Source organism: Triticum aestivum, chromosome 1A (assembly GCF_018294505.1).
Source record: "Triticum aestivum cultivar Chinese Spring chromosome 1A, IWGSC CS RefSeq v2.1, whole genome shotgun sequence".
NCBI classification, from domain to species: Eukaryota; Viridiplantae; Streptophyta; class Magnoliopsida; order Poales; family Poaceae; genus Triticum; species Triticum aestivum.
The window spans coordinates 56,006,825-56,078,913 of NC_057794.1; the positions used below are offsets into that span (position 1 = coordinate 56,006,825).

General features: G+C 43.1%; 1 protein-coding gene across 1 annotated transcript; it reads left to right on the plus strand.

Moving 5' to 3' along the window:
• The first annotated feature begins 19,479 nt into the window (after window positions 1-19,479).
• Window positions 19,480-21,963, plus strand: LOC123091848 (BTB/POZ and MATH domain-containing protein 2). The gene is made up of 2 exons (XM_044513471.1): window positions 19,480-19,718; window positions 20,087-21,963. The coding sequence occupies exon 2, from the start codon at window positions 20,758-20,760 to the stop codon at window positions 21,811-21,813; it is 1,056 nt and encodes a 351-aa protein (XP_044369406.1). The 5' UTR covers window positions 19,480-19,718; window positions 20,087-20,757; the 3' UTR covers window positions 21,814-21,963.
• Window positions 21,964-72,089: the final 50,126 nt, after the last annotated feature.

A 72,089-nucleotide genomic window follows, 5' to 3' on the forward strand; every position in this document is an offset into this window, starting at 1 on the left:
TACAACGCCTCTGAGAAATGAGAATGGGAGTTCACACACAAATTTGAAAGATATTGTAGATGACTTGAACAAGCATTTAGAGTAATGATGCATATTAAATCGAGAAGATATCTGCTGTAAAAAGTTGCATCCAAGAGTCATGGTACATAATAGCACAATCCTTTTGATGAATATTTACACAAAACATGGTAAGCGAAATGTTGCATTGGTCATAACATTTACTGCACGGACGTTGAGCTATGGCCTATGAATCATTAAAAAAACTATTCCTGATTTACCTCTAAAACTTAGACAGATCGCCATGGCTTGCCACGGTAGTACCGTACCCACAGAGCAGCCCACCTCCTGCGATAGTACCGTGGCTTGCCACGGTAGTACCATACCCCCAAGAAAGTGCAAGTTTCGCAAACAAGAGAGGAAAACGGCCTTTGCAACGCAACCTTCAAGCAACCGAACACACAAATGAAGCTAACACAAGAGGCAACTCAAACACCACTCGGCTCGAAGAAAAGAAAGGCAAAAGACAACAAGGACCAAACACGAGAGACAACCTCTCCAAAGAGAGGGCGGTGGCCAGAGCCACCTATGTCTGAGTCAGTTGGTATGGCACCGCGAATAATTATCCTTGGGCCCAAGACCAAAACTCGTCTTTGAAGCACAAGTACCATAAAAAATGGCTAATGTGAAAGAGTTGATCAATTTATGCATAATGGGGGAGGGAGAGTTCATTGAGAGAACAACACTCCCACTATGTCCATGCCTACACCTAAGCAAGATATCAAGATGAGTATGGTGGGGTGTGCAAGGGTTCAAGCCACATTGCTCGAATCAATGATATTTAGCTCATGCCTTAACTCGCGAAATCTTGCTTCATCTAAGGGCTTCGTGAAGATATGTGCAAGGTTATCATAAGTGTTGACATAGTTGAGCTCGATCTCCCCTCGCCTAATATGATCCCGGATGAAGTGATACCGAATCTCAATATGCTTCGTCTTGAAGTGTTGCACCGGGTTGAGATAAATCTTGATGGCACTTTCATTGTCACACCAAAGAGGCACTTTGTCACAAATGACAGCATAATACTTTAAAGTTTTCCTCATCCATAAAAGTTGTGCACAACAACTACCGGCGGCCACATACTCCACTTTGATGGACGAGAGAGACACAAAACTTTGCTTCTTAGAAGACCAACTCACCAAAGAGCAACTAAGGAATTAGCACCCTCCGAAAGTTGACTTTCTATCCACTTTGTCTCCCGCCCAATCAGAGTCTGAGTAGCCTACAAGGTTGAAGCTTTCTCCTCTAGGGCACCATAAGCCAAAGTTTGGGGTATGAGCCAAATATCAAAAGATTCGCTTGACCGTCACACAGTGGCTTTCCTTAGGTGCAGCTTGAAACCGTGCACAAATTCCCACACTCAACATGATATCCGGTCTAGATGCACAAAGGTAAAGCAAGGAGCCAATCATGGAGCGATATACCTTTTGATCCACCGCTTTACCATTGGGATCTATATCAAGTTGGCATTTGACGGGCATTGGAGTGGAAGCCGGCTTGACATCACTTAGCTTGAATCTCTTGAGCATGTCTTGAGTGTATTTGGCTTGGTTGATGAAGGTTCCTTCTCTTCTTTGCTTGATTTCGAACCCGAGAAAGAACTTCAACTCTCCCATCATGGACATATTGAACTTTGAGGTCATGAGAGCGGCAAACTCCTCATTGAAAGCTTTGTTAGGGGAACCAAAGATAATATCATCAACATATAGTTGGCATACAAACAACTCCCCTTTGACCTTCTTGGTAAAAAGAGTGGGGTTGATTTTCCCAATTTCAAACCCACGATCTTGTAACAACTCGGTAAGGTGCTCATACCACGCACGTGGGGCTTGTTTAAGGTCATATAGCGCCTTATCGAGTTGGTACACGCGATAGGGGAAATAGGGATCCTCGAACCCCGGGGGTTGTTTGACATATACCAACTCATTAATAGGACCATTAAGAAAATCACTCTTCACATCCATTTGTTCCAACTTAAAGTTATGATGAGAAGCACAAGCAATCAACAAACGAATGGATTCAAGGCGAGCAACAAGAGAGAAGATTTCACCGTAGTCGATACCCTCGACTTGGGAGTAGCCTTGTGCTACCAACCGAGCCTTGTTGCAAACGATAATCCCATGAGTATCTTGCTTGTTCTTGAATATCCACTTGGTTCCAATGACATTATGATTCCCCGTTGGCCTTGGCACCAATCTCCACACCTTGCTGTGCTCGAAGTTGTTGAGTTCTTCATGCATGGAATTAAGCCAATCAAGATCCTCGAGCGCCTCATAGACCTTTTGGGGTTCAACACAAGAAATAAACGCGTGATGTTCATAATAGTTTGCTAATTTTCTATGAGTGCTTACCTCCTTTCAAATGCTTCCAAGCACATTCATCATGAGATGACCATTGGTAGAGAGCTTGGATGCAATCTTGGCGGCACGACGCTCCAATTCCTCCTCGGGAGTGAGGTGAGGAGCGATAACTTGATCATCTTGAGCGTTGTCTTGAGCTTGTTCTTAATCTTGAGCTTGCTCTTGATCTTGAACTTGCTCGGAGGTAAGAACTTGACCTTGGGAATCACTTGGTGGTTCAACACCATCTTGAGGTTGATCTTGCCCTTGATCTTGTTCATGAAGTTGAGGGCCTTCACTTTGTTTTTCAGAAGCGTGTGGGTGTTGGGTTGGTGATGCTTCCACTTGAGTGGAGCATTGTCCTTCTCCTTCGGCCACAAGGGCTTCCTCAATGGGTAGGATAAAACCAACACCCATTCTTCTTATGGCTTGGGGAGGAATTTCATCACCTACATCACAAGTACCACTTTTCTGCACATGGGAGCCGTTATTCTCATCAAACTCCGCGTTACACGTATCCTCAATAAGTACCGTGGACTTATTGAGGACACGATAAGCATGAGAGTTTGTAGCATAACCAAAAAATATGCCATCATAAGCTCTAGCCTCAAATTTAGACAAACGAACACCTTTCTTGAGAATGAAACACTTACACCCGAACACCCGAAAGTACTTGAGGTTGGGCTTGTTCTCTTCTTGAGAATGAAACACTTACACCCGAACACCCGAAAGTACCCGAACACCCGAACACTTACACTTACACTCACTCACCGTCTACATCATCGTCATCATCCTCATTGTACTCTTCTTGTGCCACCAACCCCTTGGGAGGAGTCTTCTTGATGAAGTTGCTCTTGTTGGGGAAGGACTTGGCCTTGTCTTTTCGGATGAGCTTGCCACCATTGTATTCCCTCTTCTCATATGGGCACTCTGCAAAAAAAATGGCTCACATTCCCACAATTATAGCAAGTCCTCACACGTTGCTTGCCCTTCACGCCACTTGAGTTGTTCTTGTTGAAGTTGGGCCTTGTGTTCTTCTTGATCCAAAATTGCCTTGAAGCGAGAGCCATGTGCTCATGATAAGCATATTTCGTATCTTCGGGGTTGCTCTCCTCTTCTTCCTCTTCGTCCTCTTCTTCCACACTAGCCTTGGCATTCAAGGCAAGGTTGGGCTTCTTTGCTCTTTGAGAATGCAACACCGCATTGTCGGCGGTCTTGTCCAAGATCCTCATAGCCACAAACTCATCCAACACTTCACTTGAAGACAAGGTGTGGAAGTCCGACCTTTGACGAATGACGGAGGACATGGCCTTGTGGTAAGGCATCATGGCCTTGAGGAACTTGCGCTTGATCCAATTTTCATCCGTATCCTCGCTCCCATGATCTCGGAGTGAGACCGCGGCAGTGGTTAATCTCCGGTAAAGCTCTAGACGTTCTTCATCTTCATTCACTGCAAACTCATCGGCTTCATCTTGCACCACTTCATAGTTGGAGCGTTGAATGCCTGCGCTTCCCTTGTAAAGGGAAACAACATGGTGCCCTGCTTCCTTGGCCATGGTGAAAGGTCGAAGATGTGCAATATCTTCGGATGGAATTGCATCTTGGATGATGAAGAGAGCATTCTCGTTGAATTGATGATCCGCGGCTTCTCTAGGGGTGAAGTTGCTTGGGTCATGCGGATAGAAACCTTGCTCAATGATTCTCCAAAAATTAGTATTGACATTATTTAAATGACGTTTAAAGCAATAGATCCAAGAGTCAAAATCCTCATTTTTCACAATCTTAGGAGGAGAACCCACATGATTTAAATGAGTGGAGGGAACCGGTCCTCCATAAGTAAGAGGAGATTCAACATGGGCAAAGATGCCGTTTCCACTTTTACCACTAGACAAATAAACTTTATCACTAGTAGCTTCCCCCTTGTCAGAGTTAGCATCCGTCACCTTGTTAGTGGGATCGACCACTTCCAACGGTGCGGTGGACAATTTAAGACCATCAAGAAAGTTCTTAAGCATGCCTTTGACCTCGGCTGTCATGGAGGTTTTCAATGTGTCCAAGGCTACATTGAAATCCTCATGTGAGACCGAGGTTCCCCCATCGGTCGTAGACGAGGACGGAATCACACCGGGGTGCTCCTCCTCACCGTCTATGGTGTCAACCATACTCTTGGACGACAAAGTCCTTAATAAAGAGACGAGGCTCCGGTACCAATTGAAAGGATCGATATAGTTGACTAGAGGGGGGGGGGGTGAATAGGAAACTAACAATTTTTAGCTTTTCTTTACCAATTTAAACTTTGCATCAAAGTAGGTTGTCTAGATATGCAACTAGGTGAGCAACCTATATGATGCAACAAAAACAAGCACACAAGCAAGCAAGGGATGCAACACAATATAAGCTTGAACAAGTAAAGATACGAGATAACCAAGAGTGGAGCCGGTGAAGACGAGGATGTGTTACCGAAGTTCCTTCCTCTTCCTTCCCTTTGAGAGGAAGTATGTCTTCGTTGGAGCGGTGTGGAGGCACAATGCTCCCGAAGAAGCCACTAGGGCCACCGTATTCTCCTCACGCACTCACACAATGCAAGATACCGTGATTCCACTACTGGTGCCCTTGGAGGCAGCGACCAGACCTTTACAAACAAGGTTGGGGCAATCTCCACAACTTAATTGGAGGCTCCCAACGACACCATGAAGCTTCACCACAATGGAATTTGCCTCTGCAATGACCTTAACCGTCTATGGTGCTCAAACACCCAAGAGTAACAAGATCGCAAGGGATTAGGGGGGAGGGGATCAAATTTCTCTTCGTGGAAGTGTAGATCGGGGCCTTCTCAATCAATCCCTAGAAAATCAACAAGTTTGATTGGCTAGGGAGAGAGATCGGGTGAAAATGGAGCTTAGAGCAACAATGGAGCTTGGGGATGGAAGAGGTAGTCAACTCGGAGAAGAAGACTCTCCTTTTATAGTGATAGGACAAATCCAATCGTTATCCACTTACTCAGCCCGCGATGTGTGGTACTACCGCACCAGACATGCGGTACTACCGCAAGGGGTTGTGGTACTACCGCTGGGCACTGCGGTACTACTGCATGCACGACAGGAGCTAGACCAGCCCTGATGCGATGACGCAAAGAGCGGTAGAACCGCCGGAGCGGTACTACCGCTCCCACTTGCGGTACTACCGCAAGGCAGGGTTTGTCTGGGCTGGGAAGGCACGGATGAATAAAAATACATGAGTGGCTACTTCCGCTGAGAATTGATCTATGCAAAACTCCGACACGGTACTACCGCATACAGGGAGCGGTACTACCGCGCAGGGAGCGGTACTATCGCGCAGGGCGCGGAAGTAAAAAATTACTTTCGCCCCTACTTCCGCTCATGCTGCTGTGCCTGGCCAGAGGCTACGGTACTACCGCGCCCGGGGAGCAGTACTACCGCAAGGGCCGGCGGTACTACCGTGGGCCACTGCGGTACTACTGCTCCCATGAGCAGTACTACCGCATGCCACAACACGACAAACACTAGGAGTCCTTCATTTTGCACAGACACGGATAAACAGTGGTTGCTCCAAAGGTGCAAAGGAAAGGGGTGCAAAAGGAATAGACATGTACGTGATGATTCCACCCAAACCTTTTCAACGCGGACCCCCTCTTAATAGTACGGCTTTCCTACGACTCAACTCCACCGAAAAGAAACGTGGGGAAAACTCCGTCTTCACTAGACTCCGAGGGGCAACGAATCATCTTGTGCCTAAATCATGAGATATTTGAAAAGATCAATGCACACGATTAGTCCGCAAATGCACTGTCATCAATCATCAAAACCACTTAGGGATAAATATGCCTTTACACCTGCACTGCAACAACAGTTGCCTGTTGCAAAATTTAAGAGAGACAAGTGAGGTTACCTGGGTGAAGATGGGAAGGAGGCACTGCCGTGCCCTTGCTCTCCTTTTCGGCACATCAGAATTGGGTGACCTTAACACAGAGAAGCACAGGAAAGAGTAATCCATGGGTAAAGGGAAGTCTGGATTCCCAGAAGCAACCAATAGAGATTGCATATTACTTTGTATATAAATTAATGACTAAACCAAAATGTTGTGAAGTTAGGAGACTGTATACCTTCTTCACCCGGTCTAAAATCTCCACAAGTGATAAAAGCTTCCTTCCCATGGTCAATCACAACAATTGCTGGCAGCTTTGAAAGCACCAAACCTGCTGGGAAAGGGTGGCTTGGATTACTACAGAAAAAAATCATGGTATTCTTATATGCACTTTGAAAGAAACATCCAGCAAAAAGAAATTTAATCATCTCTGTATGTCTTTGTATGTGATCTGAATACTTGATGTTTCCAATCACAATGGTAATGAAATACCCAAACCATGATGAATTCCTCAGGGATGAAAATTTTTGAGTTGAAAATTTAATGAAGCATAATCAAACATGGTCGGTTCCCAACCCATGTGACAAAAGGCATAGCATGGCTAGATCGAATATATAAGTCATGTAGATAGTTCATTATCACAATACACAAACACGCACACAATTGTTAAATGGCGTGAGCAATGCATAAACTTGTAAGATGTAAATAATGCACACTTTACCAATAAACAACAACACAGAAATACAAAGAGAAGATAGTGAAGAACAATCGGATCGCCTGGACAATATGTCGAATACCTTTGATGCAGGCATCATATGCGGGGGAAGCAACGCGACGATAACCCTGAGAAGACACGCGCCTTGCCACCAGCGTCACCAAAGATGCCGATGGCCATGCTGTCGGCAAGGCCGCAGGAGAGGTGCGTGTAACCATAGAAGAGGAAGTAGGGCTTGAACCTGGGGTTGATCCTAGTGAAGATGATGACTGTGGTGATGAGGGCGTAGATCCTAAGCGCCCCGCCATGACAACATTCACAATGGACTTCATGACCAGCTCCGGGTGCAGCACCCCCATGGACGCGATGCACACCTCGCTCTTGGCCGTCCCATACACCTCGATCAGCGGTTGACAAAATACAAAGAATGGGAGAACAGTGGGGGCTATCGGCGCCAGGGATGACCTCCTCTGGGCGCGGCTGTCAAAGGCAAGGAAGAGGAGAGAGAGAGGAGGCTGTCAGGGAAGGGGAGAGGAGGTCAGGAGGAGGCCACTCGATGGGAAAGTTTCCTTCCTAGGGAAGGAAGCGTGGCGTGTCCGATTCGCTACGTCTTTCTTTCTTTGGCATTTTTCTCTCCCCACAGTCTACAAATGACGTGGCACTTGTCATCCTCCCACTGACCCTGACCATTTCGAGGAACCACTAATGAACAATTTGCAAAATAATTAACCAGTCAAAAGTAATAAAAATAAATGTTGGGGGGCATGATGAAGACATAATCCCACTGAAAAGAAAAACAAATCAATATGTACATTTTTTAACTTCAGACATAACTTTGAGAGGTTAGATTACTCAGCGTGTGACCTTGGATTGATCTGAATAAAAAATACACAAACCAATCATTGCAACCATCATTCATTGACTGAATGCACATATTCAGTACATGCATGATAAAATGGCGTCAATTGACATCTTAGTTTTCAAGTGTACTTCAGGGCTCTGCCCACTAATTTTCAGCAACACAATAGCTCTAGTGAAAGAAGAATGCGAGAAATTGTAGCACTGTCAGTCATGGCACCCAAGCATCAAGAATTTGATTAACCGGGAAGGTTCCATAGGATTCCATAGGATAAACATCGTCCTAGTAATAAGAACATAAGAGTATATAAAAAATCCATACCACTGCAACAACCAGTATATGCAATTTGGAGCAAAAAGTATTTGCAATGAACTTGTTCACACAAAACCACAGCAAATGTCATTTCTAGCTAGTGTTTATGAAAATGTACCTACTCTGTAAGATAGCCAACTTCTTACCGATTTTAGATTAAGACTAATTATTTTCGACATAATACAGATACTGTGAATCATAAAACAATTTAAATAGTGCACCAAGTTATGCTTTTCTCCTAAACTAATAGAAAAATCTAGCTAATCACATTGATATGCACTGTATACAAGGTGCACTTGCAAGGATCAATATTGGTAAATTCTCTGTAGAAATAATGTTTTCCCCTTACAAACTCATATTGATAGAAAAAAGATAGCAGGAAATCATCAACAAGGCCAATTCAGAAAAGAACAACTTGTATTATAAAGAATGGAGGAGAGTCTATATTGCGTGCGTTGATTTTCATTGAATGCATAAAAATAATTCAAACAACACAATAAACCAGGTCAAAATAAATGGAGACTATTGTTGCAACGCTGAAGAAAAAAGGATACATACTAAAGGAATTATATGAATGATGAAAATTGTCATTTCGTCTCCAAAGATTCCTCTGAACCCCACTGGTTGTTTTCCAGTGCTTGGTGTAGAGATTTTGAAGGCATTTTCACTTCAAAATTGGGATAGAAAGCTACGGAGAACCTCCAAAAAAAAGCAGCGTGTCCCCTTTTCTCATGCCGAAAAGCTATTTGTTATATTAGTAAGGTCCATTAGATCTAGTCAAGAAGAAAGCAACATGTGTTCCTTATATTTTCTCAAGTAGTATAACCTTGCCAATTCTGGCAACTTCTTTGATCCCAAATTTGCTCAGGTTCCACTATACATCAACACTTTTTCCAGGATCTCTAGTTACCTTTGGCATGACTCAGAAATAGAGAGGATACTTGGCGATGCTTGGCTTTAATAAAAGATATAAATATATACAAGTGATAATGTAAGTGATCTGCAAGATAAGACACATCATGGACTTTACCTCAATAGTTAGCGTATGGTCGGAAAGATCAAGCACTTTTACTCTGAAAATATCAACCAAACCCATCATCTGCATGTAAAATTAAAGAAATAAGTAGAGTACCCAAACTATACCCCCACCCCACCCCAAAGAACTTGAACTGAAAGATGTAAATTTGAGCATCACATCCACAAATTAAATACTATAAGCTTTTACCACAAGACCTATTTTGCCTCTACATTTAGTTTTATAAGCATGAGCTCTCTTTCAACTTGCGGTTCCTTTGACAAATCGTCAACCTTTTCAATCGATATATAAAACTATGAATATCAGATATTGTGATGATTATTAGTTACTATTTGTTAGCAAACATTTTTAGTATTCACAGGATACCGAAAGAAGAAAATGTTGACCTGTATATAACACGTTTGTAAAGCTGCTCCACGACTTGTGTGAGTATTTCCTCCATTCCTAATTCCAGTATGGTGAACAACGCTTTGTCCTTGTTGAGCCCAACCATCAATGACCCAATATTGTACGACCCCGAAATTCCGATTGATCACCGGACTCTCATCCACAACAAAAGCTCATATCCTGTGGTGCTTGAGGAAGAAGTGCATCCCGTTTGTTCCAATCTTCACCCTCTTCAGCCGATTTCTTGATTTTGAACGCCCACAACTCTTGATTGGCCGAGCCAGACACCACAAACTTCTCGCTAGAATCAACATCCATCGACCATATCTTGTTGTGATGGCCACCTACAGTTTGAAGGCATTGTTGTGTGTCGAGGTCCGAGACCCAGATAATCTTTTCCTTGGAGCAGGTCACCAGCTTCTTACTCGAATCCAGGAACACAAAATTAGTCACCTGCAGCCTCCCCAAATTAGAATTATTGGGCTATGGCAACGAATGGGGTCATAGAGAGGCATGAAACCATATCCAAACCTGACCATGGTGGCCATGACGTCGGAAGAAGCCGTGTTGCAGAACAACGTCCCAGAGGTCCTTGCGGTCGAAGGCGAGGACGACACCGGAGGGAGCAAAGTGTAGGGCGGAAGTAGCAGAGCGGTGGACATGAGGCGCGCCCTTGGTCTCGCCGAGATGGACACAGATGAACGAGGCGGCGGCTGGAGGTGATGGCGGGATCTAGTCCAGACAACCACCCAGCCGCCGCGCCATCTTCTCTCTTCTCTGCCCGTGACGGCCGATGTGTCTGCTCTCGTGACACGCCGATCTGCCGTTGGCTGCTGCTCCTCCTCCACTGCCGGCTGCCGCAGCTCTCCACAGATGTTGCGGGCATGAGCCTTCCTCTCCCACCGAGGAGGAATAGGAGGAGGCGGCTGCGGCTGAGGGAGAGGTGGAGGCGGCATGTGGGGGAGAGGTGGAGATGACCTACGCGTGCGACCCGATGAGGAGCTGCCTTCGTTGGGAAGGAAACAAATTAATCGGTGCATTTACCTCTTGCCTTTTTTTCTCCTCGCATAGTCTCCCGATTGACCTGAACAGTAGCCCTGATGACGTAGCTATCACGAGACGGCGCCCTTTGCGCGTAGCTTATTGTTTTGGATTTCGAAGCGTCACATGCTTCCTACTTGCTATCTATTTGCCTTTTGAAGTTTAACAATGTGGTTATGTCGGCTGTTATTTCCGAGTGTTAGGAAGCAAGCAACCCCATTGTGAGTGAGGTTCTCATCGTTTCAGAGGTATCCATTGCCACTTGACTTTTTACCACCAAATTCCATTGCTATCTCGTTTGTTTGCATTCATGACTTGCCTGGAGGCCACAGGTTCCCCTCATCCTTAAACTTCTTTGTCCCAACTGTGAGCGCATCGCAACTTTCACCACCTTTGAAACATAAAATGTTTAGGCATGATGCATAATAATAGAGTGTAGGAAGCAACAACTAGTACAAAAGAAGCGAGTAGGGCGTTTCGGTGCCCAGGCTCATTGCACCCGGTTAAAAAAATTCATAAAAAATTCAAAAAATTCCAAATAAAATTTGTGTCGTATAAAATTTGTTACGTGAGACCCGCTCCAAATTTCAAATCATTTGGACATCTGAGCAGCTCTTAGCAAAAAAGACAAATCAAGTCAAAACAGTACATGAACAGTAAATATTTTTACAGACTCCCAATTTGTCTTTTTTTCTAAGAGCTGCTCATATACCCAAATGACTTGTAATTTGGAACGGATCTCACGCAACAAATTTTATACCACACAATTTTTTTTTTGAATTTTTTGAATTTTTCTAGTATTTGTTTTGATTTTTTTCGTTAGCGCGGGTGCAGATGAGCTCGGGTGCAGAGATGGATTTTTGAAAAAAACTTCAAACTACACGTAGATGAAGCATTGGATGTTTAAAGATGGATACTCCGAAGCACCATTGGATTGCATAAACAATATGAACTAAAGAAACACAAACAAGTTGCTTAGGAAGCATGGATTTATAATCATAAATTTGATACTATCTCAATATAAGCCATACCTAGTGAAAACAACCAGAAGTTAGCAACGCTTGCCACCAACGTGCGGTTGCATCATATTGTGATCTGCAAACGAATTTCATAAATGTTGACTAGCTCTATTAGTTTACATGCAAAAACTGGAAATTGTTGGCCAGCAAGGGATGGATGTTTTTACTCACCAACATTTAGATCTGTACTTTTGTTTGGCACTTGGAAGCAAAAAAAAAAAAACAGTCCAGAAGCATCTAAATAGCATTATAGATGCTTCAAAACTAAAAAGCACTAAGGGTATCTCCAACGTCGATCCTCAAACCGCCCGCATCCGTCCGGACCGCGCTGTCCGGACCGGAAAGCCATCCAAGGCAGTCCAGACGTACTTTCTGCCACAAAACAGAAACAAATGTGGGCGAGTTTTGCGGGAGTCTAGACATCCTCATGACAAACCAAAAGTCGCCACTTATCCCACCTCTTCATCCGGATGGCGGAAGGCCACTGATTGGCGGAAGTCTAGCATGTTAGGTGATTAGTATTTGTGCATTTGGCGAAAGCTTTGCAAATATAGTTGGGCATTTGGCGGAAGGTTACTTCTTGCCATATGATTAGCAAGGTGATTAGTATTTGGGAATTTGGCAAAAACTTTGGAAACATATTTGGGCATTTCGCGGAAGGTTACTTCTTGCCATGGTTAGCATATGGCAAGATGATTAGTTTTCTATTAAGATTCTTTATCACACGTTGACAGAATGAAGGAAGCTTTGTAAATAGATTTAGCCTTTTGGCCGAAGGTTTGAAAATGACCAAGGCCATTTGGCGGAAGGAAGCTACTTCAGTGGCAAAGCAGCCAGCTTTGGCGGAAACTACACTGGCATATGGATTGATAGCCTTCCGCTAAACAAAAAGCTAGTAATCATAGTTTTCTCCAGGGAATCACGTAGCGGTTATTTGATAGTTAAAATCTAACAGAGACGAACATTTACGGTTACGGTTGGATGGCGTCCTCCCGCATCCATGTTCGCGGACTGGCCCCCTCTTCGCGAACGGATATGGGAGAAAATTTGCGGATTACCATTGAAGATGCCCTAACGTATTATTGTGGAAACAATTCGAAATAGATGGAATCAACCAATTTTGAAATCAAGTCGGACACTAATATTATCGCGAATATTGGGAATTGGGAATGGCATTAGTGTGATATGCACAAGAAATTAACCAAAGGTCATAGATGACAGAGTGATGCATTACACATCGGATATATCATAGACACATTCAAAAAAAATTATCGAGGCAAGCATTACATTCACAAATGAATCAGAGATGAGATGAATGCTAGCTCGGGTGAGTACATACTAGGGAGGACACATGTGACGCATGTGCGGATCCTTTGCCGTCTCGAAATAGCGCACCCGCGCATGAGGAGGATGGTGACGGGACATGTCCGGCAGGGGACCGGGGCGGCGATGGGGGTTACCAATCCGGTGATGGGAGCGATGCTTGGTACAGCGGACAGGGACGAGACACAACAGCGACGTGGGATCAGTTGAATCCATGCCGGAGCTGGTGGTGCGGAGCAAGGAGAGGTGGCGGAGGTAGTCGCCACGGTGTGCGAGCTCGACGAGCTCGGGAATGGGCTCGCCCATGCGTTGGGAGATGGGGTGGGGTAGGTGGGTCGTGGAGGTGTGATTTACGACGGACAGGGCAGCACTCGGGATTCCAGTGATATTTATTAGGAAAGGATTAAGTCATGCTGTCGGCACAATAAACCCTGGATCTGTTGTCTAGACTGTGCACATGCACGGGAACGAGATTAAAGCACCAACCCGAGCCAGAGCCCAAGAAACTGAGATCTTCGAAGGACCAACATGCAGATCAGAGGGACCAAGTCCAAGCCAGTGAAACAATATACCATTAGGAAAAGGGTCTCCTTTGCTGGGCAGGCGAGCTCGGCAAGGGGCGAGGCCACCCCGGAAGAAGACGTCCAAGACATCCCGGTGGGGCCTGCCGGGACACATGGAGGCAAAACCACCTCACCAACTACTCCGCCACGACCCACGCCGTCAATCAGTGCGGTGTCAAGCCGCAAAGTGACTAAGTGGCAGTCATTCACCACATGGCAACCTCTCCCTACAGGAAACACCTGCAGTTGACACCCGTCCTGCAACGTGTCAAGCGAGCAGACATGGAGCCGGCAAGATAGCCCGGCAAGTCTTGTCGGGCAACCAACGATGTGACATTGAGCGGTGCACTTAATGCACCCTGTCAGCCTGCAGAGTTAGGTATGATAACACTGTTTGCTATCTTATCACTGCATAATGACTACTTTGCCATTGTGGTAACCCCTTGATCTATAAAAGGAGGACCATGGCAACCGTAGAAGAGGTTAGAAGGTTGGATAACTCACACCCCCATACGCGCTTAGCCACTACCACCCTGAGGCAACCCTTGTCGGGCAAGTGTACTACGCTCCACCATCATCTTTCCTACATCAATCCACCAAAGCAGGAGTAGAGTTTTACGCCTCACGGTGGCCCAAACCTAGGTAAAAATGCCTGTGTGATCTTCGTCGTGCTGCTACACGCTTGTCTGCTCTTTATGCAACGCGACGCCCCCCTGCCGAACCAGCAAGGGGCCTCCTGGTCCCATAGGTGGCCGTGGTTTCCCGCGACACATGTGGTTAATCAACGAATCTGATAGAAATATACACTGTTGGATTAAATGGGAATCAATAGTGCAGGAACAGTGTGACACAAAATTTCTATCAGACTACTCATATACAAAGCTTTTCCCATTTGTGAAACTCGACATAGATGCATCCTTCTCTTAGGATTGTGGATTGGGATGGACAGACGCAATTTTGCGAGACGCCCGTGGGATGTTCATAGCTGCATCTTGTAGTAATATATAGTTCGTCGAGGACATAGAGACGACGGAGGTCAGAGGGCTACTAGACGGACTAATTCTGGTGAATGATATAGGTTGCAATGGAGGCAACGCACTAGGGCCGGTAGCAGCTATCTACGATGAGTGCTCTTTTATTTGTCGTAATTTTAATCTGTTAATTTCCATCATTGTCAAAGCTAAGCCAAGATGACTGCGGATTTGTTGGCTAGTATGTCGGAGGACTCGGGGACTACTGTGTGGCAGTCCGAGCATCCTGTTTTCTTGCTTGATACTTTGTCAAAGGATATAGCCCTTTTTGCACATGAAATATAAACCACCATGATAACATTTCCCTTATAAAAAGAAAAAACTGACACACTAGGTTTGTTTATTAGCACCATATGAATATAACTGTAACTGGAGGGAAACACATCTAGGTGGGCAAACATGGCGTCGGGGCAACAAGTGGCGCCATGTCAGATAGGGAGGCGCCGCGTGGAGCTGGAGGCGAGCGAAGCCCGACGATTGCAATCTGACAGCAATGTTAGGGTTATGCTGAAGTCAGCATGGATAAGAGCAAGATTGAGATGGGCGCCTGGCTAAAGTAGACTGTGGCAAACGGCGAACAACTTGACATTCGGCCCATAATTTCTTGGGAAACGTTTACAATCGGTGAGCCGGCCGAGCATTTGGCCGGTCGCACGCGCTCGCCCATGCTTCAACGTGTTCTGTGCGTCACCGCTCACCACCACACCCTCCCATCCTTATCTTGCTCCTCTCTCTCTTATCTTCCCATCGCAGAAATTCCCCATTGTCTCTTCTCTTATCTCCGTTCTTCTTGGCCGGTTCATCTCCTACCACCGGTGGACTACCGCTGCCACGAACCACATCTGCCCCTTCAAAACACCCCAGAACCGACTACCTTCAACCACGCGAACCTTTTCTGCCACTGCGCCATGCGCAACAATCAGGAGATGGGGGGAGCTACAGGTGTTGCGTGCTTTCTTTATGGCGGTGGTGGACGCCGTATCAACGGGGAAGTGGCGCTGCGTCGGCTCGCCGTAGGCCTGCACCATCAGCTGTTGTGCTGCAATCAGCTGCGGCCAGAGCTGGAACCGGCATCACCGGAAGCTGCAACCAGCAGTGCACCGTGGCCGGGGATGACGTCCACAGGATGCTACGGGGAAGCGACGCACGAATGTTGCAACCACCGGAGTGGGATGCTGGAACCGTCTATTCAAAAAGCTTCCACCAGCAAAAAGGAAAGATACTGCCAGGGCAGCTGTTACAACCCGGCGATGACCACGATGACGACAGAGTGCTGCAACCGGCCAACAAAAAGCTGGAACTGGCGATTGTGATTGCTACAACCGGAGGCGTGAGATGCTAGAACCGAGTTCGCCATTGCTGGAAGAACTCTGCCACTCCAGGCCACCATTTGTTTTTGCTGCAACCGTAGATGCGCCCAGCTACAACTGTCGTGCGTTTTGCTGGAACCAAGGACCACCGGCGTTGGAGCTGCCCGTTTTGCTGCTACCGCAGATGAGAAAAGCTACAAGCGGAGGCTCGAGATGCTAGAAGCGACAAATGCTACAAGCAAGTGGGTGGTCTGCGGGGGAGCTCGTCGCCAGCGTTGTGCTGCAGGGTCTACGACAGAGGGGCGCGGCTAGCTCGCCGAACAGGTGCGCGGGATGCAACCATGGCTGGCTGGCGTCTGCTCACGAGGGAATCCACCATGGTCCAAGCGAAGCGGTGAGGAAGGAGGCAAAGGATAAGGATCGAACGGCTACAAATCACCGTATCGAACGGGCATGGTGTGACCGGCTGAAATTTCGGCCGGCGCAACGGCGCCTATCAGTCGCCAAATTTCTTTCAACCCCCGGCACGGGTAAATTTGGATTCTGCCGTTAGTTCAATCCGTAAAAATACAATGTGCTGAATGAGATCCCATACTTTGGATCTGCAGAGTATAATGTTCAGTGCGGCTTCACACCCAAAGGTTATGTATAACCTGGCCAAACCTTATCGTGTTTCCTATTCCACGCGCCGAGTCGCCTACACAACGGTTTCTTCCTTTGCAGTCTTCTCTGTGTTTTTTCCCTTTGTTTGTTTCTTTTTTTATTTTCATGACTGTTTTCTCTGAATATCTTTTTATTTATCTTTCAAAATTAATTAATATATTTTTATAAAAATACCCATGTGGTAGTATATATTTTGGAGGCCGATAACTATCACATGTATGACACAATGGATACGTGACCACACGAGTTGTATGGCCGTATCCAGGGGACAGTCCACATGACTCTGTGTGGGTGAACATTAAAACTGCCAACATGTTCGAGCGCAGCTACGACGGTCCACACGGTCATGTTTGGCAATTGCTCATCCCCACCCCGTGAGCGTGAGTGCGTGTATAATCAATTTTAGTTGCCATGTGTAATTAACTGTAGCTGCCATGTGTCATGTATCGTTAAATATAGTTGTCATGTGTAACTAATTGGAGTTGCCACGTGTGGTCAAACCATAATTGCCATGTATTATCAACCATAATTATCGTGTGTGATTAACTAGTTGCCACATATGCACACATGTAGTTGTCGTGTGTGGTTAAATCATAATTGCCATGTATGATCAACCATAATTGCCGTGTGTGATTAACTAGTTGCTACATATGCACACTTGTGGTTGCCATCTATCATCTTGTGAGCGTCGTGTGAGGAAGAATAGTTTCGCCCATATGTTCGGGCAAGCGTTCCTGTGTCCGTTCGGGCGAGAAGCGCCCACACGCGTGGCATTAAATGATAAAAGCATCTCCAGTCGTTGGCCCCGGGGTCGCCTAAAATCGCCCCCTGGGGGTGAGCCGGCGCAAAAAATCGGCCTGGGGCCGAGTTGGTCCCCAGCCGCCGGCCTCAGGGCCGTCCCCAGACGCGTTCAAAAAAATTAAAAATATTCAAAGTTCGGCGAGGTTCGGCATATATTACATTTAAAAAGCGGGTTTTTACTACATAATATATATAATTAAAAAAAGAACTGGCTAAAAGCGGAGTAGTCGCCGCCGTCGTCGTCGTCGTCGTCCGGCTTCTCCTCCTTGACGCGGCCGTCCCCGGTGGACCCCTGACCGGCGTCGCCTATGCGGGCTGGTGGCGGCGCGGCGTCATCGTCGCTGTCCTCGATGACGACGATTCCTCCTTTGTCGCGGCCCCGGCGGCGCTGCGCGAATCGCCGTAGGGCGGCACACTGGTGCTCCCTCGCCATCTTCAGGGAGTCCGCGCGCGCCCATTCTAGGGCCGCGTCGTCGTCGAGCTCGACGTCGCCGCCGTGCTCCGTCTTCACCGCGGGGAGGCCCGGCTCCGTCTTGGGCTTGACGAAGCGCGGAGGAGCCGACGAGGGGGCACGCCGGCCGCCCACATTGATGACGATGCCGGCGCTGCGAGTGCGCCGGCCGAGCGGCGTCTCCGCCGCGGGCTCAGCCCTGACGCCGAGCAGCACCGGAGCGTCGGACGAGTGTGAGGAAGAGCGGGAGGAGGAGGAAGAAGAGGAGGCGCCGAACCTCCTGGGCAACCATTGCCCGTCGCGTCGGCGGTGAGCCGTGGCCGTGGTGGCCGCCCTCGCCGGGGGGTATGCCAACGGCGGGTCGTTGCTGCCCTCGAGGTATGTCAGAACGCCCTCGAGGGTGCGGCCGGGGACACCCCACCACAGGTGGCGTCCCTCGCTGTTCTTCGGTCCGCCCACCATCGGCGCGCCGTTGATGGCCGCCATCCTCTGCTGCTGCCGGCGCTGGAAGTACGTCGTCCACGCCGCTATGTTGTCGGCGGCGTACTCGGGGAGGGCGAGCTGGGCGTCGGTGAGGGAGGCGCGCATGACGTCGACCTCGTCGGTGAAGTAGCCCAATTTTGCCATGGTGTCGGGCAACGGGGGAATGGGCACTCCCCCGTTGCTGAGTCTCCACCCCGTTGGCCCGGCGCGCATGTATGGCGGCGCCGGGATGTTTGCCTGGAACAGGAGCCAAGACTCCTGTTCGTGGAGCGAGCGGCGGCCGAAGCCATTGGCCGCGGCCTCGTCTCCGGGGAATCGCTCGGCCATCGGGAGAGGGAGGGAGGAGAGGGAGGGCTCGGTGGCGACGCTCGGGAGAGGTAGATGGCGGGCTAGGGCTGGTGTTGCTGGTGTGGCCAGAGGCGAGGGAGGCCACCGGCTTATATAGCGGCGCCGTCCTGTGTGTACGCGTATGAGGGAGGGGAGGCGTCGGCGCGCCGCCCCGTGACGCGCCGCCCGTGAGGAATCAATGGTAAGGCTGACCGGCGGCAGCCTTGCCATTGATTCCCCGCGGGAAACCGAGGCGTTCGGGGACGAAGACGCGCAGAGTCGTTGACGCGGCGGGCCCGCGGCTCTTTCGCGCCAAAACCGCTCGCCTCGGCGTCCCCGAGCGCCCCCCAGTGCGCCGGGTTCGGCCTGGGTCCGCCGGCGCTAAATTCAGCCTAGGCTAGCGAAAATCGGGCTCCTGGGGACCCGACTGGGCCGATTTTTCTGTGCCGGCGCAAAAAAAGGCTGGAGATGCTCTAACACCCACACAACGCTGGGTGCTTAGGTGACTCTTCACCCAAATGGCAACTGCTTCAAAATTCATGCAAACGGATAAAACAATATCGAATGCGTGTGGACGTGTTGATAAGTGCTACATGTGTGAGCGTTATCATTTGGGTATATTTTAGCTCCAGGGTCGTCGGTGGGCCTGTGCGAGCTGTGCGCCCGCACAGGCCCCCCCCCCCCCCCCCCCCCCCCACCCCCAATTTTAGGGGCCCTCATTTTGGGCCGAACTTTTATTGGATCCTGAAGCTTCTTCAGTCGGGCCCTATTGGCCTGTTCTCTGCTGGCGCTCCGAATTTTGGGCCTCGAACTCTAATCGATCGATGGACTTCTTTTTTGATCGATTGAAGGACCTCTTTCCAGCCAATCGTTTACGATTCTGTTAGCTGCTGCAGTCGTTCCTCTTTCCAGCCAATCGTTTACGATTCTGTTGCTTGGCGGCTCGACGAATCACTTCAGGCAGCCGCACGGATCCACGGCAGCCGGCAAACCCCATATCATTTGCCACGCAGCGGCTTTGCCCTAGGTAGCCAACGCCACAAGGTTGAAGGCTTGAAGCAGTAGGTGGCCGAGCAGGCGAGCACCAAGGCATCGATCAATTTACCACTTCATCAGGTACGCTTAAGCCAAAAGCATAGATTGAATAATTTTCTAGTGCTTCATGACCCCAATCAGGGCATCACAGATCAGCTTAATTTAGGTTGTTTTTTCTACTGAATAATTATATCAATGTGTCTATATATTTATCTTGGTAAACACTGTATATTAAATAATTACATTTTCTTATTTCTTAATCTCGGCAAACACTATATTGAATAATTTTATATTAATATTGTTAGTTTCATATTTTTGCACATATGCATCAGTCTAGTACTATATTCACTACTTTTGTCGCGTTGATATTTCATATATTTTGCACTACTGTACGAGATAACTCATATTCAAATTTATATGATTAACTGAATATATACTTTAAAATTTAGGGCCCCATTTTATATATCGCACCGGGCCCCCGAATTTCTGGAGACGGCCCTGTTTAGCTCATGAACATTTTGAATTTTTACCAACATTTTCTCAGATCCATGTATTATATTTTTAATGTAGTGAATGTTTTTTCATGAAACGTGAAAAAATTGGAACATCAATTCCCCTGTTCTTCTTAGTACAAATTTTGTTAATCAATTGCGTAGAAAACAAACCTTCAAAGAGAAAAACTTGGTAGTACGCACTCAGGAGTCCAGGCTCAGCCTGTTGCACTTGCACGCTCCGAGCGCCCTTGCCCCTGTGTGCTTATACGGCCGCCGGTGACACTGTGTGCCGCTCCACTGAGCTCTCCGCGCTAGCTGGTTACAGGATCGGGAACGACAGCAGTCTTCGGAGTAGACGCCATGAAGGCGTCGTGCATTGGCCGGACTCGACCGCGCCCAGGAGATCAGCGTTGATACGCATCTGAAGATAGCTATCCCAATCTTCCTTCGTTAGGATTCTTATTTGACATGTTATCTGTTCGGTTTAAATAGCAGAAAACTATGCCGACCCCAAGATCTATTAGAGATCTTATTTGGCATGTATATATATCTGCCTTGTATAGACGCAGGGAATCTCTCATTGTCGCCGTTCTTCCATCGGAGTGCAAATCTAAGAGACGACAAGAATGTCAGAGCTTCGTGATCTTCCCGCTGACCTTGCAGCGGGGTCTGACAAAAGGTCATATGTGATCAAGGTAGACGGCTATTCAAGAGTCAAGGGGATGATCGGGCATGGCGACAAAGTGAAATCTGCCCCTTTCAGTGTTGGAGGCTACGACTGGGTTTTGTGGTTCTACCCAAACGGCAGCGACATCACACATTATGAAGCCGGTTATGTATCTGTTTTTCTGGCTCTTGATTCTGGTTTTGCCACGGACGTGAGGGCGAAATTTAGAATTAGTTTGCTTGACAAGAATGGAGAACCAGACATTACAAGAAGCAAGACCAATCCCGAATGCATCTTCTCTAGCAAAGGTTCATTCAAGGGTTTCCGTGATTTTATCGGCAGAGCTTATCTTGAGAATCCAAGGAATCTAAGCAACGACAGTGTCAGCATCATGTGCCATGTTACTGTCGTGAAGAATATCCACAAAGGTAATCGGTCTGGCTTGATTCCTCCAAGAAACTTGCAGCAACATCTTGGAGACCTACTGAAGAGCATGGATGGAGCCGACGTGACCTTTCATGTCGGCGGGGAGAGTTTCTTGGCTCATAGGGCCGTGCTCGCCGCTCGGTCATCCGTATTCAGAGCGGAGCTCTTTGGCGGCATGAAGGAGAAAGCTGGCGGTCCGATTGAAATTAGTGACATGGAAAGTGACGTGTTCAAAGCCTTGCTCCACTTCATATACACAGACGAGTATGAGCCTGTTCCTGAGATGACCGATGGATGTGAAGCACGGAGAGAAGCGGTGATGGCTGGCCATCTACTTGTTGCAGCAGACAGGTACAATATCGAGGGGCTGAAGCTGATATGCGAAGAGAGGGTGTGCAACCTCATCAACCCTGACATCGTGGCGACTAGTTTGGCTCTAGCTGAGCAGCACGGCTTCCATGGAATCAAGGATGCCTGCTTTGAGTTCCTCGCTTCGCCTTCCAATTTGGAGGCGATGATGAGCATCTCAAGAATAGCTGCCCATCAGTTCTCAAGGAGCTGGCTGCTAGCTTCCTGCCCGCCGAACTGAAAGCGGCCAAAGATATTATCATGACAATTTAGTATTGTGGCTAGTCATCGTTGCATCTAATCTAATTTAGTATCTATGGTCTTACCTATTTCTCTATGTTGATTGCATGTACTATCTAGATCCAATTTAGCAATCAGAATGCGAATTGATTGGTGATTCCTGTGTCTTGTATTTGCTGGCATGCATGACTAGTGTCGAACTGAATTTCTTGTGCTTGCTGCAGTTTTCTTTATGGTTTGTAAGGACTTCTAAGTTTCTGCAGTTTCTGTTTTTCCCATGCATGGTTAATGTGGAATTGGCAAGGCTTTTTTATAGACTGAAATTTTCATCGTCTACCTTGCTTATAACAAAGATATCTTCTTAGTGATTCCAAGAATATTTTTTTTGCCATTATTACTTTGCAATACGCGAAAAAACCTTGAATATTATTTCCCAATCAATCCCGAGGCTTCAGTTTGTTTGTCAATACAGGAACATGCATACTTCTTGCACCTGCAGCCTGAATTTCTATTTCCGTGATCACTCGTCGCTGACTTTACGGCGTCCAAACTCATGTAATCGTCGGTAACGAAAAGCATGCAAGAGTCACAACAGATAAACCATACCTGATCTCATGTTCGTTTTGCGTTCTGCCATTCCTGCTATATACTCCCTTCGTCCCAAAATAAATAACTCAAGTTTATACTAGCTCTAGTATAAAGTTAGTATAAACTTGAGTCACTTATTTTAAAATGGAGGGAGTATATCACTATCGGAATTAAAAATTATGCCGACGGCACGCAGCCGTAGGCATAGGCCCGAAAGCCGGCATACGGCCGTCTTCAACGTTTTTGTCGGCATAGATCTGTCAGTCTGTCGGTATATAAAAGTGATTTAGACGTTTCAAAAAAAAAGTGATTTAGACCAAAAGATAGGGTGCGTAGAAAACCAGCACCCGCCAGATAGTATTCTCCGCTGATTTAAGCACATTGTCACACAGCTCAGACACAAAGCTATGCATGGAGGTTCTAGCAATTTTAGTAGCCTAGTTGCTCACCGTTTTCTAAGCATGCAGCAGCTTATACCTGATTGCTCGACCATGTTGGAAACTTGGAACACAAGTGCTTCAAAGGAAATATAAGGTGTACATCTATGTTATTTGGATTTATTTTGATCATGTGTTTGTTGTTTTGTTCAAAGTACATCGATTACGTGATACAAAATTCACGTGATACAAAAGTCATATTGTTGGACTCAAATTTAAAACATTTCTTAGTGGTATTGATTGTGTATCAGTAACACACATGGAGCTTTATTTTTTCACCACATCATTACCTCACTCTTCAAAAATATCGATAAAATAGAAAACTCACGGATGAGCATGGTCAATTTGTTGTGATCAATCACCTCACTATTGGGATCAAAACGGAGCAGAAGCGCAAGAAACCAAGTGTCCCACTTACCGGTTTTGCCTCTGTTTTTTAATTTGTGTAATTTGTCAAATAAAATGAAGAAAAGCTGTTGTATTTGTGCTCTATTTCATCTTTACCGGGACAAATTTACAGTTCTCTGCGCATTTTAATCTGTAGTGTTCAATTATTATTGGTCAGTATTGAATCACCAGATTGTTTACATAGTTTAGTTTACTCAATGATCCATATTATTTAAATTCTCACTACTAGGAAAAGGTCTACTAGTGGCGCACCAGTTTTGCCTACTAATGGCGCACTACTGGTGCGCCACTAGTATTTTTTACTAATGGCGCACCACGCCGTGCGCCATTAGTATAGACCATCATACGCCATTAGTATCTGTCATACTAATGGTGCATTGTGGGGTGATGCACCATTAGTATGAATATTAGGTTTTTTTACTTTTCTGAATTTTGCACAGGTTACAAAATATATTATTGGACAGAATATAGACAGCACCCCACGGCAAGAGCAGATTCATCGAATACAATAGAAGATTAGTCTCCGAATACAATTCATCATATTAGGGCCTGTTCGGTAGTTGGCCAACTTCCAAATTCGCTAAATCCATGCTGGAGCTGGGGCGAACGGTCCTGCTTCAGGAAGCCAGCTTCGTGGATCTAGGAAGGGTCTACGTACAAAAAATGGGAGCAGCTATTCTGGCGATCCTAGGAAAAGCGGAAGCGGGAGTTTGCCTAAATTACGGAGCAATGCCACCGCCAAGTGAGTTGAGGATCACGTACCGGTTCGCTACCTTCTCTCTCTCCTCTCCAGGCACGTTATTTCCTCCAGAGCCTCCTTAACTGGGCCAAGCCCAACCACTCTCCTCCTATGTCCGACTGGGCCTAAAGCCACCTTACCTGTTGGCCTGCTGACGAGTACGAGAAGCTGGAGTGAACCAGCCGAACAGTTTTTAACCGATCGCAATTCGTGAAAGAAGCTGGCATTGGGAAACAGAAGCGAGATTTGTGGATTCAGTGAAGCTAGAGGACTACCGAACAGGCCCTTAGTCTCCGAATTCAAAAGACCGAACAAAGATAGAACATTACAAGTCTCGAAATCGCGAGTAGCGAGTTTGTCGGAAGTAATACTAATCCTAACAAGTCCTACTAATCATCATCATACAACTTCTACTCATTATTAATAACAAGTCATACGATCATCATCTTGATAGTCATCGAACCAACCCTACTTAATTGTTCTTAGCACATGATCATCAGTATTAGGCAGGATCTAAATACCCTATTTAAGGTAAAATAGCATAAAACAATATAGACCCTGACTCTCCATTATGGAGAATGGAGAACATCTTGTCTCCAATTCTTGCGCTTCACTTCCTTTTGCTTCCAAGAACCTCCTTATGACTGTCCATACATTTTTTCCATCCTTTGATTTTCATGTCTCCACTTCTTTTAGAAATCTCGTATGGACAGTTGAGATTCGTAGGATGACCTGGCTATATGTTCAAAACATTAAGACTACCTTTCTGATACATCAAATGAGGCACACAATTCTCTGATATTATATGTTGAAAAACATAGTAATAACTTCATAGTTAACAATGATGTACTAGTTTTAGAAGTATGCAAAAGATGCACGGATGTCGCAATAGTAAAAATCTTACCAGGATATCTCCATGATAGTTACCGTAGTTGAACACATGCACTAGTGGCACGTATTTACCATAATGTTGAGGAGCAGTACAAAATCCGACCAGATGATTTTTCTCCTTGTAAGTTGTTAATTCGGAGCCATCGGTGTAGTGGGTTTTGTCTACCATCTCCCGCACAACAATAAAAATAAGCTGTCAACTATTTTGAAATAAACAATATAAATTAGCTAATAACTATGTTTGAAAAACTCACATAGCGGTAGAACTGGAGGCGTATCAACAAGGACCCAAATGTCCATATTGTCTTGGTCGATGTCAGGATTACCAAGATCCATGCCGATAAGCATACCCTCATCAAAACCATGCATCTTGCAAAATACTTCCCAATTTTTTCAACCAAAATGGGTTACGCTCTCAGAATTATACAGATTTACTTCAAAGTCCACATCGTGATGAGTCCTTAGGTGAATTTTCTTTGTTTCAGAAATTTCATGGTCTTCAAAATCCATCCTCTCCAAGACATAGCGTCTTGCATGGCATGGAATAAGCTATACTTGAATTGTAAAAGATGAAAATTACACATTGAAATAGTTGAAGTCATGCTTAATTATGAAAAAAACAATTGTCGTCGTTGTGTACCGTTTCAACTTCGAAGGTCTCCTCGAGCTTAATGCTGAAGCGCCGATCATCGTCCAGGTGAGGCCTGTCGCACAGACCTCAATCGTCATGGCACCAGCCGCACTCCCCCGGGAGACTTTCGTCGTCCGATGACGACATTTCCTACGTTCATAATTCAAAACTACATCATCTCTTGACATTAGTAATAACTATGAGTTGATATCACACTTCTATATGTATAACACAAGAGGCAGTTGATCCTACTTAATTAAGTACTAAGATATCCAGGCTCATGCATTAGTCGCAAGTACCCCATACGTCCTATTTTTAGCAAAGTCATGCTAAAATTCACGGAAAATTTCAGCATGAACTTTGCTGAAAATAGGACATATGGAGTACCCGAATTTGCCGGAACGGAAGTTAATCGACATTCCAGCAAACTCAAGGGCCTCTCGGGGTACCTGCAAAATCATTATCCCACCCCCGCCCCGCTGCAACCCCACAACACCCCACAATATCATCATGACACGATGGTCAGAGACAAAACCCCCCAATCTCATCACGACACAATGGTCCGAGACAAAACACAGCAATATATCTTCTAGCCATGAAACCCTACCCTAATTCTCCTTTCTTCCTCTTTTTTCACTTAAACCTGCAAACATGTAGGGAAAGCAATTAATACAAGGCACAAAAATGGCATGATATGTAGCCTTAATGCTACAGAACATATGAAATACATGCCAGCAATATATATGATATAAACTCCAATAAATTTTTTAATAAAAATAGTAGCTAAAAAAAGTAGCAAGCAAGCAATTCATTTGACTAACTATTTAAGTGTTCTGGACTCCAACAACCACTTTGCAGACAAGCAGGAAAGTGGTTCTTCCTTGAGGGATGTGTGATCTATGATGGTGCTGTCTTTTTGCTTAGTTGGCTTTGCTTAATCCTATGAGGAGCACTGGATTGAAGCAATGGCTTAGAACATGTCAACTGCCTGTGCAGGCATAAAGCATGTTGTTGGGATGGAGGTGGTTGAATCCACTTGTTGTCTGGCTAAGAGGTTGAAGTTGGTACTGATTAGTGCTGAAGTTGTCACTCTTTAAATTCAGAAAAGAAAAGGCACCACATAATATTGATGGACATGGGAAAGCTTTGCAATTGCACCCACAAGTGCCAAGCACCAACTTAATAGCCACTCCTAATAAATCCTTCCCATGACAGTACGACGCTCACTCTCGGTTCGACACATAATATTATTCTCCTGCATTAGCTAAAATGGCTAAAACCGAATGCGATAATCCTAGTGTTCTCTTGTGGTGGTGGTGAGATGCCCATATCATGCATTGGTGGGCAACGATGATTAGATTAAACTGTAACCAGGCACATACTTACAGGCGTTTGCTAATATGAAAAGGCAATGGACCTTTGGGTACAAAGGAATGGACCTGAATGGTGCAAACAAAAAGAAACTGATAAAAAAGATGAGTGTTGTGTTCCCAGGGGTGGAAGAACTTGACAGGGCTAGCCACGACGATTACTACCTCGATCAAAAAGTGATTATTACCCATGGAAATGGCACCAAATCCCTCTGGATCATTAACAAGGGAGGATGCAGACATGGGACTTCAATCAATCGAGCATCAGCAGCACAGCGGTGTAACCAGATGGAGTGGAATCGGGTTGGAAGGGAAACTAGCAAGCAACAGGCAGAGCAGTAGTGTGGCGGCAGCAGAGAGCAGCATCAGCAGCGGGAAAGAGCAACGCCAAGGCAGCGGGCGCGCGCGAGCGGCAACGGGCGGACGAGCACAGGCGAGGGATGGCCAGGGGCGCGCAAGCGGATGCGTGCCCAAGGGCAGGAGTAGCGGGGAGGGCGTGCGCCGAGGCGCGACAGAGGAGCCCGGGGGCACGGGCCAGCTGTGGGGTGAGCGCGAGGTCGACGGCGGCAGCTTACAGTGGCCTATGGATGCGGATCGAAGGAGGGAACGCTGAGGGACTCACCGCGAAGATCGTGGCAGGCCCGGTGAAGGCCGGGGTGGATCGGAGAGACAGTGGCGACCGCGAGATGGCGACGGCTAGAGGAAGAAGAAGGACTCCTCCTCCTAGTGCTCCGGCGGCGACTCCGGCGACGGAGCGGGCGCGGGGGGTCGGCGGCGGCGATGGAGAGCGGGCGCGGGGGGTTTTCTCGGCGGCGATGGAGAGAGAGAGCGGGCGAGGGGGAGGAGGGGGATCGATCTAGCGAGAGTAAGGGTTAGCAAGGGGGGAAGGTTAGCAATGGCGCACCTCCTAGGGGTGCGCCATAAGTACTTTGATAGCAATGGCGCACCTTCCCCTGGTGCGCCATTACTAACTTTTTTTTGGATTTTTAGTTGCATCTAATATTTTTTTAGAAAATGACGATCAAATTTGAGAACATTTATGAATGTGAAAAAATGTCATCAAATTTGTTATTTGAAAATATTTATGAATATGAAAAAATATCACCAAATTTGTTATTTGAAAATATCATCAAATTTGTTATTTGAAAATATCATCATTTTTTTTGGATTTTTAGTCGCATTCATTTGTGAATTGGTAAAACCTTTATGAATGTGAAAAAATATCATCAAATTTGAAAAAATATTCATGAATTCAAAAAGTGCCCATGAAATTTAAAAATATTCATGAGTTAAAAAAATATTAACAAATTCAATACTTTTTGTGAGTTAGAAATTCAATACCAGAATAAACACATAAATAAATATTCATGAGGACTAGAACAGAAGAAATATCATTACTAGTTTTGCAAAACAAAAAAATATATAATTGTTAGCTAGGGGCTTACGGGCGGAGGAGACCGGGCGGCAGCGCAGTGGGTGGGTCGGCGGCGCAGTGGGTCGGCGGCGAGGCCCGAGACGATGAGGCGGGGCGCGGGGGTCGTCGGAGCGGCCGGGTGTGGAGCGAGGGGGAGGGGGAGTGGAGGGAGGGACAAAGGGATCGAGCGAATTAGCTAGGGGGAGATTACTAATGGCGCACCCCTTGGCGGTGCGCTATTAGCTAGGGGAAAAAACTTACTAATGACGCACATGTGGAGAGTGCGCCATTACTAGTTTTAACTAGTAATGGCGCATTGTCTACATGATGCGCCATTAGTATGTTTGAAAAAATGAAAAAAAATGTTAATAGTGGCGTATCATGTATCTGGTGCGCCATTAGTGTCTTCCACACTAATGGCGCACCTGCACATGGTGCGCTACTGCTATATTGTAGTGGCGCACCACATGTCAGGTGCGTCATTAGTGTTAATTCCATCTATAGCCCTTTTCATAGTAGTGTCTAGCTTTGCCCTAAATTAAACTTATTTAAGTTTGACCACTTCTAAAAGTTAGCATCTAAACAACCAAATTTGTTTTATTGGATTTATTATCAAACATACTTCCATGCTACATATATTCAATGTTGCGGGCATAAGCTAATTTCTCTATACAATTGGTCAAAAAGTTTAATCCGGTTGGTTGTAGCATGCCAGCATCCCGGCATCTCTACCGTAGCATCATATGGCCGCTGTCCTAGCCACGGTCCAATACTGGTGGCAGCTTCTGGTAAGGTCGATTCCAGCTCTGCCCCAGCCGATTGTAGCACCACAGCTGCCGGTTGCAGACTCTGTCGAGCCGAAGCAGCCTCACGTCCCCGCCGACACGGCATCCGCTTCTACCTCTTGAGCACTGCGTTGGTTTTCCCCAAAGAAGAATGCATGATGCAGCAAAGTAGCGTAAGTATTTCCCTCAGTTTTTGAGAACCAAGGTATCAATCCAGTAGGAGGCTACACGCGAGTCCCTCGTACCTGCACAAAACAAATAAATCCTCGCAACCAACGCGATAAGGGGTTGTCAATCCCTACACGACCACTTACGAGAGTGAGATCTGATAGATATGATAAGGTAATTTTTTTGGTATTTTTATGATAAAGATGCAAAGTAAAATAAAAGCAAAGTAGAAAGCAAAGGAAATAACTAAGTATTGGAAGATTAATATGATGAAGATAGACCCGGTGGCCATAGGTTTCACTAGTGGCTTCTCTCAAGAGCATAAGTATTCTACGGTGGGTGAACGAAATACTGTTGAGAAGTTGACAGAATTGAGCATAGTTATGAGAATATCTAGGTATGATCATGTATATAGGCATCACGTCCGAGACAAGTAGACCGACTCCTGCCTGCATCTACTACTATTACTCCACTCATCGACCGCTATCCAGCATGCATCTAGAGTATTAAGTTAATGAAAATAGAGTAACGCCTTAAGCAAGATGACATGATGTAGAGGGATAAACTCATGCAATATGATGAAAACCCCATCTTGTTATCCTCGATGGCAACAATACAATACGTGCCTTGCTGCCCCTACTATCACTGGGAAAGGACATCGCAAGATTGAACCCAAAGCTAAGCACTTCTCCCATTGCAAGAAATATCAATCTAGTAGGCCAAACCAAACTGATAATTCGAAGAGGCTTGCAAAGATAACGAATCATACATAAAAGAATTCAGAGAAGATTCAAATATTATTCATAGATAGACTTGATCATAAATCCACAATTCATCGGTCTCAACAAACACACCGCAAAAAGAAGATTACATCGAATAGTTCTCCACAAGAGAGGGGGAGAACATTGTATTGAGATCCAAAAAGAGAGAAGAAGTCATCTAGCTAATAACTATGGACCCTTAGGTCTGAGGTAAACTACTCACACTTCATCGGAGGGGCTATGGTGATGATGTATAAGCCCTCCGTGATCGATGCCCCTCCGACGGAGCTCCAAAACAGGCCCCAAGATGGGATCTCATGGATACAGAAAGTTGCGGCGGTGGAATTAGGGTTTTGGCTCCTTATCTGATCGTTTGGGGGTACGTAGGTATATATAGGAGGAAGGAGTACGTCGGTGGAGCAACAAGGGGCCCACGAGGGTGGAGGGCGCGCCTCGGGGGGGGGGGGGGGGGTAGGCGCGCCCCCTACCTCGTGGCCTCCTCTTTTGTGTCTTGACATAGGGTCCAAGGCTCCCGGGTCTTGTTCGTTAAGAAAATCACGTTCCCGAAGGTTTCATCCCGTTTGATATTCCTTTTCTTCAAAATCCTAAAACAGGCAAAAAACAACAATTCTAGGTTGGGCCTCCGGTTAATAGATTAGTCCCAAAAATAATATAAAAGTGGATAATAAAGCCCAATAATGTCCAAACAGCAGATAATATAGCATGGAGCAATCAATAATTATAGATACGTTGGAGACGTATCAAGCATCCCCAAGCTTAATTCCTGCTCGTCCCCGAGTAGGTAAATGATAAAAACAGAATTTTTGATGCGGAGTGCTACTTGGCATAATTTTAATGTAATTCTTCTTAATTGTGGTATGAATATTCAGATCCGAAAGATTCAAGATAAAAGTTTAATATTGACATAAAAATAATAATACTTCAAGCATACTAACAAAGCAATCATGTCTTCTCAAAATAACATGGCAAAAGAAAGTTATCCCTACAAAACCATACAGTCTGGCTATGCTCTATCTTCACCACACAAAATATTTAAATCATGCGCAACCCCGATGACAAGCCAAGCAATTGTTTCATACTTTTAGTGTTCTCAAACTTTTTCAATCTTCACACAATACATGAGCGTGAGCCATGGATATAACACTATAAGTGGAATAGAATGGTGGTTGTGGGGAAGACAAAAAGGGAGAAGATAGTCTCACATCAACTAGGCGTATCAACGGGATATGGAGATGCCCATCAATAGATATCAATGTGAGTGAGTAGGGATTGCCATGCAATGGATGCACTAGAGCTATAAGTATATGAAAGCTCAACAAAAGAAACTAAGTGGGTGTGCATCCAACTTGCTTACTCATGAAGACCTAGACCATTTTGAGGAAGCCCATCATTGGAATATACAAGCCAAGTTCTATAATGAAAAATTCACACTAGTATATGAAAGTGATAACATAGGAGACTCTCTATCATGAATATCATAGTGCTACTTTGAAGCACAAGTGTGGTAAAAGGATAGTAACATTGTCCCTTCTCTCTTTTTCTCTCATTTTTTATTTGGGCCTTTTCTCTTTTTTTGGCCTCTTTTTTTTTCGTCCGGAGTCTCATCCCGACTTGTGGGGGAATCATAGTCTCCATCATCCTTTCCTTACTGGGACAATGCTCTAATAATGATGATCATCACACTTTTATTTTTCTTACAACTCAACAATTACAACTCGATACTTAGAAGAAAATATGACTCTATATGAATGCCTTCGGTGGTGTACCGGGATATGCAATGAATCTAGAGTGACACGTATGAAAGAATTATGAATGGTGGCTTTGCCACAAATACGATGTCAACTATATGATCATGCTAAGCAATATGACAATGATGGAGTGTGTCATAGTAAACGGAACGGTGGAAAGTTGCATGGCAATATATTTCGGAATGGCTATAGAAATTCCATAATAGGTAGGTATGGTGGCTGTTTTGAGGAAGGTATATGGTGGGTGTATGATACCGGCGAAAGGTGCGCGGTATTAGAGAGGCTAGCAAAGGTGGAAGGGTGAGAAAAGTGCGTATAATCCATGGACTCAACATTAGTCATAAAGAACTCATATAGTTATTTCAAAAATCTACAAGTTATCAAAGCAAAGTATTACGCACATGTTCCTAGAGGGATAGATTGGTAGGAAAAGACCATCGCTCGTCCCCGACTGCCACTCATAAGGAAGACAATCAAAAAATAAATCATGCTCCGACTTCATCACATAACGGTTCACCATACGTGCATGCTACGGGAATCACAAACTTTAACACAAGTATTTCTCAAATTCATAACTACTCAACTAGCATAACTTTAATATCACCATCTTCATATCTCAAAACAATTATCAAGTATCAAACTTCTCATAGCATTCAACACACTCATAAGGAAGTTCTTTTATTATTCTTGTATACCAAGCATATTGGGATTATTTAAGTAAATTACCATGCTATTTAAGACTCTCAAAATAATCTAAGTGAAGCATGAGAGATCAATAGTTTCTATAAAACAAATCCACCACCGTGCTCTAAAAAGATATAAGTGAAGTACTAGAGCAAAACTATATAACTCAAATGATATAAGCGAAGCACATAGAGTATTCTAACAAATTCCAAATCATGTATGACTCTCTCAAAAGGTGTGTACAGCAAGGATGATTGTGGTAAAATAAAAAAAGTAAAGACTCAAATCATACAAGACGCTCCAAGCAAAATACATATCATGTGGTGAATAAAAATATAGCTCCAAGTAAAGTTACCGATAGAAGTAGACGAAAAGAGGGGATGCCTTCTAGGGCATCCCCAAGCTTTGGCTTTTAGGTGTCCTTAGATTATCTCGGGGGTGTCATGGGCATCCCCGAGATTAGTCTCTTGCCACTCCTTGTTCCATAATCCATCAAATCTTTACCCAAAACTTGAAAACTTCACAACACAAAACTTAAAGTAGAAAATCTCGTGAGCTCCGTTAGCGAAAGAAAATAAAAGACCACTTCAAGGTACTGTAGTGAACTCATTCTTTATTTATATTGGTGTTAAAACTACTGTATTCCAACTTCTATATGGTTTATAAACTATTTTACTAGCCATAGATTCATCAAAATAAGCAAACAACACACGAAAAACAGAATATGCCAAAAACAGAACAGTCTGTAGTAATCTGTAGCTAGCGCAAGATCTGGAACCCCAAAAATTATAAAATAAATTGCTGGACGTGACGAATTTATCTATTAATCATCTGCAAAAATAATTAACTAAATATCACTTTCCAAATAAAAATGGCAGCAGTTCTCGTGAGTGCTAAAGTTTCTGTTTTTTACAGCAAAATTAACAAGACTTCCCCAAGTCTTCCCAACGGTTCTTCTTGGAACAAACACTAATTAAACACAAAAAACACAACATAAACAGAGGCTAAATAAATTATTTATTACTAATCAGGAGCAAAAAGCAAGGAATAAAAATAAAATTGTGTTGCCTCCCAACAAGCGCTATCGTTTAACGCCCCTAGCTAGGCATAATATTTCAATGATGCTCACATTAAAGACAAGAATTGAAGCACAAGGAGAGCATCCTAAAACACGTGACAAACACATCTAAGTCTGACATACTTCCTATGCATAGGCATCTTATAGGCAAACAAATTATCAAGGCAAGCAAAAACTAGCATATGCAAGGAAGCGGAACGAAACAATAGCAATCTCAACATAACGAGAGGTAATTTAGTAACATGAAAATTTCTACCACTATATTTTACTCTCTCATAATAATTACATGTAGGATCATAAGCAAATTCAACAAAATAGCTATCACATAAAATATTTTCAACACGAGCCACATGCATGCAAAGTTGACACTCTTCCAAAATAGTGGGATTAACATTAACTAAAGTCATGACCTCTCCAAACCCACTTTCAATAATATTGCAAACACTATTATCAATCTCATATTCATCATGGGGCTTAAATAAATTTTCAAGATCAAAAGAAGAATCACCCCAATCATGATCATTGCAACAAATAGTAGTCCTAGCAAAACTAGCATCCCCAAGCTTAGGGTTTTGCAGATCATTAACACAATTGACATTAAAGGAATTTATAATAACATCATTGCAATCATGCTTTTCATCGAAGGAACTATTATGTATGGGTGCAATAGCAACGATCTCATGTTTAACATAAGGAACTATAGCAAATTCATCTTCATAAATATTGGCATCGTGGCCACAAGAATAGCAAGCATCGTGTTCATCAAGGGATATTTCAATCAAATCATTGGAATCATAATTATCTATAGATTCATGCATATCATTATTTTCTTCCGAAGCAACGGTCATTCTTTCAATAAATTCTTTGACATAGACATTGTGAGCATAGTTTTCATAGCAATATTTAAGTATGTCAAAATTTTCAGATTTGTAGAGAGTAATATCATATTTTTCAATCAAAGAAGCAACTTCATAAGCACCCTTAAAAGCAACAAATTCTTCAATTCGTTCAATATCGTAGTAACTATAAACACCTTTTGTATAAGAAGATAAGATTTCAATATCATTAAACTCACATAGGTAGGGGAGGTGTTTTTTTGGGTTCTTAGAGCAACAAGTAAAATCATAAATTTCACAAAGATTCCAAGCATAACACAACAATCTGTTTATTTGATTCCATAAGAGTCTCCCTTTTTCAGACAAACGGTGACGCACAAAATGAGCATTCTCATCTAAAGATTTCCCATCAACTAGGCTAGTTGGGGTTTCAGCACGAGCGCATAAGGATCGAAGATGATCTAAGTAGAACACTTTAAGTGGATCCATATCAATAGATTTTTAGCAAGCAAAGATGCAAGCAAATAGAAGGCACATGGAAACACAAACAAGGATACATACGAGAAGAAGGCAAATAGAGAAAGAGAGGAAGGATAGAGAGAGAGGGCGAATAAAACGGCAAGGGTGAAGTGGGGGAGAGGAAAACGAGAGGCAAATGGCAAATAATGTAATGCGGGAGATAGGGATTGTGATGGGTACTTGGTATGTTGGCTTTTGCGTAGACTCCCCGGCAACGGCGCCAGAAATCCTTCTTGCTACCTCTTGAGCACTATGTTGGTTTTCCCCGAAGAGGAAGGCATGATGCAGCAAAGTAGCGTAAGTATTTCCCTCAGTTTTTGAGAACCAAGGTATCAATCCAGTAGGAGGCTACGCGCGAGTCCCTCGTACCTGCACAAAACAAATAAATCCTCGCAACCAACGCGATAAGGGGTTGTCAATCCCTACACGGCCACTTACAAGAGTGAGATCTGATAGATATGATAAGATAATATTTTTGGTTTTATGATAAAGATGCAAAGTAAAATAAAATAAAAGTAGAAAGCAAAGGAAATAACTAAGTATTGGAAGATTAATATGATGAAGATAGACCCGAGGGCCATAGGTTTCACTAGTGGTTTCTCTCAAGAGCATAAGTATTCTATGGTGGGTGAACGAATTACTGTTGAGCAATTGACAGAATTGAGCATAGTTATGAGAATATCTAGGTATGATCATGTAAATAGGCATCACGTCCGAGACAAGTACACCGACTCCTGCCTGCATCTACTACTATTACTCCACTCATCGGCCGCTATCCAGCATGCATATAGAGTATTAAGTTAATGAAAACAGAGTAACGCCTTAAGCAAGATGACATGATGTAGAGGGATAAACTCATGCAATATGATGAAAACCCCATCTTGTTATCCTCGATGGCAACAATACAATACGTGCCTTGTTGCCCCTACTGTCGCTTGGAAAGGACACCGCAAGATTGAACCCAAAGCTAAGCACTTCTCCCATTGCAAGAAAGATCAATCTAGTAGGCCAAACCACACTGATAATTCGAAGAGGCTTGCAAAGATAACCAATCATACATAAAAGAATTCAGAGAAGATTCAAATATTATTCATAGATAGACTTGATCATAAACCCACAATTCATCGGTCTCAACAAACACACTGCAAAAAGAAGATTACATCAAGTAGTTCTCCACAAGAGAGGGGGAGAACATTGTATTGAGATCCAAAAAGAGAGAAGAAGCCATCTAGCTAATAACTATGGACCCGTAGGTCTAAGGTAAACTACTCACACTTCATCAGAGGGGCTATGGTGATGATGTAGAAGCCCTCCGTGATCGATGCCCCCTCCGGCGGAGCTCCAGAACAGGCCCCAAGATGGGATCTCGTGGATACAGAAAGTTGCGGTGGTGGAATTAGGGTTTTGGCTCCGTATATGATCGTTTGGGGGTACGTAGGTATATATAGGAAGAAGGAGTATGTTGGTGGAGCAACAGGAGGCCCACGAGGGTGGAGGGCGCGCCTGGGGGAGGGGTAGGCGCGCCCCCTACCTCGTGGCCTCCTCTTTTGTGTCTTGATGTAGGGTCCAAGTCTCCCGGGTCTTGTTCGTTAAGAAAATCACATTCCCGAAGATTTCATTCCGTTTGGACTCCGTTTGATATTCCTTTTCTTCGAAACCCTAAAACAGGCAAAAAACAGCAATTCTGGGCTGGGCCTCCGGTTAATAGGTTAGTCCCAAAAATAATATAAAAGTGGATAATAAAGCCCAACAATGTCCAAAACAGTAGATAATATATCATGGAGCAATAAAAAATTATAGATACGTTGGAGACGTATCATCCGCTGCCGCAATAAAAAAAGCACCAGCTCGTCTGTCCTCCACAGCACCCTGATACGTCCATTTTGCATCATGCTTTTATATCGATATTTATTGCATTATGGGCTGTTATTTCACTTTATGTCACAATACTTATGGCTATTCTCTCTTATTTTACAAGGTTTATATAAGGAGGGAGAATGCCGGCAGCTGGAATTCTGGGCTGGAAAAGGAGCAAATACTAGAGACCTATTCTGCGCAACTCCAAAAGTCCTGAAACTACAGGGAACATCTTAAAACAAATAAAGAAAAATCCTCGCCAAAGATGAAGGCCAGGAGGCCCACACCCTGCTCACGAGGGTGGGGGGCGCGCCCCCTACCTCGTGGGCCCCCTGGTGGCTCTCCGACGTCCATCTTCTCCTATATGAAGTCTTTCGATGATAAAAAAATAGGAAGGAACTTTTCGGGACGAGACTCCACCGCCACGAGGCGAAACCTTGGCGGATCCAATCTAGAGCTCCGGCAGAGCTGTTCTGCCGGGGAAACTTCCCTCGGGGAGGGGGAAATCATCACCATCGTCATCACCAACACTCCTCTCATCGGGAGAGGGCAATCTCCATCAACATCTTCACCAGCACCATCTCATCTCCAAACCCTAGTTCATCTCTTGTATCCAATTCTTGTCTCAAAGTCCGGGATTGGTGCTAGTAGGTTGCTAGTAGTGTTGATTACTCCTTGTAGTTGATGCTAGTTGGTTTATTTGGTGGAAGATCATATGTTCAGATCCTATATGCATATTATTACCCCTCTGATTATGAACATGAATATGCTTTGTGAGTAATTATGTTTGTTCCTGAGGACAAGGGAGAAGTCTTGCTACTAGTAGTCATGTGAATTTGGTATTCGTTTGATATTTTGATAAGATGTATGTTGTCTAGCCTCTAGTGGTGTTATGTGAACATCGACTACATAACACTTCACCATTATTTGGGCCTAGAGGAAGGCATTGGGAAGTAATAAGTAGATGATGGGTTGCTAGAGTGACAGAAGCTTAAACCCTAGTTTATGCGTTGCTTCGTAAGGGGCTGATTTGGATCCACATATTTCATGCTATGGTTAGGTTTACCTTAATACTTTTGTTGTAGTTGCGGATGCTTGCAATAGAGGTTAATCATAAGTGGGATGCTTGTTCAAGTAAGAACAGCACCCAAGCACCGGTCCACCCACATATCAAATTATCAAAGTATCAAACGCGAATCATATGAACGTGATGAAAACTAGCTTGACGATATTCCCATGTGTCCTCGGGAGCGCTTTTCCTATTATAAGAGTTTGTTCCGGCTTGTCCTTTGCTACAAAAGGATTGGGCCACCTTGCTGCACTTTATTTACTTTTGTTACTTGTTGCTTGTTACAATTTATCCTATCACAAAACTATCTGTTACCATTTATTTCAGTACTTGCAGAGAATACCTTGCTGAAAACCGCTTATCATTTCCTTCTGCTCCTCGTTGGGTTCGACACTCTTACTTATCGAAAGGACTATGATAGATCCCCTATACTTGTGGGTCATCAAGACTCTTTTCTGGCGCCGTTGCCGGGGAGTGTAGCGCCTTTGGTAGGTGGAATTTGGTAAGGAAAAATTTATATAGTGTGCTGAAATTTACTGTCACTTGTTACTATGGAAAGTAATTCTCTGAGGGGCTTGTTCGGGGTATCTTCACCCCGTCCAGTAGAGCAAAGAGTTGCTCCTCAACCTACTGAACCTATTGAAAATGAAACTCCTTTTGAATTTCCTTCGGGTATGATGGAAAAACTGCTAGCTAACCCTTTTACAGGAGGTGGAACAAAGCATCCTGATGAGCACTTAATATATGTGGATGAAGTTTGTGGATTATTTAAGCTTGCAGGTATACCCGATGATGTTGCTAAGAAGAAGGTCTTCCCTTTATCTTTGAAGGGAGACACATTGATATGGTATAGGCTATGTGATGATATGAGATCATGGGACTATAAAAGATTGAAGCTGGAATTTCATCACAAGTATTACACTATGCATCTTGTTCATCGTGATCGCAATTATATATATAATTTCTGGCCTCGCGAAGGAGAAAGCATCGCTTAAGCTTGGGGGAGGCTTAAATCAATGTTATATTCATGCCTCAATCATGAGCTCTCAAGAGAAATGATTATTCAAAATTTATATGCTCGGCTTTCTAATAACAATCGCACCATGCTCGATACTTCTTGTGCGGCTCTTTTATGATGAAGACTACTGAATTCAGATGGAATTTATTGGATAGAATTAAATGCAACTCTGAAGATTGGGACCTCGACGAAGGTAAGGAGTCAGGTATGACACCTAAGTTTGATTGTGTTAAATCTTTTATGGACACCGATATTTTCCGTAAGTTTAGCACTAAATATGGACTTGACTCTGAGATAGTAGCTTCTTTCTGTGAATCTTTTGCTAATTATGTTGATCTCCCTAAGGAGAAGTGGTTTAAATATCATCCTCCCATAGAAGTAAAAGTAGCTGCACCTATTAAAGTTGAAGAAAAGACTGTCACTTATAATGATCCTATTGTTCCTACTTCTTATATTGAGAAACCACCTTTCCCTGTTAGAATAAAGGATCATGCTAAAGCTTCAACCGTTGTTCGTAAAAGCAATATTAGAACTTATACACCTACTGAGCAAGTTAAAGTAGAACCTAATATTGCTATTGTTAAAGATCTCTTGTCTGATAATATTGGTGGGCATGTTATTCAGTTCAAAGGTGAAACTGCTAGAATTTCTAAACCTTGTGATAAAGATAAACATAGACCTGTGGTAGGCATGCCTGTTATTTCTGTTAAAATAGGAGATCATTGTTATCATGGCTTATGTGATATGGGTGCTAGTGCTAGTGCAATACCTGTTGACTTATACGAAGAAATTAAGAATGAAATTGCACCTGTTGAGTTAGAAGATATTGATGTTACTATTAAACTTGCTAATAGAGATACTATTGCACCAATGGGAATTGTTAGAGATGTTGAAGTCTTGTGTGGGAAAACTAAATATCCTGCTGATTTTCTTGTTCTTGGTTCCCCACAAGATAGTTTTTGTCCCATTATATTTGGTAGACCCTTCTTAAACACTGTTAATGCTACCATAGATTGCACAAAGAATGTTGTTACTGTTGGCTTGGATGATATGGTTCATGAGTTTAATTTCTCTAAATTTAGTAAACAACATCGTGAGGAAGAATTACCTAGTAAGGATGAAATTATTGGTCTTTCTTCTATTGCCGTACCTCCTAGTGATCCTTTAGAACACTATTTGCTAGACCATGAAAATGATATGTTCATGAATGAAAGAAGGGAAATAGATGAAGTATTATTTAAACAGGAACCTATTCTGCATCACAACTTGCATATTGAAATCTTAGGGGATCCTCCTCCACCCAAGGGTGATCCCGTGTTTTAGCTTAAACCCTTGCCTGATAATCTTAAATATGCTTATCTTGATGAAAAGAAGATATATCCTATTATTATTAGTGCTAACCTTTCAGAGCATGAAGAAGGAAGATTATTGAAAACTCTGAAGAAGCACCGTGCTGCTATTGGATATACTCTAGATGATCTTAAGGGCATTAGTCCCACTCTATGTCAACATAAAATAAATTTGGAAGCAGATGCCAAACCAGTTCATGATCCTCAACGACGTCTGAATCCTAAAATGAAAGAAGTGTAAGAAAAGAAATACTAAAGCTTCTGGAGGCAGGTATAATCTAACCTGTTGCTGATAGTGAGTGGGTAAGTCCTGTCCATTGTGTCCCTAAGAAAGGAGGTATTACTGTTGTTCCTAATGATGAAGATGAATTGATTCCACAAAGAATTATCACAGGTTATAGGATGGTAATTGATTTCCGCAAATTAAATAAAGCTACTAAGAAAGATCATTACCCCTTACCTTTTTTTGATCAAATGTTAGAAAGATTATGCAAACATACACACTATTGCTTTCTAGATGGTTATTCTGGTTTCTCTCAAATACCTGTGTCGGCTAGAGATCAATCAAAGACTACTTTTACATGACCTTTTGGTACTTTTGCTTATAGACGTATGCCTTTTGGTTTATGTAATGCACCTATTACCTTTCAAAGATGCATGATGGCTATATTCTCTGACTTTTGTGAAAAGATTTGTGAGGTTTTCATGGACGACTTTTCCGTCTATGGTTCCTCTTTTGATGATTGCTTAGCAATCTTGATCGGTTTTTGTAGAGATGTGAAGAAACTAATCTTGTCTTGAATTGGGAAAAGTGCCACTTTATGGTTAATGAAGGTATTGTCTTGGGGCACAAAGTTTCTAAAAGAGGTATTGAAGTTGATAAAGCCAAGGTTGATGCTATTGAAAAGAAGCCATATCCCAAGGACATCAAAGGTATAAGAAGTTTCCTTGGTCACGCTGGATTTTATAGGAGGTTCATTAAGGAATTCTCAAAAATTTCTCGGCCTCTGACTAATTTATTGCAAAAAGATATACCATTTGTCTTTGATGATGATTGTGTAGAAGCATTTGAAATACTTCAGAAAGCATTAGTAACTGCACCTGTTGTTCAGCCACCTGATTGGAACCTACCCTTTGAAATTATGTGTGATGCTAGTGATTATGCTGTAGGTGCTGTTCTAGGTCAAAGAGTTGATAAGAAATTAAATGTTATTCATTATGCTAGTAAGACTCTAGACAATGCTCAAAGAAATTATGCTACTACTGAAAAAGAGCTTTTAGCAGTTATATTTGCTTGTGATAAGTTCAGATCTTATATTGTTGATTCTAAAGTAACTATTCAAACTGATCTTGCTGCTATTAAGTATCTTATGGAAAAGAAAGATGCTAAACCTATACTTATTAGATGGGTTCTCTTGCTACAAGAATTTGATTTGCATATTGTTGATAGAAAGGGAGCTGAGAACCCTGTTGCAGACAACTTGTCTAGGTTAGAAAATATTCTTGATGACCCACTACCTATTAATGATAGCTTTCCTGATGAACAATTAAATGTTATAAGTAATTCTCGTAGTACTCCATGGTATGCTGATTATGCTAATTATATTGTTGCTAAGTTTATACCACCTACCTTCACATACCAGCAAAAGAAAAAGTTTTTTCTATGATTTAAGACATTACTTTTGGGATGACCCACATCTTTATAAAGAAGGAGTAGATGATGTTATTAGACGCTGTGTACCTGAGCATGAACAGGAACAGATCCTACGCAAGTGTCACTCCGAGTCTTATGGAGGACACCGCGCTGGAGATAGAACTGCACATAAGGTATTGCAATCTAGTTTTTATTGGCCTACTCTCTGCAAGGATGCCCGTAAGTTTGTCTTGTCTTGTGATGAATGTCAAAGAATTGGTAATATTAGTAGACGTCAAGAAATGCCTATGAATTATTCTCTTGTTATTGAACCGTTTGATGTTTGGGGCTTTGATTATATGGGACCTTTTCCTGCCTCTAATGGATACACACATATTTTAGTTGCTGTTGATTACGTTACTAAGTGGGTAGAAGCTATTCCAACTAGTAGTGCTGATCATAACACTTCTATTAAAATGCTTAAAGAAGTTATTTTCCCGAGGTTTGGAGTCCCTAGATATTTAATGACTGATGGTGGTTCACACTTTATTCATGGTGCTTTCCGTAAAATGCTTGCTAAATATGATGTTAATCATAGAATTGCATCTCCTTATCACCCACAGTCTAGTGGTCAAGTAGAGTTGAGCAATAGAGATCTCAAATTAATTTTGCAAAAGACTGTTAATAGGTCTAGAAAGAATTGGTCCAAAAAACTTGATGATGCATTGTGGGCTTATAGAACTGCATACAAAAATCCTATGGGTATGTCTCCGTATAAAATGGTTTATGGAAAAGCATGCCACTTACCTCTCGAACTAGAACATAAGGCATATTGGGCTATTAAAGAGCTCAACTATGATTTTAAACTTGTCGGTGAGAAGAGGTTATTTGATATTAGCTCACTTGATGAATGGAGAACCCAAGCTTATGAAAATGCCAAGTTGTTTAAAGAAAAAGTTAAAAGATGGCATGACAAAAGGATACAAAAAGCGTGAGTTTAATGTAGGTGATTATGTATTGCTATACAACTCTCATTTAAGACTTTTTGCAGGAAAACTTCTCTCTAAATGGGAAGGCCCCTACATTATCGAAGAGGTCTATCGTTCTGGTGCCATAAAAATCAATAACTTCGAGGGCACAAATCCAAATGTGGTAAACGGTCAAAGAATTAAACATTATATCTCAGGTAATCCTATAAATGTTGAAACCAATATTATTGAAACCGTAACCCCAGAGGAATACATAAGGGACACTTTCCGGAATGTCTCGGACTCCGAAAAGGAATAGGTATGTGGTACGGTAAGTAAACCGACTCCAAAACAATTTTTAAGGCAATATTTCTCCGTTTTGGAATATTTGGAAAAATAGAAAAATAAGTAGCAGTCCGGGAAGGACACGAGGGTCCCACGAGGGTGGTGGGCGTGCCCCCCTACCTCGTGAGCACCTCGTGTGCCTTCCGGACTCCGTTTTCTTGCACGATACGTATTTTGGTCGGTAAAAATTCACTATATATTCTCCCGAAGGTTTTGACTCCCGTATCACGCAATTATTCTCTGTTCTTGTTTCGAGCTGTTTTTTGACAGATCTAGATTATCATGACGTCCCCAAGTGCTTCCAAGGACAAGTTCTTCGAGAAGGTCATCAACCCTTACCTCGCGGAGGTGCTGCGACACCCTCAAACCATTGAGATGCGTGATGGGTTGTTGCACATCCGCGATGTTGAGGGACCAAAGGGAACCGAAAGCGTGGAGACGAGGCTCTAAGCAATAGAGCAACAAGTTTTCAAGTGCCAGGGGATGGTGGAGCATGGAATCAACGCTAGCCACACGATGCTCACGGAGTTCACTAACAACTACAAGTCGGATGCCAAGAACACCGAGGAGGCCATCTTCAAGCTGTATGAGAAGATCGAGCACCTCCAAGCCCAAATCTATGACCTGCAAAACCAAAACCATGAGTATGAATATAGATTCAAAAGAATGAGTTTGGCTGCAGATTCAAGGATTCCGGAGACTCGATCATCCTTCTATGATGGTGAACCAATGCCTTGGAAGATGGATGACAAGCCTGCATCATCAACAACACCTCCACCTTCTTCACCGACAAAGGAGACATAATCACATGGGTATGGGCACTCCCCTTGGCAACTGCCAAGCTTGGGGGAGGTGCCCCGGTATCGTATCACAATCACAACTCCTATCTTTACCGTTTTTCTTAGTTCGATCCTATTAGTAGTATCTTGATCTAGTAGAATAAAGTTTATGGCATGATCTAGTTTTGAGTTTGCTTTATGATCTCTCTATGTAATCGATTCCGTGAGCTATATATAATAAAGATTAGTGTTGAGTCAAGGGCTTGATTATTTTGCCATGATCTTGGGTGAATAAAAGAAAAGAGAAAAAGAATAAAAAGAAACAAAAAGTTCATATTGATCTTATTGAGAGTAATGACTTCACATAGAAAAAGTATGATGATTAAAAGTTGTTGGGAGTTGGCAGACATAGCTTTGGTCATTGTTGCAATTAATAGGAAGTAATAAGGAAAGAGAGGTTTTCACATATACATATATTATCATTGACATCTTTTATGATTGGGAGCACTCATTAAAATATGACATGCTAAAGAGTTGATGTTGGACAAGGAAGACAATGTAATGAGTTATGTCTTTCTTATATCTGAGATAAAGTATGTTGTCATGGATCCTCTAACTTGTTGAGCTTTCCTTTCCCCCTCATGCTAGCCAAATTCTCAGCACCAAGTAGAAATACTACTTGTGCTTCCAAATACCCATAAACCAATTTTTCCATGAGAGACCACCATATCTACCTATGGATTGAGTAAGATCCTTCAAGTAAGTTGTCATCGGTGCAAAGCAATAAAAAATGCTCTAAATATGTATGATTGATTGGTGTGGGAGAAATAAGCTTTATACGATCTTGTGATGTGAAAGTAATAAAAGCGACGGACTGCATAATAAAGGTTCATATCACAAGGGGCAATATAAAGTGACGTTCTTTCGCATTGAGATTTTATACATCCAACCATAAAAGCGCATGGCAACCTCTGCTTCCCTCTGCGAAGGGTTTATCCTTTATTATTATCTTCTACCTTATGCAAGAGTCATGGTGATATTCACCTTTTCTTTTTCATTTTATCCTTTGGCAAGCTCAGCATGTTGGAAAGAACATGATATATATATATATATATATATATATATATATATATATATATAATTGGATGTAAGGGAGCATGAACCATTATTGTTGACATTACCCTTGAGGTAAAAGGTCGTGGGGCAAAACTATAAGCCCCTATCTTTCTCTGTGTCCGATTAAAACTCCGTAACCACAAGTATCGCATGAGTGTTAGCAATTATGGAGGACTAAATGATACTTGAGTATGTGTACTTGCTTTTTAGCTCTGACATAGACTCTTTCCGATGTTATGATAAATTGCAATTGTTTCAATGACTAAGATTATAGTTTGTTGGAGCCCAATAAGGTTTATGATTTATACTTTTGTATTGTAAATAGATCATCACTTGAACATAAGTAATCATATGACAAAATATATATATATTGCTGTTATGAGAATAATCATGATGCCTTCATGTCCGTATTTTATTTTTATCGACGCCTCTACCTCTAAACATGAGGACATATTTATTGTTATCGGCTTTTCGCTTGAGGACAAGTGAGGTCTAAGCTGTTGGGGAACGTAGCAGAAATTCAAAATTTTCCTACGTGTCACCAAGATCTATCTATGGAGAAACCAGCAACGAGGGGAAGGAGAGTGCATCTACATACCCTTGTAGATCGCTAAGCGGAAGCGTTCAAGTGAACGGGGTTGATGGAGTCGTACTCGTCGTGATTCAAATCACCGATGATCCTAGCGCCGAACGGACGGCACCTCCGCGTTCAACACACGTACGGAACGGAGACATCTCCCATGCCTTGATCCAGCAAGGAGGAGGGAGAGGTTGATGGAGATCCAGCAGCACGACGGCGTGGTGGAAGTAGCGGGATTCCAACAGGGCTTCGCTAAGCGCTGCGGGAGGAGGGAGATGTGTCACGGGAGGGAGAGGGAGGCGCCAGGCCTTCAGGTATGATTGCTCCTCCTTTTCCCCACTATATATAGGGCCAAGGGAGAGGGGGAGGGCGCAGCCTTGCCCCTTCCTCCAAGGAAGGGTGCGGCCAAGGGTGGGGAGGAGTCCATCCTCCCCAAGGCACCTCGGAGGTGCCTTCCCCCTTTAGGACTCTCCTCTTTTTCTCTTCTCTTGGCGCATGGGCCTCTTGGGGCTGGCGCCCTTGGCCCATGTAGGCCAAGGCACACCCCCTACAGCCCATGTGGCCCCCCGGGGCAGGTGGCCCCACCCGGTGGACCCCCGGGACCCTTCCGGTGGTCCCGGTACAATACCGATGACCCCGAAACTTGTCCCGATGGCCGAAATAGCACTTCCTATATATAATTCTTTACCTCCGGACCATTCTGGAACTCCTCGTGACGTCCGGGATCTCATCCGGGACTCCGAACAACTTTCGGGTTACCGCATACTAATATCTCTATAACCCTAGCGTCACCGAACCTTAAGTGTGTAGACCCTACGGGTTCGGGAGACATGCAGACATGACCGAGATGTTCTCCGGTCAATAACCAACAGCGGGATCTGGATACCCATGTTGGCTCCCACATGTTCCACGATGATCTCATCGGATGAACCACGATGTCAAGGACTTAATCAATCCCGTATACAATTCCCTTTGTCTAGCGGTATTGTACTTGCCCGAGATTCGATCGTCGGTATCCCTATACCTTGTTCAATCTCGTTACCGGCAAGTCTCTTTTACTCGTTCCGTAACACATCATCCCGTGATCAACTCCTTGATCACATTGTGCACATTATGATGATGTCCTACCGAGTGGGCCCAGAGATACCTCTCCGTCACACGGAGTGACAAATCCCAGTCTCGATTCGTGCCAACCCAACAGACACTTTCAGAGATACCCGTAGTGTACCTTTATAGCCACCCAGTTACGTTGTGACGTTTGGCACACCCAAAGTACTCCTACGGTATCCGGGAGTTGCACAATCTCATGGTCTAAGGAAATGATACTTGACATTAGAAAAGCTTTAGCATACGAACTACATGATCTTGTGCTATGCTTAGGATTGGGTCTTGTCCATCTCATCATTCTCCTAATGATGTGATCCCGTTATCAACGACATCCAATGTCCATAGCCAGGAAACCATGACTATCTGTTGATCACAACGAGCTAGTCAACTAGAGGCTCACTAGGGACAGATTGTGGTCTATGTATTCACACGTGTATTACGATTTCCGGATAATACAGTTATAGCATGAATAAAAGACAATTATCATGAACAAGGAAATACAATAATAATACTTTTATTATTGCCTCTAGGGCATATTTCCAACAGTCTCCCACTTGCACTAGAGTCAATAATCTAGTTCATATCGATATGTGATTAACACTCAAGGTCACATCCCCATGTGACTAACACCCAAAGAGTTTTGGGTTTGATCATGTTGCTTGTGAGAGATGTTATAGTCAACGGGTCTGAATCTTTCAGATCCGTGTGTGCTTTACAAATCCCTATGTCATCTCCTAGATGCAGCTACCACGCTCTATTTGGAGCTATTCCAAATAACTGTTCTACTTGGAGCTTTTCTAAATTGTTGCTCCATTATATGTATCCGGTATCTCTACTCAGAGCTATCCGGATAGGTGTTAAGCTTGCATCGACGTAACCCTTTACGACGAACTCTTTTACCACCTCCATAATCGAGAAAATTCCTTAGTCCACTAGTTACTAAGGATAACTTTGACCGCTGTCCTATGATCCATTCTTGGATCACTCTTGTACCCCTTGACTGACTCATGGCAAGGCACACTTCAGGTGCGGTACACAGCATAGCATATGAAGAGCCTATGTCTTAAGCATAGGGGACGACCTTCGTCTTTTCTCTCTATTCTGCCGTGGTCGAGCTTTAAGTCTTAACTTCATACCTTACAACTCAGGCAAGAACTCCTTCTTTGACTGATCCATCTTGAACACCTTCAAGATCATGTCAAGGTATGTGCTCATTTGAAAGTACCATTAAGCGTTTTGATCTATCCTTATAGATCTTGATGCTCAATGCTCAAGTAGCTTAATCCAGGTTTTCCATTGAAAACACTTTCCAAATAACCCTATATGCTTTCCAGAAATTCTACGTCATTTCTGATCATTAATATGTCAACAATATATACTCATCAGAAATTCTATAGTGCTCCCACTCACTTCTTTGGAAATACAAGTTTCTCATAAACTTTGTATACACCCAAAATCTTTGATCATCATCAAAGCATACATTCCAACTCCGAGATGCTCACTCCAGTCCTCAGAAGGATTGCTGGAGCTTTGCATACTTATTAGCATATTTCAGGATAGACAAAACCTTCCGGTTGTATCACATACAACCTTTCCTCAAAAATCGTCGAGTAAACAATGTTTTGACATCCTATCTGCAAGATTTCATAAATAATGCAGTAATTGCTAATATAATTCCAACAGACTCTTAGCATCACTATGAGTGAGAAAGTCTCATCGTAGTCAACTCCTTGAACTTGTCGAAAAACATCTTAACGACAAGTTGAGCTTTCTCAATGGTGACACTTACCATCATTGTCTGTCTTCCTTTCAAAATCCATATGTACCTAATAGCCTTACGACCATCAAGTAGTTCTTCCAAAGTCTACACTTTGTTTTCATACATGGATCCTCTCTCGGATTATATGGCCTCGAGCCATTTATCGGAATCCAGGCCCACCATCGCTTCTCCATAGCTCGTAGGTTCATCGTTGTCTAGCAACATGACTTCCAAGACAGGGTTACGTACCACTTTGAAGTAGTATGCATCCTTGTCCTCCCACGAGGTTTGGTAGTGACTTGATCTGAAGTTTCATGATCACTATCATAAGCTTCCACTTCAATTGGTGTAGGTGCCACAGGAACAACTCCCTGTGCCCTGTCACACACTAGTTGAAGAGACGGTTCAATAACCTCATCAAGTCTTCACCATCCTCCCACTCAATTCTTTCAAGAGAAATTTTTCCTCATGAAAGGACCCGATTCTAGAAACAATCCCTTATTGCTTTAGGATCTAAGACAGGAGGTATACCCAACTGTTTTGGGTGTCCTATGAAGATGCATTTTATCTGCTTTGGGTTCGAGCTTATCAGCCTGAAACTTTTCCACATAAGCGTCGCAGCCCCAAACTTTTAAGAAATGACAGCTTAGGTTTCTCTAAACCATAGTTCATACGGTGTCATATCATCGGAATTACGTGGTGCCCTATTTAAAGTGAGTGCGGTTGTCTCTAATGCCTAACCCATGAACGATAGTGGTAATTCGATAAGAGACATCATGGTACGCATCATATCCAATAGGGTGCAACTATGATGTTCGGACACACTATGGTGTTCCAGGCTGTATTAGTTGCGAAACAATTTCCACAATGTCTTAATTGTGTGCCAAAACTCGCAACTCAGATATTCATCTCTATGATCATATTATAGACATTTTATCCTCTTGTCACGACGATGTTCAACTTCACTCTGAAATTACTTGAACCTTTCAATAATTCAGACTCGTGATTCATCAAGTAAATATACTCAACATCTACTCGAATCATCTGTGAAGTAAGAACATAACGATATCCACTACATGCCTCAGCACTCATTGGACTGCACACATCAAAATGTATTACTTCCAGCAAGTTGCTTTCTGGTCCCATTTTACTGAAACGAGGCTTTCAGTCATCTAGCCCATGTGGTATGATTTGCATGTCTCAAGTGATTCAAAATCAAGTGAGTTCAAACGGTCCATTTGCATGGAGTTTCTTCATGCATATACACCAATAGACATGGTTCGCATGTCTCAAACTTTTCAAAAACGAGTGAGCCCAAAGATCCATCAACATGGAGCTTCTTCATGCGTTTTATACTGATATGACTTACGTGGCAGTGCCACAAGTAGGTGGTACTATCATTACTATCTTTTGGCATGAACATGTGTATCACTACGATCGAGATTCAACAAACAATTCATTTTAGGTGTAAGACCATTGAAGGTATTATTCAAATAAACAGAGTAACCATTGTTCTCCTTAAATGAATAACCGTATTGCGATAGACATAATCCAATCATGTCTATGCTCAACGCAAACACCATTCTCGATGGTAGAGGGAGCGTGCGATGCTTGATCATATCAACATTGAGAACACTTCCAACACATATCGTCAGCTCACCTTTAGCTAGTCTCCGTTTATTCCGTAGCTTTTATTTCGAGTTACTAACACTTAGCAACCGAACCGGTATCTAATACCCTGGTGCTACTAGGAGTACTAGTAAAGTACACATTAACATAATGTATATCCAATATACTTCTACCGACCTTGCCAGCCTTCTCATCTACCAAGTATCTAGGGTAATTCTGCTCCAGTGGTTGTTCCCCTTATTACAGAAGCACTTAGTTTCGGGTTTGGGTTCAACCTTGGGTTTCTTCACTAGAGCAGCAGCTGAATTGCCGTTTCATGAAGTATCCCTTCTTGCCCTTACCCTTCTTGAAACTAGTGGTTTCACCAACCATCAACAATTGATGCTCCTTCTTGATTTCTACTTTCGCGGTGTCAAACATCGCGAATATCTCAAGGATCATCATATATGTCCCTGATACATTATAGTTCATCACGAAGCTCTAGCAGCTTGGTGGTAATGACTTCGGAGAAACATCACTATCTTATCTGGAAGATCAACTCCCACTTGATTCAAGCGATTGTTGTACTTAGACAATCTGAGCACAAGCTCAACAATTGAGCTTTTCTCCTTAGTTTGCAGGCTAAGAAAATCGTCGGAGGTCTTATACCTTTTGACGTGGGCACGAGCCTGAAATTCCAATTTCAGCCCTCAAAACATCTCATATGTTTCACGACGTTTCAAAACATCTTTGGTGCCTCAATTCTAAACCATTTAAGTGAACTATCACGTAGTTATCAAAACGCGTATGTCAGATGTTCGCAACATCCACAGACAACGTTCGAGGTTCAGCACACTGAGCGGTGCATTAAGGACATAAGCCTTCTAAGAAGCAATGAGGACAATACTCAGTCTACGGACCTAGTCCGCATAATTGCTACTATCAACTTTCAACTAATATTTCTCTAGGAACATATCTAAACAGTAGAACTAAAGCGCTAGCTACGACATAATTTGCAAAATCCTTTTGACTATGTTCAGGATAATTAAGTTCATCTTATGAACTCCCACTCAGATAGACATCCCTCTAGTCATCTAAGTGATTACATGATCCGAGTCAACTAGGCCGTGTCCGATCATCACGTGAGACAGACTAGTCAATGACGGTGAACATCTTTATGTTGATCGTATCTTCTATACGACTCATGCTCGACCTTTTGGTCTTCTGTGTTCCGAGGCCATGTCTGTACATGCTAGGCTCTTCAAGTTAACCCTAAGTGTTTTGCATGTGTTCCGAGGCCATGTCTGTACATGCTAGGCTCGTCAACACCCGTTGTATTTGAACGTTAGAATCTAACACCCGATCATCACGTGGTGCTTCGAAACACGAACTGTCGCAACGGTGCACAGTTAGGGGAGAACACTTCTTGAAATTGTTGTAAGGGATCATCTTATTTACTACCGCTGTTCTAAGCAAATAAGATGTATAAACATGATAAACATCACATGCAATCAAATAGTGACATGATATGGCCATCATCACTTTGCTCCTTTTGATCTCCATCTTCGGGGCTCCATGATCATCATCGTCACCGGCATGACACCATGATCTCCATCATCATGATCTCCATCATCGTGTCTCCATGAAGTTGTCACATCATCTATTACTTCTACTACTACAGCTAACGGTTAGCAATAAAGTAAAGTAATTACATGATGTTTATGTTGACACGCAGGTCATAAATAAATAAAGACAACTCCTATGGCTCCTGCCGGTTGTCATACTCATCGACATGCAAGTCGTGATTCCTATTACAAGAACATGATCAATCTCATACATCACATATATCATTCATCACATCCTTTTGGCCATATCACATCACATAGCATACCCTGCAAAAACAAGTTAGACGTCCTCTAATTGTTGTTTGCATGTTTTACGTGGCTGCTATGGGTTTCTAGCAAGAACGTTTCTTACCTACGCAAAGACCACAACGTGATATGCCAATTGCTATTTACCCTTCATAAGGACCCTGTTCATCGAATCCGATCCGACTAAAGTGGGAGAGACAGACACCCGCCAGCCACCTTATGCAACTAGTGCATGTATGTCGGTGGAACCGGTCTCACGTAAGAGTACGTGTAAGGTTGGTCCGGGCCACTTCATCCCACGATGCCGCCGAATCAAGATAAGACTAGTAACGGCAAGCATATTGAACAAAATCAACGCCCACAACTACTTTGTGTTCTACTCGTGCATAGAAACTACGCATAGACCTAGCTCTGATACCACTGTTGGGGAACGTAGCAGAAATTCAAAATTTTCCTACGTGTCACCAAGATCTATCTATGGAGAAACCAGCAACGAGGGGAAGTAGAGTGCATCTACATACCCTTGTAGATCGCTAAGCGGAAGCGTTCAAGTGAACGGGGTTGATGGAGTCGTACTCGTCGTGATTCAAATCACCGATGATCCTAGCGCCGAACGGACGGCACCTCCGCGTTCAACACACGTACGGAACGGAGACGTCTCCCATGCCTTGATCCAGCAAGGAGGAGGGAGAGGTTGATGGAGATCCAGCAGCACGACGGCGTGGTGGAAGTAGCGGGATTCCAACAAGGCTTCGCTAAGCGCTGCGGGAGGAGGGAGATGTGTCACGGGAGGGAGAGGGAGGCGCCAGGCCTTCAGGTATGATTGCTCCTCCTTTTCCCCACTATATATAGGTCCAAGGGAGAGGGGGAGGGCGCAGCCTTGCCCCTTCCTCCAAGGAAGGGTGCGGCCAAGGGTGGGGAGGAGTCCATCCTCCCCAAGGCACCTCGGAGGTGCCTTCCCCCTTTAGGACTCTCCTCTTTTTCTCTTCTCTTGGCGCATGGGCCTCTTGGGGCTGGTGCCCTTGGCCCATGTAGGCCAAGGCGCACCCCCTACAGCCCATGTGGCCCCCCGGGGCAGGTGGCCCCACCCGGTGGACCCCCGGGACCCTTCCGGTGGTCCCGGTACAATACCGATGACCCCGAAACTTGTCCCGATGGCCGAAATAGCACTTCCTATATATAATTCTTTACCTCTGGACCATTCTGGAACTCCTCGTGACGTCCGGGATCTCATCTGGGACTCCGAACAACTTTCGGGTTACCGCATACTAATATCTCTATAACCCTAGCGTCACCGAACCTTAAGTGTGTAGACCCTACGGGTTCGGGAGACATGCAGACATGACCGAGATGTTCTCCGGTCAATAACCAACAGCGGGATCTGGATACCCATGTTGGCTCCCACATGTTCCACGATGATCTCATCGGATGAACCACGATGTCAAGGACTTAATCAATCCCGTATACAATTCCCTTTGTCTAGCGGTATTGTACTTGCCCGAGATTCGATCGTCGGTATCCCTATACCTTGTTCAATCTCGTTACGGCAAGTCTCTTTACTCGTTCCGTAACACATCATCCCGTGATCAACTCCTTGATCACATTGTGCACATTATGATGATGTCCTACCGAGTGGGCCCAGAGATACCTCTCCGTCACACGGAGTGACAAATCCCAGTCTCGATTCGTGCCAACCCAACAGACACTTTCGGAGATACCCGTAGTGTACCTTTATAGCCACCCAGTTACGTTGCGACGTTTGGCACACCCAAAGTACTCCTACGGTATCCGGGAGTTGCACAATCTCATGGTCTAAGGAAATGATACTTGACATTGGAAAAGCTTTAGCATACAAACTACATGATCTTGTGCTATGCTTAGGATTGGGTCTTGTCCATCTCATCATTCTCCTAATGATGTGATCCCGTTATGAACGACATCCAATGTCCATAGCCAGGAAACCATGACTATCCGTTGATCACAACGAGCTAGTCAACTAGAGGCTCACTAGGGACAGATTGTGGTCTATGTATTCACACGTGTATTACGATTTCCGGATAATACAGTTATAGCATGAATAAAAGACAATTATCATGAACAAGGAAATATAATAATAATACTTTTATTATTGCCTCTAGGGCATATTTCCAACATAAGCTTGGGGGACTTGATACGTCCATTTTGCATCATGCTTTTATATCGATATTTATTGCATTATGGGCTGTTATTTCACTTTGTGTCACAATACTTATGGCTATTCTCTCTTATTTTACAAGGTTTACATAAGGAGGGAGAATGCCGTCAGCTGGAATTCTGGGCTGGAAAAGAAGCAAATATTAGAGACCTATTCTGCGCAACTCCAAAAGTCCTAAAACTCCACGGAACATCTTAAAACAAATAAAGAAAAATCCTCGCCAAAGATGAGGGCCAGGGGGCCCACACCCTGCTCACGAGGGTGGGGGCGCGCCTCCCCCCTAGGGCGCGCCCCCCTACCTCGTGGGCCCCCTGGTGGCTCTCCGACGTCCATCTTCTCCTATATGAAGTCTTTCGATGAGAAAAAAATAGGGAGGAACTTTTCGGGATGAGACTCCGCCGCCACGAGGCGAAACCTTGGCGGATCCAATCTAGAGCTCCGGTAGAGCTGTTCTGTCGGGGAAACTTCCCTCCGGGAGGGGGAAATCATCACCATCGTCATCACCAACGCTCCTCTCATCGGGAGAGGGCAATCTCCATCAACATCTTCACCAGCACCATCTCATCTCCAAACCCTAGTTCATCTCTTGTATCCAATTCTTGTCTCAAAGTCCGGGATTGGTGTTAGTAGGTTGCTAGTAGTGTTGATTACTCCTTGTAGTTGATGCTAGTTGGTTTATTTGGTGGAAGATCATATGTTCAGATCCTATATGCATATTATTACCCCTCTGATTATGAACATGAATATGCTTTGTGAGTAATTACGTTTGTTCCTGAGGACAAGGGAGAAGTCTTGCTACTAGTAGTCATGTGAATTTGGTATTCGTTTGATATTTTGATAAGATTTATGTTGTCTAGCCTCTAGTGGTGTTATGTGAACGTTGACTACATAACACTTCACCATTATTTGGGCCTAGAGGAAGGCATTGTGAAGTAATAAGTAGATGATGGGTTGCTAGAGTGACAGAAGCTTAAACCCCGTTACTTCGTAAGGGGCTGATTTGGATCCACATGTTTCATGCTATGGTTAGGTTTACCTTAATACCTTTGTTGTAGTTGCGGATGCTTGCAATAGAGGTTAATCATAAGTGGGATGCTTGTTCAAGTAAGAACAGCACCCAAGCACCGGTCCACCCACATATCAAATTATCAAAGTATCGAACGCGAATCATATGAACGTGATGAAAACTAGCTTGACGATATTCCCATGTGTCCTCGGGAGCGCTTTTCCTATTATAAGAGTTTGTTCCGGCTTGTCCTTTGCTACAAAAGGATTGGGCCACCTTACTGCACTTTATTTACTTTTATTACTTGTTGCTCGTTACAATTTATCCTATCACAAAACTATCTATTACCACTTATTTCAGTACTTGCAGAGAATACCTTGCTGAAAACGGCTTATCATTTCCTTCTGCTCCTCGTTGGGTTCAACACTCTTACTTATCGAAAGGACTATGATAGATCCCCTATACTTGTGGGTCATCACACGCGTAGCCCCCCCCCCCCATCTCCTAGTTGCGGTACAAGGGGTGGTAGCAGAAAGAGGTCGGTTGTTTGGTGTAGTTGAAGGTAGTCGGTTGTGCGGTGGTTTGAATAGGATAGATGTGGGCGTGGTGGCGATGAGCCTTTCGGTAGTAGCAGGTGAGCTGAGGAGAGAAATGAGAGAAAGAGACAAGGCGATGGAGATTTCTGTGGATGGCTTCTTGAGAAGATAAGAACAACTGGCGAGATAATGATAAGAACAACGAGCGGCATGAGACTTGCGAAAAATGAAGCCGGACGACCGATGGGAATCGACAATTAATATGGAGCGGAGAAAATATCCTTCTCTCACCCTCATTAGGTGGCATTACTTGTTTCGTCATTCTTTCATCGTCAAATCTCCCCCTTCCATCCTTCATTGTCTATGATTGGTTAACTGATATCATGCTCCACCCATGATCACTTAATAAGTTATAACCCAATATAAGTTCATACGAAAAAAAAATTCATTTGGTTCACTCTACACTGGAGGCATTCAAGGTTGTGCACCTAAATTGGAAAAATGGAAATTTAGCCTCTAAACACCAGAAACAAACCAATCTTTTGCAGGATGATTCCAAATTAGTTATTGTTAAAATTGTGTTGTATATGTGTATTGGATTACTGTTAGACTTGGAGTACGCGGAGGGTTAGGTGTTTGAGTCAGACACGCGTAACCCGAGACTATTATATAAAGTCACCGTGGGTAGCCAAAATATACTAGACATAAGTTAGTCTAAGTCAGATATCACGAGAGGGACGGTCCAGACGCCTGTGGTAGTGGTGGCTGGAGTGGTTGTGACACGGTGGTCGGAGTGTTGTCTGGTAGCTTGGAGGGCTTATCGTCGACTTGTATCATGTGATTGATACATGGGGAGGTGGACTTGTAATCATGCCCTAGGGATTAGGCACGATGGTGAACTTGGTTAACATGACCTCGCGTGTCTTCTCTACTTTTCTGTAATGATAAATGTCTGTGAAATTTAGTTCATGGATTTGTATTTTTCTTGCAAACTAAAGATATGCTCACTAATCTAAAAAACATTCATGAAGTTTAATAATGTTCAAGAATCATAAGTTGTTCCTGAATTTTAAAAATGCTCATGTATTTAAAATGTTTGCAAATTCTAAAAAATATTGAACGTTGGAAAATGTTTGAGATATTGATTTTCTTTTCACAAATTTAAGAAAAGGCCCAGGAAATTAAAATCTTCAAATTTTTATTTATTATGTGAATATTAAAATTACTTGGAAATTTCTAAAATGCTCAAAAATTAAAAATAGGAAAAATGACAAATACAAAGGGAAAACCAAAGTAAGAAAAATTAAAAGATGAGAATATAAAACAATAAAATCGAGAGAGAAAAACAAGAAAAAACTCGGCATAAAATTCCTAATACTAGAAGAATTAACCTGGGTTGGCCCCGTAGCGCGGCTGGATGGACGTTTGCTCAATAATTGAGGCCAATCTTAGTTGCCACCCAGAAGCATCAAATAGGCAGCAAGGCGCCCAGGGCGAATCGGGCCGTTGGGGTTTTCTGTTGTGTTTGTCTGATGCATTACTGCAGCGTGTTTTCGCAAAATTGCACCGGTTAAAGGCTACCGCGCAAGCATTTCCTATTTAGCGCCACAGGCGCCGGTTTTAGTTGTTTCCGCAAACCGGCGCCTGCAGCACTCCCGCGATGGGCCGGCCCATGTAGTGTTTCTTCTCTGTGTTTTAATTCCGCAAAAAGAAAGAGACGATCTTGTGGTGATTTGAACCCGCGCACCTCTGACCAAGTTTTGTTGTAGTAACCACTGCACCACCCCAGCATGATCTGTTCAATGAGAACTTTCTATTTTATGTGTTATATATTCTCCCGTTTACCCAGTTTCCTCCCTTTTTCTTTTTCTTTTCATTTTTCGTTTTCCTTTTTTTCCTTTTTCTCCTTTTCCGTTTTGTGTTTTTCTTTTTCATCCTGGTTCATTGAATTGTTTACAAATACGTGAACTTTTTATTTTGAAATTCGATGTACTTTTTCCTAAATCTATGAATTTTTTTCAAATTCGGTGAACTTTTTTGAAAACTGATGAACTTTTTTTAAATCCGATGAACTTTTTTTTCAATTTTGATGAACTTTTTTTTCAAAATCATTGTCTTTTTTCGAATTAGATGAACTAGTTTTCAAATTCAATGAGCTTTTTTGAAAATTGATGAACTTTTTTCAAAGAACCAAAAGTTTACGTTTAAATTCAATGAACTTTTTCGAATTTTTTGTGAACTATTTTTCATTATTGATGAACTTTTTCAGAATCATTGAACTTTTATTGAATAGGGCAAAGTATTTTTGCATATTCAGAAACTTTTTCCGAAATCTGTGAAGTGTCAGTTTTTTTGAAAGGAAATAATGTAACAGCGGCTTTAATTGCTTGTAAAGGTTTCGTGCTGTACTAAATCAGTTCTAACCATACGTCCGAGTGGTTAGCCGAACACAGTACGCTGTGTGGGTCATGAGTTTGATTCCCCGCAGTGGGCTATTTTTTGATAGTGTTGCGCTTTTTTTGTGCGGTGCCCCTTCGTGGGCCGGCCAACCCCGCGTTGTAGCGAGCGGCGCATCTCCTAATCGGCGCCTGCAATGCCGACTAGGAGCTCCCTACGGCGCAAACTGGCGACCCCCCACCCCTAGCATTTCCTATTGGCGCATTTAGCGTCCATTACTACGCATTTTGCAAACGCCATTTGTCTTTTTTTTTCTTGTTTCAGCTAAACTGCAAAAAAGGTGTGCTCAGCATGAATCGAACGTGTTTCCTCTCGATCATGACCTGAGGCAACCACTAGGATAACTTAGCTCGTGTGCCCTCTTATCTCTTTTTTTTTCTTCATTTTATTCTTTTTAAGCTCACGGAACGCCCCTGACTTTAGGAAGCTTCCCAATCCGGTTTTCTCTAGACACATGACTGTTTCTGGTGCACAGAAAGCCCCTGTATTTTTGCACCGTTTTTTCTTTTGTTTTTCTTGCTTTTTCTGTTTATTTTCTTTAATATGTTTTCTTTTTTCTTTTTTTCCAAATCCTTGAACTTTTGCAAATTCAATGAGTTTTTTTTTCAAATTCAACGATTTTTTTCTTGAAAATCGATGAACTATTTTCAAATTCAATGAAATTTTCGATATTTTTTTCAAATTTGATGAATGGTTTTCAAAATTGACGAACAAAGAACATGGTGAAGTGACTAGGGTGAGATTTTCTTCTTCTTCGGGTCAGCTCATGAGTGGGCGCGCTTCGGAACCAGCAACCTGTTCGGCACCCCCCCCCCCCGGAAAACCCTATTCACCGCATAGTCGACCTACCGCACATGGTCGATAGTAAATGGGTCGGCCCAGTTAGCGTTTTTTTTACGTGGGATCATTTTCCGGTTTTAGATGGTTCCAGGCCGGTTTGGGGAACCTTCCAGAAGGTTCTTGAACAGGGTTTTCTGGTTTTCTTTTTGTTTTTTCTTCTTCTTTCCATTTTTAGTTATTTCTATCTCTTTTTTATTGTTTTTGTGTTTGTTTTCTTTCTTCGGTTTTTATTTCTTCGTGTTTGTTTTGTTTCCAAGAAATTGAAAATTTTAAATTTTGGTCATGTTTAAAATTTTCAGTTTTTTTAAAAAAATGTTCTCAAAATTCAAAATTTGTTTTCGTTACATAAAAAGTTCATAAATTTTACAGTTCAGAAAAAGTACCGGATTTCAATTTTTTGTTCACATAATCAAAAAAAGTTTGTGCTTCCAAATTTGTTTGGGATTTTTCAAAAAATTTCACCATTTCAAAATCTGTTCTCAACATTCAAAAGATGTTCGTGCTTTGAAAAATTGTACATGCTTCCAAGATTAACAAATTGTTCATGCTTTAAACAATATTTTATAAATTACAAAAATGTTCATCTTTTCGAAAAATGTTTGGGAAAACTAAAATTTGTTTGCATTTCTGAAAGAAAAATCGTACGTTCAAAAAATTACTCAAATGTTGGAAAACAAATGAGGATTGTGTAAACTGTGTTAAATCCGGAACTGTACTTAGTTTCTTTTAGAGTTCCGCTGTATTTCGGTAGTCATGTATGTTCTATCGTAGTGGCTAGCACTGACGTCGCGCAAGCAAGCAGTCCCGAGTTCAATTCCTAGCCTTCGTGCGCTACCTACACCCTTTTTGCGTTTTTCACACTGGCGGTGCACTGAATGGGCCGGCCCAGTCGGCGCCCCCCTGTGCGACGGGGCGTGTATTTGCCGCAGAACGCGGCAAATAGGAGCCCCCCACCCACCCAGCCCAACCTCGATCTATGTTACATGGGCCTGACCATTTAAAAGGTATACGAGGGAGTCGATCGATGGTTTTTGGAAGCTTCCAAGTTGTCTTTTTTCTTTTATTTAATATAGGATTTTTCTGGTCTGGTTTTTGTTTGGTTGTTTCTTTCCTTTTTTGTTTCTTTTTTCTTTTCCTTTTGCTTTTCTTTACTCTTTTATTTATTCCTTAATTTTTATTTTTTATTTTTTCTATTTTTTCAAATTGCACGAAACTTTTTAAATATTGATAAACTTTTGTCAAAATAGAAGAACTTTTTTTCAAAATCAATGAAGTTCATCCAAATTTGAGAACTTTTTTTTATCAAAATTGATGGAGTTTTTTCCAAATGTGATGAACATTCTTCAAAATCGACGAATTGTTTTTCAATATTTTTTCAAAATCAAAGATATTTTTCCAAATTCCATGAACTTTTTATAAAATCAGTGACATTTTTCTCAAGATTGATGATTTTTTTTGCAAAATTGATGAACTTTTTCAAATTCAAGGAACTTTTCATAAATTTGTAAACATTTTTTAAAATTGAGGACCTTTTTTTAAAATCGACAAACTTTTAAAATTTAGGAAACTTTTTATTTTCAAATTTGATAATCTTTTTTTCAAACATCGATTTTTCTGAATCACAATCTCTTTTGAAAATCATGAACTCTTTTGAAAAAGTCGACGGTCAACTCAGGTCAATGGGTTGGGTTAAAGGTCAACAAATCTAGTTAATGGCAGCTTGGTTAAGTCAATTCACAACTCAGAAAAAAGAGTAAACTGAAGTGATCAGCCGACTCACGCGAGGCAGCATGTGAGCACGGGTTGATCCTATTGGCTCACAAGGCGCCGACAAGGAGGACTCCGTGTTTCCCTGCTTATCTGTTTCTTAGTTTTTGTTCCCTTTTTTTGGAAAAGATCCCCCTTGACCGGTGGATTACATCATTGCACCGTTCGAGCGTGTGGCCGTTAGGTTGGATTTGATTGTTTGCCTAATGTGCGTCGCGTGTTCTGGCCGCAGGAGCCCACCAACATCCAGAAATATCTGTGTCTTCCTCATCCTTATCCTCAGAAAAGTCACCGCTCACTACTCCTCCTCTTCATCGATCGATTTCTTCCTCTCTCTCTCTCAAGCATCCACACTTCGGCCATTGTTCCATCGTCCATCCTCCCCATCGGCGAGCATGTGCCCCACGTAGCCCCCCTCACTTATCCCTTTAGCCCATATCATCACCTACCTCCAGAAAAAATCACCCCAGCTCTCTCTCTCTATCTATCTATCTCTCTCTCTCTCCCTCTCGTGTTCTTACTCTCAAACATGTGGATTTCGATCTCTTTGCTCGAAGCTCCGTTTTTGAAATTGTTTTGGGGGTTTACTACTTGGTATGTGACTTCTCCATTGCTCCAATTACTTTTTGTTCTAGTGGTTTATATTTTGAGTAATTAGCTACTCTTGGTGTTGTTGTAAATGAGTTTGCATGTTGAATTCTTTGAGTTCCAAGTAGTTTGAATGCTTGATATAGCCTCTAGACATCCATATGAGTAGTTGTTATCAATTTTGCAAAGTTTTGTTGAAAAAATTTTGTGGGTCAAAACTTTCAGAAATTTGTTCATAGGAAAATGGACTTCTTTTGAATGAGTTCATCTAAGAAGAATGCCAAAGGAGTCACCGGTGAATTTTCATATGGTGACATCAACACTCTACGATGGACGGAGGTCCGGCCATGTGAATGGCCGCACCTTGCCTTCATGGACGAAGCCAGATTCCACCAAGAGTTCGCGCAATTCATTGCAAATGCTGGACTTACCAATTTCCTCCCAAATGAGTGTGACCAACACCACGTCCTTACAAATCCCTTTGTGCAAAATTTCCATTTCTTAAGTAGGAACGAGCCTCTTGAGGTGTGTTTTAATTTATACTCTGAAACTCGCCAAATACCGCTTACTGAATTTTGTGAGATATGTATAATTCCCTCTGATGGGGAGTTAAGAGAACCTAGACCAGCGAAGTTTGAGGGTTTCTTCCGCACCCTAACTGTGGGTGAGGAAAGGGGCGCGTCGAAAGCCACCGCCACTAGTCTGTAGTTTCCTTTTGTGCATTACTTTGCTTTATTTCTCAGAAAGTGTTTGACGGCTAGGGAGAGGGGTAGTATACTTAGTGCTCCTGACCTCGCCATTTTACGCCGTGTACTTCATAATGATCACACCATTAACCTAGGAGCTATTATTGCACGTCGTCTGCACCTTAACAGAACTAAGTGCAAAATCCATGGTGGTATTTATGCCACTCGCTTAGCGAGTCACTTTAATGTTCGGATATGCCAGCGTGATTACCTTTTGCCTAGAGTTTATCTAGTCTGCCAGTCGATGGCAGACCACCATTTTCTTGATAACACTGAACTACCGGAACCCCTTCGCTATAACTTCGTATCCAGTGTGGATACCGGTGATATTATTTCGCTGCCTGCACCTACTTTGTTTGATTCTCATGCCAGGAACGAATACACCCTCCTACCAGCGAACATTATTGGCTACCGGAACAACCAGGCAGCGGCGGAGGAGGAGCCCTAGGAGCGAGACGCTCAGGTGCTGCCGCCACAACACTTCCACATGGGACCGGAAGGCTACTACGGATGGTGATTACCAAGCTAGGCCAAAAGCCTAAGCTTGGGGGAGTGCGTATTTCCACCGACATTACATTCATGTTCACACATTTCATTTCAGTTGTCGGTGTTCATCCTTTTTCATTGTATAATCCATTAGTTTTATTTTCTCGCTTTCTTCTTGTGTGTTTGAAATACTTTGATTAAATCCAAAAATCTGTCTTGCTTCTTTTCAGTTTTTCTTTCTAGTTAGTTGTAGTATTAAAAGAGAATCCAAAAAGATTTCTCATTTCTTATTTTACTTGTTGGGAGCTTTCCCGTGTAAACAGTTTTTTCTCGTTTTTGTTTTTCTTTCTTTAATTAGCTTCTAAAAACTCCAAAAATATTTTAGTGTGTCTCTCTGAAATTATTTTACTTTTTGTTGAGTCACACTAAGGAGAAGACCACGATGAAAATGTTGAGGGGCTCTCATATGCATTATTGTCGATCTAACAAAGAGCCCATATTATTTTGTCTTCTTTCTCTGAATAAAATGTTGCAGATTCCAGCTTAGTCCACAACACGCTTGCACTATTATTATTTTCACATCATTCGGTCGTGTAAGTGAAAGGCAATAATGATGATATTTGATGAAGTGATTGTGGCAGGGGAAAGCGGGTATGAACTCAACTTGTTTTTGTTTTTATGAATATTTTTAACTCAGTATACATGATTGAGTATATTATGATTAAACATGTTAGCAATGTCAATTAGAGATTATAGTTACTCATGCCATGCTTAAGTAGGTAGGAGTGGATAATGATTTATCTTAGATGTCAACATGCATTAAAATGATTGTGATGTAGTATGATAATATGGTATCCTCCTCTGAATGTTTCAAGTGGCTCAACTAGGCACATGTTCACGCATATAGTTGAATTAAAACCAACATAGCCTCTATGATATTTATGTTCATGGTGTTTATATCCTACTCATGCTAGTACTCAATGTTAATTTTCATAGTGTATGATCATGACCATTTTCGCTCTCTAGCTGGCCGCTTCACAACCTAATTGCTAGCCTTCGCCTGTACTAAGGGGAATACTACTTATGCATTAAAATCCTCAGACCAAATTCATTCTAGATGAGTCCACTATATCTACCTATATGTGGTATTACCCTGCCGTTCCAAGTAAATTTGCATGTGTCACCTCTAAAATTTCAAATGAGCATATGCTTTGTATATGCCTGGACCGCTCATGGAGCGAGAGGGGGTGGTCAATATCTTCCATTCTATGTGGGTTATTCTCATGATGAGTATTTATTCACTCGTCCTTGCACGAGAGGGGTTGGTAATAGGGATGCCCAGTCCCGAAATCAAAAATTACAAATAATTAAATAAAACTTCCACAGATTGTTGTTGGTGTGGAAGGCACCCGAGGACTCAGCTAGCCATTGCTTGTGTTTATTGGTGGAGAGGGAGTAAACTTTACTTTTATCGCTTGGGAACCGCCGCTAATGTGTTTAGCATGGAAGATATTGAAAACTCTTGGTCGTAACATTGACAAGAAGGGTATGCCTCCCAAAATTATATTTATCTCTGATTTAAGCTTCGAGCTCTGGCACCCCTGCAAATTCCTGCTTCCCTCTGCGAAGGGACTATTCATTTACTTTTATGTTATTTTAATTTTATGTTGAGTCATCACCTTATCAAACAAGCGCCAGCCCTGAGAGCACTATTGTCATCCTCATGCATTGTGTATAGTTAATGTTGAATGCATCATGATCGGATCTCTTCTACCATGAATTACAATGTTTAGTCGCTGCTTTAACTTTGAAGGTACTCTGCATTTATGTATTGCGATCTCAGAAAGGGCTAGCGAGATACCATTATTGTCATATTATATTATGATTATTTTGACAAAGTGTTGGCATTTGAGATATCTTATTATTGCTCGCTAGTTGATTATGACATTGATATAAGTGAATATAATTTTTAAGAGTTATCGTCTGCATGGCTAGTTATGATCTTTGCTGAAAACTTGTGTGCTATTTAAACATATATATGGACACAAGAACAAAAGAGTTTGTAAAAGTTTTTCTTTATCACTTTCAGCTTGTCAACTGAATTGCTTGAGAACAAGCAATGTGTAGTGGGGCTCACGTGGCTCCGCTGACCCTAATTCCAACGCTATAAAAACCTATTTTTCTAGAAAAAAATAGGAGAGGTAGTTTCATCGCATTTTACGATACGAAGCCGCCGCCACATCCTGTTCTTCATCGGGAGGCCAGATCTAGAGCCTGTTCGAGGCTCCGAAGAGGGGGGGGGGGTCTTCGGTCTTCATCATCACCAACCATGCTCCATCACCAATTTCATTATTCTCACCACCGGGAGTGAGTAATTCCTTCGTAGGCTCGCTGGTCGGTGAGGAGTTGGATGAGATTCATCATGTAATCGAGTTAGTTTTGTTAGGGTTTGACCCCTAGTATCCACTATATTCTGAGATTGATGTTGCTATGACTTTGCTATGCTTAATGCTTGACACTAGGCCCGAGTGCCATGATTTTAGATCTGAACCATTTATGTTATCACCATTATATCTATGTTCTTGATCTGATCTTGCAAGTTATATGCACCTATTTTGTGTTATGATTTGTAAACCCCAAGGTGACAATAGTTGGGATACTTTCCAGTGATGACCGTAGTTTGAGGAGTTCATGTATTCACCATGTGTTAGTGCTTTGTTCCGGTTCTATATTAAAAGAAGGCCTTAATATCCCTTAGTTTCCTTATGGACCCCGCTGTCACGGGAGGGTAGGACAAAAGATGTCATGCAAGTTCTTTTCCATAAGCACGTATGACTATATATGGAATACATGCCTACAATATGTTGGAAATATGCCCTAGAGGCAATAATAAATTGATTATTATTATATTTCCTTGTTCATGATAATCGTTTATTATCCATGCTAGAATTGTATTGATAGGAAACTCAGATACATGTGTGGATACATAGACAACACCATGTCCCTAGTAAGCCTCTAGTTGACTAGCTCGTTAATCAATAGATGGTTACGGTTTCCTGACCATGGACATTGGATGTCATTGATAACGGGATCACATCATTAGGAGAATGATGTGATGGACAAGACCCAATCCTAAGCCTAGCACAAGATCATGTAGTTCGTATGCTAAAGCTTTTCTAATGTCAAGTATCATTTCCTTAGACCATGAGATTGTGCAACTCCCGGATACCGTAGGAGTGCTTTGGGTGTGCCAAACGTCACAACGTAACTGGGTGGCTATAAAGGTACACTACGGGTATCTCTGAAAGTGTCTGTTGGGTTGGCACGAATCGAGATTGGGATTTTGTCACTCCGTGTAAACGGAGAGGTATCTCTGGGCCCACTCGGTAGGACATCATCATAATGTGCACAATGTGACCAAGGGGTTGATCACGGGATGATGTGTTACGGAACGAGTAAAGAGACTTGCCGGTAACGAGATTGAACAAGGTATCGGTATACCGACGATCGAATCTCGGGCAAGTACCATACCGCTAGACAAAGGGAATTGTATACGGGATTGATTGAGTCCTTGACATCGTGGTTCATCCGATGAGATCATCGTGGAACATGTGGGAGCCAACATGGGTATCCAGATCCCGCTGTTGGTTATTGACCGGAGAACGTCTCGGTCATGTCTGCATGTCTCCCGAACCCGTAGGGTCTACACACTTAAGGTTCGATGACGCTAGGGTTATAAAGGAAGCTTGTATGTGGTTACCGAATGTTGTTCGGAGTCCCGGATGAGATCCCGGACGTCACGAGGAGTTCCGGAATGGTCCGGAGGTAAAGATTTATATATAGGAAGTCCTGTTTCGGCCATCGGGACAAGTTTCGGGGTCATCGGTATTGTACCGGGACCACCGGAAGGGTCCCGGGGGCCCACCGGGTGGGGCCACCTGCCCCGGGGGGCCACATGGGCTGTAGGGGGTGCGCCTTGGCCTACATGGGCCAAGGGCACCAGCCCCAAGAGGCCCATGCGCCAAGAGAAGAGAAAAAGGGGAGAGTCCTAAAGGGGGAAGGCACCTCCGAGGTGCCTTGGGGAGGATGGACTCCTCCCCACCCTTAGCCGCACCCTTCCTTGGAGGAAGGGGCAAGGCTGCGCCCTCCCCCTCTCCCTTGGCCCTATATATAGTGGGGAAAAGGAGGAGCAATCAGACCTAAGGCCTTTGGTTGCCTCCCTCTCCCTCCCGTGACACATCTCCTCTCCCGTAGGTGCTCGGCGAAGCCCTGCAGGATTGCCACGCTCCTCCATCACCACCACGCCGTTGTGCTGCTGCTGGATGGAGTCTTCCTCAACCTCTCCCTCTCTCCTTGCTGGATCAAGGCGTGGGAGACATCGTCCGGGCTGTACGTGTGTTGAACGCGGAGGTGCCGTCCGTTCGGCACTAGGATCATCGGTGATCTGAATCACGACGAGTACGACTCCATCAACCCCGTTCACTTGAACGCTTCCGCTTAGCGATCTACAAGGGTATGTAGATGCACTCTCTTTCTACTCGTTGCTGGTCTCTCCATAGATAGATCTTGGTGACGCGTAGGAAAATTTTGAATTTCTGCTACGTTCCCCAACAGTGGCATCATGAGCTAGGTCTATTGCGTAGATTCTTTGCACGAGTAGAACACAAAGTAGTTGTGGGCGTCGATATTGTTCAATATGCTTGCCGTTACTAGTCTTATCTTGATTCGGCGGCATCGTGGGATGAAGCGGCCCGGACCAACCTTACACGTACGCTTACGTGAGACTGGTTCCACCGACAAACATGCACTAGTTGCATAAGGTGGCTGGCGGGTGTCTGTCTCTCCCACTTTAGTCGGATCGGATTCGATGAAAAGGGTCCTTATGAAGGGTAAATAGCAATTGGCATATCACGTTGTGGTTCATGCGTAGGTAAGAAACGTTCTTGCTAGAAACCCATAGCAGCCACGTAAAACATGCAAACAACAATTAGAGGACGTCTAACTTGTTTTTGCAGGGTATGCTATGTGATGTGATATGGCCAAAAGGATGTGATGAATGATATGTGATGTATGAGATTGATCATGTTCTTGTAATAGGAATCACGACTTGCATGTCGATGAGTATGACAACCGGCAGGAGCCATAGGAGTTGTCTTTATTTATTTGTGACCTGCGTGTCAACTTAAACGTCATGTAATTACTTTACTTTATTGCTAACCGTTAGCCATAGTAGTAGAAGTAATAGTTGGCGAGGCAACTTCATGAAGACACGATGATGGAGATCATGATGATGGAGATCATGGTGTCATGCCGGTGACGATGATGATCATGGAGCCCCGAAGATGGAGATCAAAAGGAGCAAAGTGATGATGGCCATATCATGTCACTATTTGATTGCATGTGATGTTTATCATGTTTATACATCTTATTTGCTTAGAACGACGGTAGTAAATAAGATGATCCCTTACAACAATTTCAAGAAGTGTTCTCCCCTAACTGTGCACCGTTGCGACAGTTCGCTGTTTCAAAACATCACGTGATGATCGGGTGTTTTATTCAGACGTTCAAATACAACGGGTGTTGACGAGCCTAGCATGTACAGACATGGCCTCGGAACACACGCGAAACACTTAGGGTTAACTTGACGAGCCTAGCATGTACAGACATGGCCTCGGAACACGGAGACCGAAAGGTCGAGCATGAGTCGTATAGAAGATACGATCAACATGAAGATGTTCACCGATGATGACTAGTCCGTCTCACGTGATGATCGGACACGGCCTAGTTTGACTCGGATCATGTAATCACTTAGATGACTAGAGGGATGTCTATCTGAGTGGGAGTTCATAAGATGAACTTAATTATCCTGAACATAGTCAAAAGGTTTTTGCAAATTATGTCGTAGCTCACGCTATAGTTCTACTGTTTAGATATGTTCCTAGAGAAAAATTAGTTGAAAGTTGATAGTAGCAATTATGCGGACTAGGTCCGTAAACTGAGGATTGTCCTCATTGCTTCATAGAAGGCTTATGTCCTTAATGCACCGCTCAGTGTGCTGAACCTCGAACGTTGTCTGTGGTTGTTGCGAACATCTGACATACACGTTTTGATAACTACGTGATAGTTCAGTTAAACGGTTTAGAGTTGAGGCACCAAAGACGTTTTTGAAACATCGCGAAACATATGAGATGTTTTGAGGGCTGAAATTGGGATTTCAGGCTCGTGCCCATGTCAAGAGGTATAAGACCTCCGATGACTTTCTTAACCTGCAAACTAAGGAGAAAAGCTCAATTGTTGAGCTTGTGCTCAGATTGTCTGAGTACAACAATCATTTGAATCGAGTGGGAGTTGATCTTCCAGATAAGACAGTGATGGTTCTCCAAAGTCATTGCCACCAAGCTGTTAGAGCTTCGTGATGAACTATAACATATCAGGGATAGATATGATGATCCTTGAGGTATTCGCGATGTTTGACACCGCGAAAGTAGAAATCAAGAAGGAGCATCAATTGTTGATGGTTGGTGAAACCACTAGTTTCAAGAAGGGCAAGGGCAAGAAGGGATACTTCATGAAACGGCAAATCAGCTGCTGCTCTAGTGAAGAAACCCAAGGTAAAACCCAAACCCGAGACTAAGTGCTTCTGTAATAAGGGGAACAACCACTAGAGCAGAATTACCCTAGATACTTGGTAGATAAGAAGGCTGGCAAGGTCGATAGAAGTATATTGGATATACATTGTGTTAATGTGTACTTTGCTAGTACTCCTAGTAGCACCAGGGTATTAGATACCGGTTCGGTTGCTAAGTGTTAGTAACTCGAAACAAAAGGCTACGGAATAAACGGAGACTAGCTAAAGGTGAGCTGACGATACGTGTTGGAAGTGTTTCCAAGTTTGATGTGATCTAACATCGCACGCTCCCTCTACCATCAAGATTAGTATTAAACCTGAATAAGTGCTCTTGCACCTAAAGGAATGGTTTATTGAATCTCGGTCGTAGTGATACACATTTTCATGCCAAAAGATATAAGATAGTAATGATAGTACCACTTACTTGTGGCACTGCCATGTAAGTCATAATGGTATAAAACGCATGAAGAAGCTCCATGTTGATGGATCTTTGGACTCACTCGTTTTTGAAAAGTTTGAGACATGCGAACCATGTCTATTGGTGTATATGCATGAAGAAACTCCATGCAAATGGACCGTTTTGACTCACTTGATTTTGAATCACTTGGGACATGCAAATCATACCACATGGGCAAGATGACTGAAAAGCCTCGTTTTCAGTAAGATGGAACAAGATAGCAACTTGTTGGAAGTAACACATTTTGATGTGTGCAGTCCAATGAGTGCTGAGGCATGCAGTGAATATCGTTATGTTCTTACTTCACAGATGATTCGAGTAGATGTTGAGAATATTTACTTGATGAAACACAGTCTGAATTATTGAATGGTTCAAGTAATTTCAGAGTGAAGTAGAAGATCATTGTGACAAGAGGATAAAATGTCTATGATATGATCATAGAGATGAATATCTGAGTTACGAGTTTTGGCACACAATTAAGACATTGTGGAAATTGTTTCGCAATTAATACCGCCTGGAACACCATAGTGTGATGGTGTGTCCGAACATCATAGTTGCACCCTATTGGATATGGTGCGTACCATGATGTCTCTTATCGAATTACCACTATCGTTCATGGGTTAGGCATTAGAGACAACCACATTCACTTTAAATAGGGCACCACATAATTCCGATGAGATGACACCGTATGAATTATGGTTTAGAGAAACCTAAGTTGTCGTTTCTTAAAGGTTTGGGGCTGCGACGCTTATGTGAAAAAGTTTCAGGATTAAGCTCGAACCCAAAGCGGATAAAATACATCTTCATAGGACACCCAAAACAGTTGGGTATACCTCCTAATTCAGATCCGAAAGCAATATGAATTGTTTCTAGAATCGGGTCCTTTCTCGAGGAAAAGTTTCTCTCGAAAGAATTGAGTGGGAGGATGGTGGAGACTTGATGAGGTTATTGAACCGTCACTTCAACAAGTGTGTAGCAGGGCACAGGAAGTTATTCCTGTGGCACCTACACCAATTGAAGTGGAAGCTTATGATAGTGATCATGAAGTTTCGGATCAAGTCACTACCGAACCTCGTGGGATGACAAGGATGCGTACTACTTCAGAGTGGTACGTAATCCTGTCTTGGAAGTCATGTTGCTAGACAACAATGAACCTACGAGCTATGGAGAAGCGATGGTGGGCCCGGATTCCGATAAATGGCTCAAGGCCATAAAACCCGAGAGAGGATCCATGTATGAAAACAAAGTGTAGACTTTGGAAGAACTACTTGATGGTCGTAAGGCTGTTAGGTACATATGGATTTTGAAAGGAAGACAGACAATGATGGTAAGTGTCACCATTGAGAAAGCTCGACTTGTCGTTAAGATGTTTTTCGACAAGTTCAAGGAGTTGACTACGATGAGACTTTCTCACTCGTAGCGATGCTAAGAGTCTGTTGGAATTATATTAGCAATTACTGCATTATTTATGAAATCTTGCAGATAGGATGTCAAAACATTGTTTCCTCGACGATTCTTGAGGAAAGGTTGTATGTGATACAACCGGAAGGTTTTGTCTATCCTGAAATATGCTAATAAGTATGCAAAGCTCCAGCAATCCTTCTGAGGACTGGAGTGAGCATCTCGGAGTTGGAATGTATGCTTTGATGATGATCAAAGATTTTGGGTGTATACAAAGTTTATGAGAAACTTGTATTTCCAAAGAAGTGAGTGGGAGCACTATAGAATTTCTGATGAGTATATGTTGTTGACATATTAATGATCAGAAATGACGTAGAATTTCTGGAAAGCATATAGGGTTATTTGGAAAGTGTTTTCAATGGAAAACCTGGATTAAGCTACTTGAACATTGAGCATCAAGATCTATAAGGATAGATCAAAACGCTTAATAGTACTTTCAAATGAGCACATGCCTTGACGTGATCTTGAAGGTGTTCAAGATGGATCAGTCAAAGAAGGAGTTCTTGCCTGAGTTGTAAGGTATGAAGTTAAGACTTAAAGCTCGACCATGGCAGAATAGAGAGAAAGGAACGAAGGTCGTCCCCTATGCTTAAGACATAGGCTCTACAGTATGCTATGCTGTGTACCGCACCTGAAGTGTGCTTTACCATGAGTCAGTCAAGGGGTACAAGAGTGATCCAAGAATGGATCACAGGACAGCGGTCAAAGTTATCCTTAGTAACTAGTGGACTAAGGAATTTTCTCAATTATGGAGGTGGTAAAAGAGTTCGTCGTAAAGGGTTACGTCGATGCAAGCTTAACACCTATCCGGATAGCTCTGAGTAGAGATACCGGATACGTATAATGGAGCAACAATTTAGAATAGCTCCAAGTAGAACAGTTATTTGGAATAGCTCCAAATAGAACGTGGTAGCTGCATCTAGGAGATGACATAGAGATTTGTAAAGCACACACGGATCTGAAAGGTTCAGACC

Excerpts from the sequence above, each read along its gene's own strand:
- LOC123091848 (XM_044513471.1), top strand. The coding sequence starts at position 20,758 with ATGTCAGAGCTTCGTGATCTTCCCGCTGACCTTGCAGCGGGGTCTGAC.